This window comes from Periplaneta americana, unplaced genomic scaffold, assembly GCF_040183065.1.
Source record: "Periplaneta americana isolate PAMFEO1 unplaced genomic scaffold, P.americana_PAMFEO1_priV1 scaffold_26, whole genome shotgun sequence".
Lineage (NCBI taxonomy): Eukaryota > Metazoa > Arthropoda > Insecta > Blattodea > Blattidae > Periplaneta > Periplaneta americana.
The window spans coordinates 1,023,287-1,095,375 of NW_027185507.1; the positions used below are offsets into that span (position 1 = coordinate 1,023,287).

General features: G+C 35.3%; 1 protein-coding gene across 3 annotated transcripts; it reads left to right on the forward strand.

Annotated features, from left to right (window-relative positions):
- Window positions 1–241: 241 nt before the first annotated feature.
- On the forward strand, window positions 242–59,646 carry LOC138693960 (protein IWS1 homolog). 3 transcript variants are annotated; one of them, XR_011330642.1, is made up of 8 exons: window positions 242–327; window positions 1,584–1,724; window positions 9,073–9,156; window positions 14,291–14,380; window positions 14,678–14,767; window positions 17,141–17,471; window positions 40,215–40,427; window positions 59,175–59,646. XR_011330642.1 is itself a non-coding variant. In XM_069817690.1 (3 exons), exons 1-3 carry the CDS (start codon window positions 34,089–34,091, stop codon window positions 59,232–59,234), a joined length of 339 nt encoding a protein of 112 aa, XP_069673791.1. In that variant the 5' UTR covers window positions 33,771–34,088; the 3' UTR covers window positions 59,235–59,646. The 3 variants fall into 3 exon arrangements, 1 of the variants encoding a protein (XP_069673791.1); XR_011330643.1 differs by having other exon boundaries at window positions 14,682–14,767; XM_069817690.1 differs by lacking the exons at window positions 242–327; window positions 1,584–1,724; window positions 9,073–9,156; ... (1 more) ...; window positions 14,678–14,767; window positions 17,141–17,471 and adding an exon at window positions 33,771–34,154.
- The last annotated feature ends 12,443 nt before the right edge of the window (window positions 59,647–72,089 follow it).

The window sequence follows — 72,089 nt, forward strand, 5'->3', positions numbered from 1 at the left end:
CCCTTGCGGTGAATTTCGGTGAAGTCCGGAGGGCCTAATTAGTCAAATCCACTCTCCTCACCTCCACGCTGGGGCCCCCTGGGATCTTTTAAGATGCCAAAGAGAGAGTGGTGTGCGGAGAGCAATGGGAAGCTTCCGCATTTATTCATCCCAAAGAAGACTTCAAACATAATTATGCCATGATGCGTCCTTTCTTGGTAAAAGAATCCGGACGTAAACTATCCCCCCAATCGGATGTCCAGGAGGGGGATACTGAGGAAGGTCGTATCATGGTGGAAGCCATCACCGATGAAGAAAGAAGAGCTATAGAAACTCTAGATCTGCCAGGTAAGATGAAAAACTTGAAGGAAGCAAGGAGAAGAAATGAGTGGATGTGATGGGAATATCAGAAGGGAGGCGGAGGAATGGTGGAGAGTTGATGAGTGATGTGTAGGGTTCGAAGTTGAAATATCATAATTTTTCTGACATCACAGACAAAGCGAGATACGATATAAACTCGTTTCTATTCAACACGAACCAATATAGTCTATGACTATTTTTTTTTGCATTTCTTTGCACTTTTTGTCTTTTATTGTTTACTGACAATTTTTTAGGAAATGCCCTACTTTTTTTGCATTATTACCCTTTCCTTATTTTGAACGGAATTTTTTACGGTGTAATCGTAGCCTACATTCCAGAACCTAGTGCAGATTGCGTCATGCAGGAATTTGCCTTATGGTTGCATCAATCTTAACTCCTGACCATGTGTGGGACGTGCTTGCCCCCATTTAACGCAACAGTACAAATATTGCAGCCGCAGTGCTCGCAGTTAGAATACTGTATCTTACAAGTGAAGACAGTATAGATAGAGAAAGTGTTGCTTCTATAGCGGTTTCTCAAGTCTGATCCTCAAATAATTCATATGTCAATGGTAAATTTTCAATTTTGGCAACAACAATAACATGGTTAGAGAAAGGAGATGAGACCATTCATTCAGCTGTCAAAAATATTAAAAGTTTCGAAGAACATTTGTAAAAGTGAGTAGGAAATTTGGATAGGAAATAAGGGGGAAAATAAAAAAAAAAGTATTGGAAAATAACATTGGATATCAGTCATGTCTAAAGCCGATAAAGGTGTGCAAGCTGAAAACACTGACTTCAGTGTTTTTGATGAAGATTTTTCACCTGCGGACCTTGGTCACTTCACGTATGTGCCCATGACGTCAGTTGAAGGAGAGAAGAGCTTTTCAATACACAGGAAGGTCTTTCAAGTCTGAGGTCCTAGAAATCATTATGATGTCAAATTTTTTACAATTTTAAAGCCATGTTATAAGTTATTTTCCTGTGATTTTTAGGTCATCAACTTCCGAGCCCTAATTACAAATAACTGTAAAATATACACAATGCTTCAACTTGTAAGTCAAGTAAATAAACCTTTATTATTTATACAAACATAGCCTCTGGCTACGTGTGGATTTTAAAATGTTCAATAACACATAGTAATGCGAACAAAATAAAATGTTTGAGGAAAGGAAAGCAAACTTAAAAGTGTGTAATTTAGTTATATGTTGTTCAATGTTATATTGAGTTTGCACTGTTCAACAGGTTCGGTCCAGACCAACAGCCTAATTAACATCAGGACGGCTGTTGAGACTGAAAACACCAAATATTGGCACACCTTCATAAATAATGACGACGAAGACGACGTAGATATTCCTCATTTAGAAGAGCTGCCTTCTGTTGACGGTAAGTCAACTATATCCACCATAAACATTCACTTACGGCTAATAATAGCACGTTCAGGGCAAAATTTTAATATTTTTATCACAAAATTTGCAGAGTTCTTGGTCACATACGAGTAAACGAGGTAATGACGACATTATGCAATTGTAAGGAATAATAAAGACAAAGAGGGGAAGGAACTGGCCAGACTAAACCATTATCTCCTGGCTTAGTTGCCTCATGAATGGTACCTTGATGGTGTCACTTGTGAGTTCAGACCTGTCTTTTCCGGCAGTTGACTAAACAACAACAGTATTGACAAATTATACAGAGTGTTTTAAAAAATAGACTGAAAGTAATCAAAGTGTTAGGGAATGTTAGCTAAGAATTGTTAGAGGTTGAATTGCACCGTAATTTTGTCGGAAAATGTGTTACATGCAATCATACCTGGGGAATCACCAGTGTCTTGTCCTGAAAATCGACTTCTGGTCCCAGCAGTGAACGTTCTAGGAAATAGTTTCAGGAGAGCGGCAAGAAACCCGAGAGACGGAAAGTGGAGACATTATTAGCAAGAACGAGAAGCCGCAAACTGATCTGCGCGGGTCAGATTGGTTCACGACCGGAATAACGCTAAAATTATGTTAAGAGTACAATTTCTATAACTGTTTTTTTTTTTTGTTTTTATTTTGTTTGAAGAAGACAAACTATATCCCAAGTAATGGTTCGTTTATATATATATATATATATATATATATATATATATATATATATATATATATATATATATTAGAGTTATTCAAGAAATAAAAATCACTGCATCCAGGCTCGAATCCGCTCTTGCCTGCATGATTTGCACATGTCTGAGCCATCTGAGACGAGACGGAGGACTTCACTTCTGCGCCTGTCAGTACCCTCACCGAGGTCTGAATGTAGTACACTATAAGTGGTACAGTCATTAAGTTCTAATACTGAGCGCATAGTGACGTTGTGGTGCACTATAGCGCACATGTGGCACCATGGTATGATACCTTGTCAGTTAGTCTCTCGGCCCAACAAGAGATAGTTGAGTGCATGCACTGTAAGCAGAACTACGGTCTTTGTTGTGACGGTGATTTGAATGCGCAAGTTCTGCCAGAAATTAGGCAAAACTGCTGCCGAAACGTTTAAAATGTTGCAGCAAGTTTACAGTGAGGACGCAGTGAGTCGCAGTGTTGTGTTTAGGTGGCACCGACGTTTCTTGCAAGGAAGAGACAGTTTGGAAGATGATGTGCGTACTGGTCGGCCACAAACAATTCGAACTGAACGCAAGATCCAAGAAGTTGCAACGTTGGTGCATGCTAACCGCTCCCAATCGGTAGACGATATCGCAGCAACAGTAGGGGTCAGCCATGGTACTTGCTACAAAATTCTGTCTGATGACCTGAACATGTCTCGTGTTACCCAGCACAGTGTGCCACGAATCCTGTCGCAAGACCAACGTGATGATCGCAGGACGATTTGTGGTGACCTCATCAGTAGTGCTGACGATAATCCGACGTTTCTCAACCGGATAATAACTGGAGACGAAACTTGGTGTTTCCTTTACAATCCGCAACTGAAATGACAATCCGCCACCTGGAAAACGCTGTTATCACCACGACAGAAAAAACCGCGACAAGACAGGTCAAAAGGCAAGGTGATGCTTGATTCAAATGGAATTGTTCACATGGAATTCAATTCGCCGTAAGCGACCTGAGCTATGGCGTACAAAGAATTGGCTGTTGCTACATGAACCCCCCCTGAACATCGCTCTGTCCTTGTCCAAGAGAAACTTGCAAGACAACAGGTGACAGTTCTTCCACACCCTCCGTACTCACCTGATCTCGCACCATGCGATTTTTTTCTCTTTCCTCGCATGAAAGCAACCCTACGTGGGCGTAGATTTCATTCTTCCGAAGAGGTCATGACTGCCACAGGAGCAGCCATACGGGATCTTCCTGCCAACATCTTTCAGCGGTGCTTCCAGCAGCTATACCAACGTTGGCAAACGTGCATAACGGCCAACGGAGACTATTTTGAGGGAGGATGTGGTTCTATTTAAATGTACGCCGTGTTATGCGGCATCTTGTGATACATCCAGATTCTTGTGGGAGCCTACCCTCCAGGCGTCAAGTCTTAGAACTTAATGACTGTACCACGTATAGACGGCCAGTTCAAGAGGGAAACAACTCAACATTTAAAGTTATGAGAAACGAGAATTTTAAAGCTTCATGTTGCTGTGAAAAATCCAATTAACGCATTTTAATTATTTGAAACTTATGATGTAACTATTTGAAACATCATTAACAGAATTCTGGAGTAATTGGTTACTCACACGACATATTGCTTTAAAATGCAGTTTTCTCAAAACTTTCAATTTTCAGTCGTTTCCTTCTAAACTGGGTCGTTCATATCAATATACAAATCCATTTTCTTCGTATTTTCTCAAGTGCATTTCAGAACAGTTTACGACAGCATTCGAAATAGAACGAATGCTCCATATCTCTGAGCATGCGCAGTTGCTTGTATCTGGAACTTTGAATATTCAAAGGCCCATTACTTTTTTCTTATATTGTACATAATCACGGCTCCCTAAAAATGATTTACTTATTGTTGATAGTTTGATGACGTACATATTATCATTCTTAGAGTAAGGGAGGGTATTGTCGGATACCATTTTGATGTTTCAAAATAAAGGTAATTGAAAAAAGTTAGAACTGGAATTACTTAGTATTATAATAACCTCTTGGGGTTCCTGCAGATTGTACATAAGTATTAGGTAATTTACATAATATGTATTTGCTGTATAACTTGCAAAGACAAAACAGAAATAATATCATCACTGACAGAATGGGAAGCTAATGTTGGATACATTAGACATTATTATGTAAGAGGTATGATAATGCATTTAAAATAATATATTGCATATCAGAAACTATTACAATAGTGTTCTGTTTAGCCAACTGATATGCAAGCCTTTTAACATCATTTCTGGTTCATCCTAAATATTTTCTCTCCATCATTAACACATAGTCAACTAGCAAGTGAAGCTGGGAGAATTGGTTTTCGTCCAAGTTTCGATTTAACGGCTTTGGTGGGCTCAGAGTTGGACCGTACATAATCAAATAATGTTGATCGAGATACATTGAATCTTTTGGAAGCAGCAAGATAGCCCATTCTTTTCTCCCGTACTGCGACAATGGCATTTACCATATCTTCAGACTTCCATTTTTTTTAGACTGAATCTCTTTTTTCTTTTACTTTAGGTATCTAAAAATATCAGAAGAAGAAACAATTTGTTACTTCATAATATTCGATTAATTAGAAAATTAATTACTTACATTAATTAAAAATACCCAGGAGTAAAAATGTAGTGGTTTGTTATAGAAAACATATAAATGGGTTTAAGGGAATGAACAGGTGAAAAATGTGGAAAAATGGAAAAAAATACAAATTTTTGTTTTTATGTTCATAATTTTATTTAAACCTTCTACTTTCATAATATGGCCTCATTTTTTATTTGGGAGCCCTTTAAACCGTGTCACATGACGTTTAAATGTCTGCTTGCACGTGCTTCGTTGCCCTTTAAACGAGCTGTCAGCTCTAAAGTTTATGTTGAGCTTTGTAATTTGAATAAAGCGGGCTAGTTTTTTTTCTGGTGTGTATCTAGTGAAATTAAGTTTGTTGTCACTCCTGAATACACTATCAGCTTGCCTGTCAGCCCTGCAAATACTTTGTTTTGAAACTGTGAACGGCAAAATATTGTTTGTGGATCGTTTCTTCTCGAGTTTGTGCGTTTGTACGTGAATATTCATACTTGTTTTGCTGATTTCGTGTTATTTAGGATGTTATTAAAGTTTTACACTAATTTTGTATTCAATTAGTTGTATATATTAGTGTGAATAAGTTAGTATAAGTGCATTAGGTTAGGAATCGTCACAATAACATTCAAGACCACGTGTATAACTCAACATTTAGCATTTTAGGCATAGTTTTAGTTTTGTAAACATGAATAGACTAAGTGACATTCATAATAAGGGCAAGAAACGATCAAAATATGCTAATAGGGCTAAAAATTTAGCAAATATAAGGTGGAAGAATGCCAAAACTATTGTGGAATATGTGCAACAAGAAAATGTGTTAGGCCTAGTTGGTGATAATGAAGATCAAGTGTCAAAAGAACCAAATAATAAACAAAGTGCTAGTGAGATAAAGTTGATAAAATATGGCAACTTGCAGGAGAATTCAAATATAAGTGCCCCCCAGTGCAGTGAAGACTACACATTAGTGCATGTAAATTTGTGGAGTGAACTGTATAAAGGAGTAAAATGTGGTGAATGTGGAATGGATAGTGCAAAAGCTGAGCTTACTGAACCATCAGGCTTTGCATTTAAAGTGATAGTGAAGTGTTATAATTGCAACACAGTGTTGAATGAAATGTATACAAGCCCTAAGGTAGGTAACACTGAGTCAACTCGACCTCCCTTCGATGTAAATAGGAGAATGGTCAACGCCTTTGTTACCATGGGAAAAGGACACTCTGCTATGGAACAACATTGTATGGCTATGGGTATGGCAGGTTTGAGCTCACCATCCTTCAACTCTCACCTGATAAAACAGACGGAAGAAAACAAACTTGTTAGACAACATGTGTTGAGAAATGCTCACTCTGCAGTTAGACGAGCTCACATGGAAGTGGACAGTTCTATTAGTGATAGTGATGTTATAAATATTGGTGTGTCATACGATGGCACATGGATGAAGCGTGGACATACATCAAAGTATGGTTTAGGTTTAGTCATAGATATTTTAACAGGGCTAGTGTTAGATTTTGAAATAATGTCAAAATATTGCAGTACTTGTAAAAAGACAGAAAAAAAAATGGATGTTGCAAGTGACGAATATAAACAGTGGTATCAAAGTCACAAAGACGCTGGTGTTTGTGAGAAAAATTTTGATGGATCTTCAAATGCCATGGAGATGAAAGCTGCAGAAATTCTCTGGACCCGGTCCATTAGGTTGTGTAATATGAGGTACACAACCTTATTGTCTGACGGGGATGCAAAAACACACCATCACCTTCAGCAGCTTCAAGTTTATGGTGAAGGCATTGACATTAGAAAAGAAGAATGTGTGAACCACGTTGCTAAGAGAGTAGGTAAAGGTCTACAGAATATTGTTAGGGAATGGAGAGGGACAGATTCCTCAATCGGAGGCAAAAAAAAAGGGAAGTCTGACTGCAGAAATGATACCTCGACTGCAAAATTACTACAGAAAGGCCATTATTGATAATATCCCCGATGTAAACAAGATGAAGAAAGCCATCTAAGCAACACTTGACCATGCAATGTCCACGGATGACAAGCCCCTGCATTCAAGATGCCCTAGTGGTGAAAAGTCATGGTGCTTCTTCAACCGGGCCATTGCGAAGCAAGAAGCTGTTCCGAAGCATGACTTGAAAACCATGAAGACAGTGTTGCAACCTGATGTTGTGGCTAAAATCATGCCAGTGTACTGTAGACTAGCTAGTGATGAACTTCTTAGCAAGTGCACTGCAGGAAAAACTCAAAATGTGAATGAAAGTGTTCATAGTGTGATATGGCAGAAGTGCCCAAAAGAAATTTTTGTATAAAAAAAAAACTTGAAGTGGCTGTTACTTCTGCTGTGACTGAATTTAACATGGGTTGTACAGCAAACATTTCCATGAGAGATTTAGTGTCAACAGTGAAATTATCTCCTGCAGCATACAAAATTGGCAATAGGAGAGACAAGCGTCGACTGCAGCAAGCGGCTACTTCAACCAGTGAGAACTTCAAAACAAGCAGGAAGAAGCTACGTTTGTCAAAAAGTGTCACTGAAAGTAGGAAAAAGCAGCAGGAGGGGTCAACATATCAGGCAGGAGGGTTTTAAGCAATTTCCATAACGTGTAAGTACTCAAACATAGTGTTGTACTTTAAAACTTGATTTTCTCCCTTTTAAATTTTATTACATTTTAACATGTTCAAATTGCTCCATATGATGCATTTCTTAACCAATAGTGATGAAATTTTTACCACAAGCCCACATTACCTAAAGGAAAAAGATTGTCACATGGATTTTTAAAATATTTATTATTTGCCAAGATATAAATTGATTAAGATGCATGAAATTAATTTTTTTCTTTAAATTGGCACTCACCCAGTTTTGAATTTTTTTCTCAGAAACTAAGAAATGCTAACTAAAAATCATGTGATAGATGTTTTATTATTGTTAGAGGAACTGTTCCATATTTTTTTTAAATTCATAATGTTAAGCGTTCATCATGCAGCATTTTTTAAATATTAATTAGTATTAATTGGTAAATAATTAATTTCTTCAAAACTAATTAAGATACATTGATGAAATTTATAGGGATGTTTTAAATACATATCAGCACTCTGTGGTAAAAATTTCAGTCCATTAGTATCACAAATGCATAATTTGAATATTTCACCTGTTCATTCCCTTAAGGCAGCTTTTATGTAGCGAGCAGCATTGAAATATAGCCGACAATGCCCTCGGCTAGTATCCGACATTGCCCTCGGCTAGTATCCGACATTGCCCTCGGCTAGTATCCGACATTGGCCGACTCTTCACAAACAGTAAAACAAGCCAGCTGCATGAAACATGTTGTCGATAGCATTTCTGCAATTAGAGAATTAAGAAGCCTTATCTATGGTATATCAAACAGTGCATACCATGTTGTGTAAATATAAGAATAACTTGTAACGAATAAATTACATTACTTACCCTCAAAAAGTTTTTTTTTTTTTTTTTTTTTTTTTGCAGAAACTTTGAAAACACGCTATTCACACACAGTGAAGCACTCAACAGTAATGGCTATTCATGCAGATGTTCGTCTACTTGTAGAGAACGTAATGCATTATTTTCACATCAGATTGCACCATTCGATGGAAAAGAAATATGTTATCCGAGATTATCCGACATTACCAGACCTATCCGACAATCCCCTCCCTTACTCTATCTAATACGTACTATTTATTCTGTTCATTAGCTAGCAATCAGTGTGATAACGACGATTTTCACTCAGCATTGTTGTTGTTGTTAGCCAACTGTCCGAAGACAAGTCTGAACCTCACAAGTGATACCAAGAACGCACACTTATGAGGTAACTAGGTCAGGAGATTATGGGTTAGGGTGGCCAGTTCCTTTCCCCCTCCAGAGCATACATCGCCGACTAGCTACATATTACACTAGTCAGACTTCAGATGCATACAAACAATAATTGTTCTTCCTCTGACACACATCGTCAAGTGAGATGTACTGCCTGGTAATATATGTACATATCAGCCAGAAACTCAATATTGCTTTTTAGCTGGACCCTGAACAGAAGAGGAGGCAGATGCAGTCCAGGTGATCTACAAATCCGCACATTTCAACGATTCGACTTCTTCTGAAGGTACAGTAATATTTCAAAGTAGGGAAGCAGTAACTAAATACAATGAATACATGCTGTTTCAAGAGGAATAGTAAATATTTTGGAGAGCGGTAGTATGTACTATAGTGTGTAAAGAGTTCATATAAACATGTGTCCAATTTTCAATGTATGTTGAAATACAGCTCCTAGTATGTTACATATAAAAGACCTTAGAAATGATATGAAGCAAATGACTACGCACAAAGGAATAGTACGTGTCGCTCTTGTAAGATCGTCTGAGGGCAGCATTTGTATTTCCTTTGGCCACGAAGATGGGCATGTTCGTACAGCGCCTGTACATTTTAGCCTCCAGGTAACTCATTTAATATCATATTCCCAGAAAGATGAATCAGCCCCGGTAATCACGTGCATTGGCCTCCAAAGTCCCCAGACCTTAATCCTGTCGATTTTGTCTTTTGAAGCGAAGTATACAAAACCCTAGCAAACACAAGGATCAAATTATTGGTCGCTCACATTATGAATAGTATTGCTCTCAAAAGGAACAACAAGACGACCTGAGAAGGACAGAGCGGAAGAGTGCATTCAACTGTTGAATTATATTGATACCATGTAAATAAACAATAAATGTAATTGTTAAGTCATTTGTCTTTCCTCCTTGTCTTGTAGGCTTGTTATGCACAACATACAAGCAGTTGTATTTCCATACCCATTGAAAATTGGGCACTTGTTTATATAAACTTTTTTACTCAGCATAGTCCATACTACCGTCCTCTAAATATTTACTATTCCTGCTGAAACACCCTCTATTTAAAAAAATTAATTACCTACTCATCTGTCATTTAAACTGCAGAATGATTCTCCCGTTTTGTTTGTCAAACTCGTCTATGACGACATCATAAAGTCTGACGGTTCCTTGAAAGATTTTTAAATTTCAAAACTGCCGACTGTGAAATTCTCTCTTGGCGTATAGAGTTTCTCACAAATGTCTTTAGCCTCTTCAGAACAGAGATGAAGTAGTGGTAGGAATTGTTAGTGTAAGTTCACAAACTTTGACAACTGCAAAGTTGGCCATCTCTACTTTATTTTCCTTAATACATTTCAACAACTCACTCACGCACCATAAGATAATAAAATATAATGGATCTTGAAATTTTTAACTTGCTGTGCTGTAAAAAGAGTAAAACGTGAATTATCAGGTTTTTCTCGCTGTACTATTCATTGTTATGATATCAAATGTCATTATGTATGATACGATATAGTAGGATATAATATATTATATATATAATAGGATATGAAGAGCAGAGAGGAAAACGCGTTAAGTTCAAAATAATTCAATTTCTGTAGTAATAATAATAATAATAATAATAATAATAATAATAATAATAATAATAATCCGTCACGCCACAGACCTTGAAGGGTCCAGGCCACCAGCCGGCTGCTGGCCTCACGTTCACATGCCGAAGCAAAGGTGGACGATCATCCAATCAGAATGGAGGTATCGTGTGGTTAACACGCTGACCTCCCAACCGTTATAGGTCGCTTTCGCCACTGGATTTCGCCATCTTTCGTAACCCCCAAGTTCATCACGATTCTAGATGGGCACCGATGCCATACACTGGCCGAAATTTCATGAGAAAATTTCTTTCCCCATGAGGACTCGAACCAGCGCACATTCCATAACGCGACTTCTAGGCTGGATGCCTTAGACCACAACGCCACGGCGAAGGTCTCATTTTCTGTTTTAGTTTTCCTGTCATAGTTCAAGTACTGTAGATCTATATTTGTGTAGTTTAACTATACAGAATAGCAATCTCAATATTTTTCCAAACAGTGTTATATCCGTTCCGGTAATAGATTCACCTACTGGAAACTAGTAGATCTACTTCAAAGTTTCTCAAATTGTTATATATTTGGTTCTAACCTGTCCCGCGGTTACAAATTTCCCTTCACCCCTACATGACCAGAAAATTGTAGACCAGATATTTTTGACACACTATATTTAGAAGCCATCTGTAAATAAAAGATTAGGGATCAATTAATTTCATTTCTTAAATAAAATTCGAAATTACTTTTATTTCATTTCATTAAATTTATTTTTCTTTAAGGATATACGTGCTTTAGAAGCAACTTTACTATGTGCTTGAACTTTCAATTCACGTACATAGTGTCTACTACTCATTTATCATGTTCATTGCATTCGCTAACAGTCATTTTCTTCTTCTTATACTTCTTCTTCTTCTTCTTCCGCCCCGTTGGGTTCGCCTCGCTCCGTCCAGACTCTCCAGGATTCCCGGTCCCTGCTCATTTTCTTCATTTCTGCCAATGTCTTGCCTCTCTTTCTTCCTATTCTTACCACTGTATCTTCCCAGTTTATCCTTGGCCGTCCCCTACCTCTTCTTCCCTCCACTCTCATTTCCATTACTTGCTTCAGTCATCCTGTTTGCATGTCCAAGCCATTTTAGTTGTTTTTCTTCTATTTTATTTATTAATGGTTTGTCTTGTTTTGCCTCTTCTCTTATTTGTTCGTTCCTAATCCTATTTTTCTTGGTCTTTCCCATCATTCTTCTTTAATATTTCATTTCAACTGCTGTTATTCTAGTTCGATGTTTATCCTGTAAAGGTAAGCTTTCTGTTCCATATTGTAATATTGGAGCTATTATTGATTGAAATACTTGCATTTTTGTCTTGCTAATCTCCTCCTTTCCCACAATTGTATTATTTATTCCGTAATATGCGTTTACTGCTTTCTTAATTCGGTTTAGTATTTCTTGATCTATTTTTCCATCGCTACTTATTATTGTTCCCATGTATTGGTAGTTCTCAACTTTCTGCAAATGTAGATGGTTATATCTGATGTTCAGTTGGTCATTCTGACTATCTTCTTTTGATATCTTCATCACTTTACTCTTATCCATATTTATCTTCATCCCCTTTCTCTCCAATTCTTCATACCATTCTCCTAGTGCGTGCTGTAATCTATCCCTGGTGTCGGCTATGAGAAGTATGTCATCCGCGTATAATAGCGCTTGTATGTATACCAGTCTCAAATTCCAGCTTCCTATTTTTGTTCTTCTTTTACAGATCTTATGTATTTCGTCCACGAATATCAAGAAGAGTAGTGGTCTTTGACTATCTCCCTGCTTTACTCCTTTCTTCATTGCAAATTCTCCTGAAAGTTCCCCGTCTATTCTTACTATTCCGATTGGGTTTTCATAGACGCTTTTAATGGCATTAGCCAATCTTATTGGTATCTTCTTCGTCTCTAGTACTTGCCATATGTTTTCCATAGGTACCTACTGTATCAAATGCTGCTTTCAAGTCTATGAAAGCTAGGAATGTGTCTTTATTTTTCTCAATTCTTTTTCCTATTATTTTTCGTAATGTGTATATATATAGTCCTAAGTGTGTCTATTTTCTCCGAATGCTGCCTGTTCTTCTTCTATTTCCTGTTCCACCGTTCTTCTTAATCTTCTTTCCAGCACTCTGGTATACGACTGATGGCATAGCTACTTATAGTTCTGTAGTTTTCACACACATTCCTGTTGTCCTCCTTGTGAGTAGGTATTACTATATTCTTTCTCCATTCTGTTTAGTATCTTATTCTCATTCCAAACCTTCTGGCATAACAACGTTATAATTTAGTTCATTGTCTTTCCTCCGTACTTAAGGGAAGAGGATGGTATTTTTTGGTGAAAAATGAGTAAATTAAAAAAAAATCTTCAAAATACTCTGTGATATATGTGGAATGCATAGCATAACATCTTGTGGGTATTTGTGCCCTTATCGGATGTTGAGTCGCCATTTTTAAACTTCCTGCGTTATGGATTTTTAAATCACTCGCCCACTTTTATTGTTGTTTCCGGTAAATTACATTTTCAAAAAAAATTGTTTTTTTCTTTAAAATACTCTTTGATATGTATGGAATGCATTGCATAATATTTTGTGGGTATTTGTGCTCTTATCGCATGTTGAGACTCATTTTTAAACTTCCTGCGCTATGGATTTTTAAATCACATGTCCACTTTTATCGGTTTTGGATATAATTTCTGAACTATTAAAGATACATGCATGAAATTTATAACACACATTCTTTAGACTATTAGGAAAAGTTTCTCTGTAACAGAATTTTGTTAATTGATTTCATTTAAAAAATACGTCCGTTTGTTTGCAAGAAAGGAAATCAGAAAATTGTTATTAAATTTTAATTGTTTATTTTACAAACGTAGGGACTAATATCAAAATTCTGTTACAGACAGTTTATACAACATGCTTTTGCAAATATATTGCAAAAAAAGTTTGAATCTATCTTTAAAAACGGTTTAGATATATCGGTTTAGTACAATCCTGTATTGGGTATATTTTTTTTTCAAATTTGGGCCCCCAAATAATTTTTTTCAAAATATTTATATTTGGTTGAGTTCCTAAAGCTATGAGCTCTCTACATACAAAAAATTGATATTTTACACCAAATAGGAAAAAAGTTAAAAAAAATACCATCCTCTCCCCTTAATTAGTTCTGATGTTATATCATCTATTCCGGGTGCTTTCCCGTTTTTTAATCCATCTATTGCAATTTCTATTTCTATTTGGTCTATATTGCCTTCTCTCCATTGATCTTCTATTTCGGGATATGGTCCATACAATATCTCTTGAGTTTCTTGTTCTTCTTCTTCTTCATCTTCTTCTTCTTCTTTTCCTCCTTCTCTGAATTTATTTTTATAATATTTCCTCCATATCTCTAATACTTCTTTCTTATCTGTATATATTTTGTTTCCTTCCCTTATTAATCTTATTCTTTTACCGTATTTTCCTCTTAGTGCCTTAACTTTTTTCCAGAATCGTCTGTTACTCTTTTCTTTAGCATCTTTTTCTATTTCGTTCCCAAATTCTTCCCATGCTTTAGCTTTTGCTTCCTTCACTGTCCTTTTAACGTTATTTCGTTCTTCTACATATCTTTGTCTATCTTCCTTTCTTTCTCTTCTACTTTGTATATAATTTTTCCATGCTTCTTTCTTTTTCTTCACTTTCTCTTTTACTTCCTCGTTCCACCATGGGGTTTTCTTCGTTTTAGTATTTATTATTGTTTCCCCGCATACTGCCTTTGTACAATCATTTTATTACGAAGATCAAACCACAGAATTATATTGTATTTTAGATGGACTCATCAACGTGCGGAGGTACCACAGTGACGGAGACATACCAGCCAACCTGAAGACACAGTGGAGTGGAGTCGGTCTTTCAGAAGGTACAGTAAATGTTTACATTCTGAAGTTGTGTCGCTTTCAGCTACGAACATGTTCGAATTTTACTGTAAATAAAAGAATAGGGATAAATTAGTTTCATTTTTTAAATAAAATTCGAAATTACTTTTATTTCAGTTCATTGCACTTATTTTTCTTTAAGGCGATAGTAGTAACTTCACTATGGACTTCAACTTTTGATTCACGTACATAGCGTCTACTACCTATTTATCCTGTTCATTACATTCACTAACAATCATTTTATTACGAAGATTAAAACACAGAATTATATTGCATTTCAGACAGACTCGACAACGAACCCAGGTACCACGACGAAGATAGCAGTACATCCAGCATCTATATAGTGTACAGCAGATCCAGTCTTTTAGAAGGTATAGTATCCATGTTTAATAGAATACATAAGTCTGCACACACTGTTAGCTATATACATTAAGGATATTTTAAAATGTTGGATGATTAATCACCCCTTTTATTATATTAGTGGTCCTCATTTAATAACTGGTGTTTTTAATATCTTATTCACTTTCTTTTGTTTTATTATGACTATGTCCATAGTATTTGTAAGAATACTTATAAGTAGAGCCCGGAATTTTAGGTGCTAAAAGTTGAGAATGACACTGAGTGTAGATGAATAGAAGTAGAGCCCGTAAGGAGGGTTTTAAGCTTAGTTCACAAGAGTCCGATATGTGATATTAGACAACAGAGTCAGAAGGACTGAGCAATGGACCTTGTAAACCGTGCGCTAATTTGTAAGTGGGATTGAGAGGATTAAAAGACCTTTAATGATACCAAAGGGAAAATACTGAATGACAAGAATGGCATCTCAAAGAAGTGGAGGCATGGCAATGATAAATCGTGTGCTAGTGTGTAAATGGTAGTTAAAAGGATTAGAGACCTTTATCGATAGCGAAGGGAAAATATTGAATGACATCTCAAAGAAGTGGGGGCATGGCTTCTATATTAATGAACTATAGTGAGGAACAATATTAACTTTCAGCACCTAAAACCTCTGGTCCCTACATTTGACTTTAATAAAATATAATAAAATAAAATAAAACAAAATAAAATAAAATCGAATCTAATCTAATATAAAAAATGGGGCCATAAACGCAAGAAGAAGTTATGCAAGAACTCAGTCTGGAATCAGTACTTCATTTCATACAGAAATATCAGAACAACTGGATGAGCCATTTACGATGTATGAGATCCCACAGAATCCCAAAAGCTATGTTTCACTATGAACCCCATGGGAAGAGATCTCTGGGACATCCCAGAAAGAGTTGGGGAGAAAATTCTTCTTTATTATGAGATAATAATACACCACATGACCTAATACTTGTACGGATGATGATGATGATGATGATAAAGTCAGGTAGGTAGAGGTGTTTTGAATGCTTCTTGTTGTATAGTAGCACAATGGAACAAAAGCATAGTGTGGTTGTTTTGGTTTTTCCACACCCATACTGCATATGCATGGAATTTCCCGCCATCAAGTACAGTTAAGAGAAAAATCTTATATGCCGACAAACAATTCAGAATATTATTGTTTTTACAAAATATGCTAATTTTGGACATTGTGCCACAAAATAAGCAAAATATGCTACATTGCATGCTAAATAGTTTATTGTATACAGGAACGCTTGAAGTATGCAAAAATATTGTGGCACCATGTTGAAAGACCTGGCACGTGTCCTGCAGAAGGGAGGGCGCGCGAGAAGGCAGGCACGAGGAGGGGAGAGAGAAAGCGGGGGGCGCTGGGCTGTGCGAGGTGAAGGGGGAAAAGAAGCAGCGAGAAACAGATTGTACCCGAAATCGAAGTTTCGCGAAGTATGACCTAACAAAATAAAAGCGCGAGCAGTTCAGAACAACGAGTCAGTTTTTTGTGAAGCAGCCGTGAGCGAGCAAGGAAGCCAGCCTTCGAGACCGGTGCTCAATGCGAAGAAGAGCCGCAAAGCCAGTTTGGTTCGGACAGCGAGTTCAGTTTGTGAATCGGCAGCGTCCAGACAGAAGCAACGCGTCCGGGAGTGTTGGATTCGACACGCGAGTGAACTTGAGTAACTGTGGCAATGTCGAAGCGGAAGCAACGCGTCCGGGAGTCTTTAGTTCGACGTGAGTGAACTCGAGTAACTGTGGCAGCATCAGGCGGAAGCAACGCTTCAGGGAGTCTTGGGTTCGGCGTTCAGTGAACTTTATCTGCAAGTCTTGAGTTCGAAGTTCAGTGGACTGTCTCTGGAAGTCTTGGGTTCGATATACTGTGAACTTGAGTGAATGAAATAGAAGAACTGGCCAAGGCAAACGAAGTGTGAACTGAGAACTAACAATTTTGTTTTGTAAATAGTGCTTTGTGAACATTAGTTGAGATTAGGAGTACATTGTTGTTCTAAGTAATCCACGTGAATTGGTATTGTCGTCTGTGGAATGCAATAACGAATACTGTGTTGCTGTGTGGAGTGGAATACCCATTGTTGACGGGTGTGTTTAAAGCCAGAAATAAAAAGTCATTATCGTTGTGAATAAAAGTAACATTATTGTTGAAGTTAAAGTCACAATATGTACAATTAATTTTTAATATTCTTCATTACAGTCGTTCAAAACCTGCATAAAATGATTTTGTATGACTTGCAAATGGGCAGTAAAAATATGCAAATGCATACGAATCCTCGCCCCATTAACATGACATTCATTGAATGTCTGTGAATGCAATGACACATGGTTAATGATCAAGTTTATTTTGCTTCTTGCAGAGTTCGTTGAAAACATCAAGGACAGGCCAGATCTCTTGAGGGAAATGATTTGCCGCATGCCAGATGCCATTCCAGCTCCCATGGAGCACCTATCATCATCATCATCATCATCATCATCATCATCATCATCATATTCATCATTATTTTCATCATCATCATCATCATCATCATCATATTCATCATTATTTTCATCATCATCATCATCATCATCATATTCATCATTATTTTCATCATCATCATCATCATCATCATCAGAAGAAGAAGAAGAAGAAGAAGACGAAGAAGAAGTAAAAGATGAGGAGAGAAAAACGTCCTGCTGGTCCTGGTTGAGGTCAGTATTTCGTCGCATTTTTAGGCGTAGGAGGCGTAGGTAGTTATAAATTTTATGTCTAAGAGCCATTTTCAGAAAGATCACCCTCGGCGTGTTCTTATATTTCCTTCACCACTTGTCCATACTTAAGCAATTCTGTTACATTAATATTCAATTATTTGGACTCCTTAATGTCACCAATCATTTAATCTTTCATTTTGTTTGGCGGCCTTTTTCTTTATGTGCTAAAAATGTGTCTGCATCTCACGCTCCATCCCTTGCTTGCATTCAATGTGGCGGTAATTAAGCACGTGTGGTCGCATTTTCCATTTAATTCTTTTGTTTCCCGATAGGTACATCATGCTTAGAAATGTTTGGAGCTGTATATTATGAGTTATTCACATTTTTATGGCCAAGTAACAGGAAAGGGGTGTACTTTCTTCTTGGTTCTTATTTTTTTTTACACTTCCGTCCCAAGAAATCTGTTTGGTACTTTGTCTGAAATTACATTAAGAACTCCGCCCTAACTTGCCTTTTAATAGGAAAACATGATCAAACAATTTGAAATGTTTTTTCTAAACTCAATGATTGATGGTAAAATCATGACCGCTTAATCAAGCTGAACAATCGAGGGCTCAGAATAAAAAGGTTCTATCTACTGTTTTGTAAATTTTACAGAAGAGCATTTTTTAAGTTTGTCTAGAAATAAAATCAAAATGGAAAATATTTGTAATGACTACTCCGGTTTGTAGCTTCGTAAATGAGTTGTTTATCATTTCGTGAATCTAAAATGTTCGGAATAATATTATTTTATGTTGTACTGAGTTGAAATAAAATTGTTGTTTTCAAATAGAACCTTGTGTTTCCAAATTGTTGTGTTTGCAGTTTCAATTTTATTTTCATTAACATAGTAAACAAAAGGAATCGGTGATTTTTTTAAGATATAGTAAAATTCCCCATTTAGATCTTTTAACTTGGATTTTTACTTCGGAATATGTATGATAAAAATTTTCTTGTGTTGAATTTCAACGTACCTTGTTAACATGTTTCGACCTATTTTGGGTCATCTTCAGAACTGGTCGTTGTTGGTCTTGGCGCTTCTTGTTTCCTGTGAGGGTGCGTTCGTAGTGTAGAGTCAAAGAGTGTATGTGTTTTGAAATTGAGTTGTGTGTTGAGAATATCGTTGGGGTGTGTTTTACTGTGTCTGTATATTTCATATTGTTCTAGTGTGTTGAGTTTCTGGCTTTTTGGTTGGATGTGCAGTATTTCCATGTCTGTGTTGATGTCTTTTTAGGTGTGGTAGGTATTTGTGGTGTGTTCTGCATATGAGTCATTCCACGTCAAATCGCACAAATTTAGCCTGGAATTGACTTTCATGTCTCCGATTTAGATAAAACAAATTTTACACATTCTGTGGATTGAAAAAATAAATACGGGTTTTATTATTGTTGTCTATATCGATTATTGTAGTAGATATGTGTTATCAAAGATTCTGAAATAGGTCGCGCATCATTATTGTTAAACGTGATCATCTCCACTAATAATCATCACAGAGATTTGCTCTTTGTCTAAATTTGAAGGTGACAGTACACATTTTATTCTTCGCATAATAATATAAAAATATAAGTTTGTTAACTTTGTTTTAAAAAACATTTAAATGTATAAAAATATGTTTTAATGGCAGCGACTTACTTTAAAATTACAGAAAAAATCCTTAAATACCTTGAAATTATTTTAACCGCCCTTAAAAAAATCAGAACTCTACTTCGAGCCGTTGAAGAATAATTAAATGGCTCACCAAGCTGCGCATCTTGAGGTCGCGGGCTGCATAAGTACTGTTGCAAGATGATGTGCAGGTGCAGCTCCGGGTGAGAGTCATGTGACCACTTTACACTGTTCCACGTTCAGAATATCACTCTTTACGTAATTTACATAACACAGTACTGTATTTAAGTATTGTTTTTGTAAAATGTACACTTGTGAAAATAACTACAGTTTACACAACACTGGACTTTTAAAACTAATCAACTACAACCAATATCAATTCTATTTAATGTCCACCACTTTGCTCTCACTTTGAAGGGAATAGTTTTTTATCATAGCCTGAGATTTTGTCAGTGGAATAAAAGAATGAAGTTGTAAGGTACCTCGCACCACTTTTGCTTGTTGGTATCTTGAGTAGAAAATATTGCTATGTTTTTTGTGTTCACTAATGGTAAAAAATTTAAAAGCAATATTAGAAATGTTTTTCTAATGTTTTTGTCCAAGGTCAGATTCTTGTCATTCGATACAGTATGTGTAGCACCACTGGCGCACCGTGAACACATCTTCAAAAAATTATTTTTAAAGTTATTTCTTACTCGAAATCAATCTGAAACCAACGTAGTTCTATGTAAAATATAATAGATTGTGCGTATATTTTTTTGCGTTTTTAAAGTAAGCTGTTATAAAAAAAATATTAAATTATGTTTAAAAAGTGACCCTCTAAAGCAACCCCATTTGTATTTCAAATTATACTTAAAAGAAGTAATATAATAGCTCATTTCTTCCCATTTCAGATGGCACCAACACTCAATGTCTATGATGCATAGAATCTTAACAATGAGCATTTTCATACTGCGTCGTGGATGAATTTGTCATATAATTAAAAGAGTATAAATAGTAAAATTTTAAAGTATGATCCCAGAAAAAATTACAGACCTCCTATTTTGATCTGCACAACATATTTTAGAAGATTTAAGCAAATACTAAATGGTCACGTTTTGTATACAGGTGTTTGATTTGACATGCACACAACACAACACAATACCTACTAGGAATTATTGTTAGATAAATTAAAGGGAAACTGCTAAGTGTGGAATGGACATTACGTGCTTTTAGAACTAGAGGTTATCTGTTTATTTACGTAAAGTAACACCGCACCACTGATAATGTATTAGTCACTCTCGCTGCTGCTGTCACAGCTGCATGCTCCGGCGCGCGGTCTCACTCAATCCGAGCCTTCCAACCCGAACACACCATCGGTAAATTATTTGCACAGCGACTTCTGATTCGAATAGAGTTCTAAAACCAACGCAGTTCTACGTAAAACATTTCAAAGAATATAATGATATTTTTTCCCCTTTTTTGGAAGTAAGTCCCTGATATATGAAAACGTATTTAAAAAATATAATCCCCTAAAAGGGGCCCATTTTATAATTTGATTGAACACTAAAAATTAGTATATAATACTGCAATTATTGCACTTTAAAATGATATAAATACGAAATTTCTACGATTTATAGAATCTTCAGTATAACCATTTTCATAATACGTTGCATCCAAATTTACGGAAAATGTAACATTTAATAAATGACTAAATAATTGTGTCAGTCCGAAAAAATTACACATGGGTTATTTAATTTCATCAATAGAATATATATAAAAAAATTGGAGAAAATATTAAGTTGTCATGTTTCGTAGGTGTTCGATTTGACATGGAATGACTCATATGTGGAGGTGTTTTGTAATTTTGTTATGGCTGTGATGTGTTCTTTGTAACGTGTTTGAAATGATCTGCCTGTCTGTCCTATGTAGAAGTTATTGCAGGTGTTACATTTGAGTTTGCATACGCCTGTGTGGTTGTAGCCTATTTGTTTGTTTGAATTTTTACTTCATTTTTTTTTAAATTCCTATAAGTGAATTAATAAATTCAAAGAGAATGCTGTTCAATCATATGTACAAATTAATTTGAATTAAGTAATCATATCCTACTACTCAAAAAACAAAATATATACATGGATAACTTTCAATCAAATGCGTAAACTAGTCGTATTGCCACATTAAGACTTATTAAACTTCAATGTGTCTACTGTATACAGATGAAAAATTATTCAAGTATACTGATTGTGTTAGTATATATTACGAATCAATTTAATGAATCACAGATTATGTACTTAAATGTGTTACGTAACTCGGAGAATATGCTGTGAGTTACTACTTTTAATGTAGGTAGTGTGCTTTATGTATACTAAATGAAAGATTTCAAATTAAATCTAGTGAATACAGGGATAAATACTTAGGAAACATTTGTCTGAACCATTCTTAAATTCTAAAAAATTTTTTTTCGAATCATTTTAGAACTTATTGCAGGTAATTAGTCCTAATTTTACTATATTATATAAGTGAATTGAAATTTAAACACGTGTGTACATATAAGGATGTTATAATTTGCAACATGAATATGAATTATGTACTTTAATATATTGCGTAACTCAAATCATGAGATTGCAAATTTTCTTTTTATATATTACTAGCTGAAAGTACCCGGCGTTGCCCGGGTTTTCCTTTCTGCTTCTGTTTTCAAATGAACTGTTTGTTAAATTTTCGAAAATTTCGGAAACCCAACTATGGACAACCAAAACGAATTGTTTTACTAAGCTTTCCTCGCACATAAAGATGAATCTTTACTTAACTTCACTTACATAAATTAATACTCCTTAGCCAAATGCCTGCCAGGTTTAACTAAATTTAAAACAATTGTAGATCAGGCACCGAAAAGAAAATATTTCATCATGTGCCTGAAGTTCAACTTTGTTTTAAATTTATATATTTATTTGTTTTGTTTTTTTATCTCTGCCGGTCAGTTACCACTAAATTTTAAGTGCTTTATCTTAGTCGTGGCTGTCAGCGTATTAAACACCATTCATTTTCCTGCTGTCTCCTTTCCTCCCCGCCACAAATGTGACGTTGTACAGATTCAGAGAAAAAATAATTATAAGATCTGTACATTTAACTGAAGCTGTGCTGACATACATTTCACGTAATTTCATGTCTATGTGTGCTTTCACTTGAACTTCAGAGACAGCTGATGGTAATTAGAGAATTCCCTTGTTCCCAGTCTGAATCGTTGGGGTGCCATCGTGAGCCTAAATTTATCTATCGGTCGTACCAAAGAATCAATATATACGTATGTAATTCAATTTATATTGGAATACTTTTTACCCCTTGACAGCTGTACGCCCGCTTATATGATACCAGGGCTTTTTAAAATATGACTTAAGATATAATATCTAACAAATTTAGAACATATTAAATATATACTTACTTACTTACTTACAAATGGCTTTTAAGGAACCCGAAGGTTCATTGCCGCCCTCACATAAGCCCGCCAGCGGTCCCTATCCTGTGCAAGATTAATCCAGTCTCTATCATCATACCCCACCTCCCTCAAATCCCTTTTAATATTATCTTCCCATCTACGTCTCGGCCTTCCTAAAGATCTTTTTCCCTCCGGTCTCCCAACTAACACTCTATATGCATTTCTGGATTCGCCCATACGTGCTACATGTCCTGCCCATCTCAAACGTCTGGATTTAATGTTCCTAATTATGTCAGGTGAAGAATACAATGCGTGCAGTTCTGTGTTGTGTAACTTTCTCCATCCTCCTGTAACTTCATCCCGCTTAGCCCCAAATATTTTCCTAAGCACCTTATTCTCAAACACCCTTAACCTATGTTCCTCTCTCAGAGTGAGAGTCCAAGTTTCACAACCATACAGAACAACCGGTAATATAACTGTTTCATAAATCTAACTTTCAGATTTTTGGACAGCAGACTGGATGATAAGAGCTTCTCAACCGAATAATAACACTTTTATTTTATATACAGAATCCAGATAGAGTATAATTTTGCAAGAAGTCATTGTTCAGCATAAATAATAATATTCTGAAAGACATCCTATGTTATAGAAAATTAAGTCACCGTTCTTTCCACAACACTTGACATACTACACTGGCAACCTGATTACACAGATAAAATTTCGCAATAACACATTATTGGACATGAGCAATATTATTTTGAAAGATATATATTTTAGAATTAAGTAGTAGCCTATATCGAAATGATAGCCGTCCAAATCTTGGATTTAAAATGTCGGCATCCCAATCAATTCAAATGAACAAAAATAAAGAAAATGTAAATTAATGTCTTATTTTCAGTGGGCTTACGTATATTCACATACTACATTAGGAACATGACAAAAGTCTCATTGATATGCATACAATTCGTTTTCCCGTCTTTTGTATAAATATGTATATATGTTTAGGTGTGCTCACTTGAAAGCAAGTTACGCAATTATTGACAATATGAAAAACACGGAGATTTAGGTGAATGTCTGCAAATTTGAGCGACTATCCTTGAGCTTTATTTTACTACGATCATTACGAATGCTAGTTGCACTGAAATGGCAGTTGCTTAAAATCGAATGGCATGTTACTGGCTATCATAGGAATATGTGGGATAAAAACATATTTTCCTTTCGTTTTGCCACTTAATACTGTCACTTCTATTACGTTTGTCATCAGTTTTTTCACACCAATTCCTGTTCCATTGCATAGTTCTTGTGGATCAATATTTCGCAATAGTACTATTGGTGATTCAATATTAAGTATTAAATTATGTGTTGGCAATCCTTGTGATTTCAAAGAATTTAAGAATTCAGTTTGAAAAACACAGTCTGCTCACTATCTACAACTGTCTCGAGAAACACATAATACGGATCTGGACTGCATAAGGATACTTACTGCATGAATAAATTGTCTATATTTTGGCCTTAATGACGTATCTACAATGTTATTTTATATCGTTTTGCTTTTTCCATGGCCTCATGAAAGTCGATGTTTAATACAACAGACAATAATAAAGAACAATTGGCTATAGAAGGTTGCATTTCAGTATTATACATGAATGTTTGATCGTATTTATTTTTATTTTTACTTTTTTAATCAATTTAGCGTCCATTTTAACAATTTTAATATAGCCTATGTTCTTCTCCTGGTTATGAATGTTAAATGTGCAAACTTTGGTACATATTGGCCAAAGCGTGTAGATTTGTATAGGGAACATACATACATACGTACGTACATACCTACATTCACTTTTATATATTAGATGTAGTGTGCTTTGTTATATATAATATGTTGACTGTGAGATTTCAAATTAAATGTGGTGAATACATGTATGGGTACTAAGAGAATTTAACAATTCTGGAAAACTTAGATGTAATGTGCCTTGTTTTACTGTGTTACCTGTGTGTTATAATATTTAAAAAAACACAAAGCCTATACATATATGGATGTAATCGCTTTTAATGTGAAATAGGCGGCTTTTGTTGGGCAGGTAAAGTTGTTATATCCCAATACGTTTTATGAAATATTATTCAATGAGTAGCCCAGATGCAAAACCAGCTAACTGCCAAAAAAATGAAAAATGAGATAATGGTAACCATGGTTTCAGTTCGTCATTAGCTACGTAATAAGCCATACATTCGGTTACAAATCCAACTCTAAACCCTTTAAATCTAGTAAATAAAATTGCATACGGTTGCAAAACCTGCTAAGTGTGGAGAGCTTAAGGATGCAATACCTGCTAACTGCACAATGCCATGTTTACTTTTGCAAAACCTGCTAAATGTCACTGAGACAACATGGCCATATTGAGTTACGGATGCAAACGCTGCTATTTCGATCCCCATAAGGATTACATTGAGCATACTAAAATAACGAATAAGATATTATTAGACGCTGATAATAAAGCTACATTTTGCTCGTATAGTTAAATTGACTATACTGCTGCATTTAAGACATCAGCTGAGAGATCCTTCCCGCGCTTTATCGGGGCCTTCTAACATTTTATGTTAAGTGTGTTGAAGTCTTGAAGTGGTTACTGTGATTATCTTGCAGTTTTTTCGACTTTTGCCGAAATGAGTGTGGATGGATATGGTGTATCCTGTTTCAATAACTCTGTTAGTGTTGAGGGAGAAGATATAGATGATGAAGAGAATGGTACCAGTGAAAAGGCGAATCCAAAAGTTTAAACAATAAAGGTAAACATTTCCAAAAGGACTACATTCCAATGGGTGTCATCCTTAAAGAAGCAAACATCAGGGACATTGAAAGACTTCTGGAATTGCACTTCCGGGAGGACTGGTTTCGGAAAGCAAAACCTGACCTTCTACACCGAAATGTTCAACCAGCAGCAAGACCTTGCTGTTGCAGACCTGAATGAAGATGGGGATGAACATACGGATGTAGTGGACTCCGAACTCATGGATGAGGAAGAACCGAACATTTTGTAAAGTGTTATATTACATTGATGTTTGTAGAAATTGCAACACCAAGAAGGATACTTGTGACAAATGAAATTGATATCACAGTTTAGATACATGACAATACACAAGGATTAGAATTACAGAACTGTACCTGATCTGTGACCGTGAGATTTCAGTATTGAGTGAAGTCTCCTTGCGCCGCAATCAGAGCTTCTAAGCGTCGTGGTATGGAATCAAAGAGTTCCTGGATATGTTCCGGGGGAATCTCCCTCCACGCAGTTTGTATGCGAGTCCACAAAGCGTCAAGAGTGTGGCTGGAGGACCATGACGAACAAGTTGCCGACCAACCATATCACAGACATGTTCGATGGGCGAAATGTCTTGCGAACGTGCAGGCCAGGAAAGCAGTGATACCCGTCGTTCTTCGAAGAAGACTTGCACAATCCTCGCCACATGTGACCGGAAATAGTCCTGCTGAAATATGGCATGTGGAGTTGCCTGAGGGAGGGGCAGTACCTCGGACTCTAAGACCTCTCTAATGTAGGGGTTGAAGTTCAGATTGTCCTGAATACGTAGGAAGCGAGATTGCATATTGTATCACACTAGGAACTTGTCCGCAATGCCGCTCAACAATGCAGGCTCTCAGACTGCGTTCACCATGGTAGCACTTAACGCGTATGTGACCATCACTGTAGGACAAGTTGAAGCGGGACTCGTACGAACACACTACATTTGGTACTCTGTTTTACACATCTCCTGAGTTTGGGGTCGTTTGGGCCATTTTTTCTGGGTGTTGCACTTTTCACAAACAGTAGTACATAAGGAAACCTTCAAACTATAACATTAGTATTCCGTTCTCCTTTTTTACTTTTTTATAGTACAATATTTGTGTATTTAATAATATTTAGGTATGTAACGAAAATAAGAATGTTCTCTTCTACCGTCAGTTTGTTTCCAAGTTAGTCTCGTCAGATAAACTGTTAACATTGATCAAATACCAGGTTTTGCAAACTAATGTATCGTTAATATGGCTGCCTATAGAGTTGCAAATCCTGCTAACTGCTCTGTTCGGCTGCAAAACCTGCTATTTGCAAATTAATGTACAATATAACTAATTACCTATTAATCATATATTTCTGAGCTGTAGGAAGACAAACTAAATATTTTTTCCCCATTATTTAAACTAGAAATCATGCCTCTAGCATCTGTGGTTAAGTTTTTACACAATTTTCCTCATTTGCCAAAATTCGTCTAACTTGCAAATAGCTGGTTTTGCAAATTGGCTACTCTGAGTAGCCCAGATGCAAAACCTGCTAACTGTAAAAAAATGAAAAATGAGATAATGGTAACCATGGTGTCAGTTCGTCATTAGCTACGTAATAAGCCATACATTCGGTTACAAATCCAACTCTAAACCCTTTAAATCTAGTAAATAAAATTGCATACGGTTGCAAAACCTGCTAAGTGTGGAGAGTGTAAGGATGCAATACCTGCTAACTGCACAATGCCATGTTTACTTTTGCAAAACCTGCTAAATGTCACTGAGACAACATGGCCATTTTGAGAGTTACGGATGCAAACGCTGCTATTTCGATCTCCATAAGGATTACATTGAGCATACTAAAATAACGAATAAGATATTATTAGATGCTGATAATAAAGCTACTTTTTGCTCGTATAGTTAAATTGACTATACTGCTGCATTTAAGACATCAGCTTAGAGTTTCTGCCCGCGCTCTATCGGGGACTTCTAACCTTTTATGTTAAGTGTGTTGAAGTCTTGAAGTGGTTACTGTGATTATCTTACAGTTTTTTTCGACTTTTGCCGAAATGAGTGTGGATGGATATGGTGTATCCTGTTTCAATAACTCTGTTAGTGTTGGGGGAGAAGATACAGATGATGAAGAGAATGGTACCAGTGAAAAGGCGAATCCAAAAGCTTAAACAAAAAAAGGTAAACATTTCCAAAAGGACTACATTCCAATGGGTATCATCCTTAAAGAAGCAAACATCAGGGACATTGAAAGACTTCTGGAATTGCACTTCGGGTAGAACTGGTTTCGGAATGCAAACCTGACCTTCTGCACCGAAATGTTCAACCAGCAGCAAGACCTTGCTGTTGCAGACCTGACTGAAGATGAGGATGAACATACAGATGTAGTGGACTTCGAACTCATGGATGAGGAAGAACCGAACTTTTTGTAAAGTGTTATATTACATTGATGTTTGTAGAAATTGCAACACCAAGAAGGATACATGTGACTGAAATGAAATTGATATCACAGTTTAGATACATGACAATACACAAAGGATTAGAATTACAGAACTATACCTGATCTGTGACCGTGAAGCCTCCGTGCGCTGCAATCAGAGCTTCTAAGCGTTGTAGTATGGAATCAAAGAGTTCCTGGATATGTTCCTGGGGAATCTCCCTCCACGCAGTTTGTATGCGAGTCCACAAAGCGTCAAGAGTGGGTGCTGGAGGACCATGACGAACAAGTTGCCGACCAACCATATCCCAGACATGTTCGATGGGCGAAATGTCTTGCGAACGTCCAGGCCAGGAAAGCAGTGATACCCGTCGGTCTTCTAAGGAGACTTGCACAATCCTCGCCACATGTGACCGGAAATAGTCCTGCTGAAATATGGCATGTGGAGTTGCCTGAGGGAGGGGCAGTACCTCGGACTCTAAGACCTCTCTAATGTAGGGGTTGAAGTTCAGATTGTCCTGAATACGTAGGAAGCGAGATCGCATATTGTATCACACTAGGAACTTGTCCGCAATGCCGCTCAACAATGCAGGCTCTCAGACTGCGTTCACCACGGTAGCGCTTAACACGTATGTGACCATCGCTGTAGGACAAGTTGAAGCGAGACTCGTACGAACACACTACATTTGGTACTCTGTTTTACACATCTCCCGAGTTTGGGGTCGTTCGAGCCATTCTTTCTGGGTGTTGTTCTTTTCACAAACAGTAGTACATAAGTAAACCTTCAAACTATAACATTAGTATTCTATTCTCCTTCTTTACTTTTTTATAGTACAATATTTGTGTGTTTAATAATTCATTAATAATAATTCATTAATAATAAATTCATTAATATTTAGGTATGTAACGAAAATAATAATGTTCTCTTCTAGAGTCAGTTTGTTTCTAAGTTAGTTTTGTCAGATAAACTGTTAACATTGATCAAATACCAGGTTTTGCAAACTAATGTATCGTTAATATGGCTGCCTATAGAGTTGCAAATCCTGCTAAATGCTCTGTTCGGCTGCAAAACCTGCTATTTGCAAATTAATGTACAATATAACTAATTACCTATTAATCATATATTTCTGAGCTGTAGGAAGACAGACTAAATATTTTTTCCCCATTATTTAAACTAGAAATCATGCCTCTAGCATCTGTGGATAAGTTTTTACACAATTTTCCTCATTTGCCAAAATTCGTCTAACTTGCAAATAGCTGGTTTTGCAAATTGGCTACAATATGTATTACTGATTTGTTACTTACTTACTGGCTTTTAAGGAACCCGGAGGTTCATTGCCGCCCTCACATAAGCCCACCATCGCTCCCTTCCTGAGCAAGATTAATCCAGTCTCTACCATCATATCCCACCTCCCTCAAATCCATTTTAATATTATCTTCCCATCTAGGTCTCGACCTCCCCACAGGTCTTTTTCCCTCCGCCTCCAAACTAACACTCTGCATGCATTTCTGGATTCGCCCATACGTGCTATATGCCCTGCCCATCTCAAACGTCTGGATTTAATGTTCCTAATTATGTCAGGTGAGGAATACAATGCGTGCAGCTCTGCGTTGTGTAACTTTCTCCATTCTCCTGTAACTTCATCTCTCTTAATCCCAAATATTTTCCTAAGAACCTTATTTTCAAACACCCTTAATCTCTGTTCCTCTCACAAAGTGAGAGTCCACGTTTCACAGCCATACATAACAACCGGTAATGTAACTCTTTTATAAATTCTAACTTTAAGATTTTTTGACAGCAGACTGGTTGATAAAAGCTTCTGAACCGAATAATAACAGGCATTTCCCACATTTATTCTGCGTTTAATTTCCTCCTGAGTGTAATTTATATTTGTTACTGTTGCTCCTAGGTATCTGAATTTTTCGAACTTTCGAACGATAAATCTCTAATTTTTATAGTTCCATTTCGTACAATAAATAAATCATTATTATTATTATTATTATTATTATTATTATTATTATTAACATCATCATCATCATCATCCTTCACGAATTAGGCCTCTGTAGACCTGTTTCGGCCCCATATTATTACAATATTCTGGTCACGAGACATAATCATATACTTAGTCTTTTCGGGATTTACTTCCAACCCTATCACTTTACTTGCTTGAAGTAGAATTTCCGCGTTTTCCCTAATCGTTTGTGGATTTTCTCTTAACATATTCACGTCATCCGCATAGACAAGAAGCTGATGTAACCCGTTTAATTCCAAACCCTCTGTGTTATCCTGAACTTTCCTTATGGCATATTCTAGAGCGAAGTTAAAAAGCAAAGGTGATAGTGCATCTCCTTACTTTAGCCCGCAGTGAATTGGAAAATCATCAGGTGGAAATTACTGATTTGTTATGACTATGATTTCGGTGATGAATGAGGCCGGTGACATTCAGGAATGTTGTGGCTCGAATTTCCTGGCATTTGCCTTACGGTTGAGGGAAAACCCTGAAAAACCTCAACCGGGAAATTCAACCCGACCGGGAATCGAACCCGGGCCCCCTGCGTAAGAGACCAGCATGCTGACCGCTACACCACAGAGGTGGTCCAAATTTCTTTCTCTCATCGTTTTAATTATTCCTTCTGTCCATGTCAATTTTGGTATTTCCATCTTCCTTTTTCCCGTTGGAATCCATTCATACATTTTCTTCGGCAATCTATCTTCTGTCATTCTCTTCATATGACCAAACCATCTTAATTGTTTTGTTTTAATATAGTCTACAAGGATCCTTGTACTTTCATTTGTTCTCTTAATTTCATTTAATCTAATACTATTATACACCGTGTACTTAAAAGAGTATAGCAGTTTATAGTCATCATATTATTATCACTCAGATGAGGAGTAGAAAGTTGTTTGTAACTCAAATGAAAGAGGAAGGAAGACAGTTTTAGCACAGTCTAGTATATATAGTCACGAAGCTCAATACGTAGTAAATATGCATCCATAGATAGTTGCTAACCACTAGGATCGCTAATATAGCCTCATTACAGACAATGCGAAATAGTCCGGCACAGTCTATTGTTCCTAGCATCCTCACAACTCAAGCTTCGTGACTGTATATACTAGACTGTGGTTTTAGTGTGCTTTTAGCATTGCCTGCTGGACCGCATCTTATGGCTGCGTAACTGCGTAAGTGTTCCTACAACATTGCCATGGATTTGAAAAAACTGCTATTTTACAAGCAGGAAGTTACCACCATACTGTCGTTAATTCGAACCGTGATTACCAGTAATCTCTTAGCTCGGTTACGGGAAGCATATATTTCTTCGTAAATATGTTTAAACTTGTTGAAATGTTTTATATCATTTTCAAACAGTGCCAACTGCGGTACATCAGGAAAAATGCGACATATACGACTCCACTATACCATATTATAAGGAAAAATATCATCTAACTTCGATCGAAGTTATTGGATTACTGTTTGGGGCTAGAGGGATCATCACAAAAAGATTATCGCGTTTTTGCAAGCAGTTTGGTCTAGGATAAACTCTTGTCACTGAAGTATCTCTGTCTGCAGTGAAGGGATCTATAAAAATTCTAAGAAACCATCTCTATAAGTAAATAGATTGATCTCTTTCCTATGGCGATCTGCTCACTTAAGTTGGGTCCTGCAACTAGTGCTGAATAGACTACTGTGATCATTTGATAGCAAATAGATACTAGGAAATTTTATGTTTCTTCTAGAATTAATGATGTTTTTTTAGTAGTTTTCAATTATTTATAATTAATTGTGTTATTTCTTTTTCTTTTCCTTCTCCATTGTTTTCTTTTTCTCCATTATAATTGTTTACGTACCATTTACTAAAAAAAAATAACAATTTTATAGTATGCTTTGTCTTCTAGGCAGCCTTTACTTGGAGGAAGCTCAATAAAATTTATTCAAAATATTACGTTAATTTATTTTAACAATATTTTTAGTAAACGCCTGAGGCAAGCATAGGCCTACCTTTATAATTGTATTTATCTTATACAAACCCGTTAATTAGAACTTGTGTTCATTTAGTTCATTTATGATGCTGCACTCCCGTCATAACCAGGATGAACAGCGTGAAAACAAATTTGACAGATAACTATGAGAAGAGGAACAAAGGTGTACGATGTCTTGTGTAGTACTGAAGGTTGTAAGTTCCTAGTTTTGATATATATACATTTTGGTGGGAATGTGCCTGCTTATAAAATGTTTCAGCGAATCTCCTAATGATAACTGCGATACTTTCCACTTTTAGATCTTGATGTATCTGTTCGTTTCTTGTGTATCACCCGCTGTTATGAATTACACGTAACACTTTATTTTGTACTACTCGAATGGGATTTAACGTTGTCTTAGGTGCATATAATAATAATAATAATAATAATAATAATAATAATAATAATAATAATAATAAAGATTTATTTAACCTGGCAGAGTTAAGGCCATATGGCCTTCTCTAACACTCAACCAGGAGTAAAAACGTTACAAAAACACTACAAATTTACAAAGTACACTACAATTTTACACATAAAACTGAATAAGATAATAATAATAATAATAATAATAATAATAATAATAATAATAATAATAATAATAATAATAATAAAATTTAAACAAAAGTAAGTAGAAATCAGACATAATATATAACATACAGAAAAAAAGAAAAAAGCATAATAAAATGTGAACAGCAGGTCAAAATAAATGAGACGTACAAAGTATAAAAAAATAAGACAATTATTGATGATAAAAAAGGTAAAAAGGTAAAGGTATCCCCGTAATATACCATGAAGGCACTTGGGGGGGCATGGAGGTAGAGCCCCATGCTTTCCATGACCTCGGCACGAGAATGAGGTGGTGTGGTCGGCACCACGCTCTGACCGCCTTTTACCCCCGGGAAAGACCCGGTACTCAATTTTATAGGAGGCTGAGTGAACCTCGGGGCCGTTCTGAAAGTTTGGGAACGAGAAAAAAATCCTGTCACCACCTGGGATCGAACCCCAGAACTTCCAGTCCGTAGCCAGCTGCTCTACCAACTGAGCTACCCGGCCGCCATTATTGATGATGATAATAATAATAATAATAATAATAATAATAATAATAATAATAAAAAATAAGAATAGTAATAATAATACTAACAGTAGTAATAAAATAGCGCAGTACAAAGCATACAGTGAATACAATATTTTTAAGTACACACAGTAAGGAAAATTACGATTATATATAGCTCAACTTATCACATTATAGATATACCATTATCGGAAAATATGAAAACAAAAATATAAAATAAGTTAAATATCACTAGAACATTAAAACAAAATGTGAATATGTGGAAACATGCAATACGACACTTGTCATAATAGTAAGTTAGTTTGGCAACTCGTCATAAGATAATTTTCTAACTTGGATTTGAAAGATTTCATTGTTTGGCAGCCCTTGACTTCAGGCGGCAGAGAGTTCCAGTGACGAGAGGTAGCAACAGTGCAAGATGAGGAATACAGAGATGATGTGTGAAGTGGAATTTCTAGCGTGTTATCGCGTTGTGATGGAGTATTAATATTATGATAGCGAGAGAGAGTATGAAATCGAGCGAATAAATAAGAGGGGGATGAAGTGTGCGTAATTCGATATAATTGAACCATACAAAAGCACTGATCTAATCAGCAATTTATAAATTGTCACTTTTTTAGATGTTGACAATGCACATGTTTTTAGAAGGGGATACAGTTGTACCATTCTTGCTATTGTTTTTGCTCGTGTATTTGCAATATTGGTATGCCATAACAGACGACCATCCAAATGGATACTTAACAGAATCCTGAAATTGAAGGGCAGTACCATACAGTGTTAGGAACTCGCACCATGGCCCACGCACATAAGCGCTGATTGAGCAGGCAGTGTAAACAGCCACAGGATGTGATCCAATAGGCAGTGGGTTTTAGTTGTATGCATGCGCAGATCAAGGCTTCTAAACTTGCGCAGATAGCTTTCTTTTGTTTTGTTTCCTTGGCAGCTATAATAACAAAGAAGGCGATTCCTCAACAGGAAGCATTTTGTGTTTTGACGTTTGAGAGTTGTAAATCGGTTCTAACAGTTCAACGTGTGTTTCGTAGGAAGTTTAATCGTGATCCCCAAATGTCAACAACATTCGTCGATGGCATAACCAGTTGGCAACGACCGGTTGTCTGTGTAAAGGTAAAAGTGTGGGACGAGCAAGTGTGTCTCAGGAGAATGTTCAGTGCGATCTTGACTATTTCTTACGAAGTCCTAAAAAGTTCTCTTTCTTACGAAGTCTAATTGTGATCTTGCAGTGTAAGTGATGACAGTATGGAGAGTCTTAAGAAGACACTTACATATGCGTCCCTACCGTTTACAATTATGGCAGGTATCACCATACATCTATATTACTTATAAATTGCAGAAAAAATTACTAACTGTTAATTATTTTGTGTTATTTATATTAAATTAATGAGAGATGTTGATGATTTAATGCCTTTCTTATGACAGTGGACACTTAATGTGTTTCACCTGGCTATTATAGGCAGTAGACATCTAATTTTACAGTTGCTGTTGTCTCTCCTGCTTATGGAAATGAAAATGCCCAATGTTTTAGTGTTGGTTGATTGGTTAATTGGTTAATTAACGACGGTGTATCAACTACGAGGATATTTAAGCATCGATGATATTGGTGTTAGCGAGATGCTATTTCGCGAGATGAGGCCGAGGATTCGCCGTAGATTACCTGGCATTCACCTTATGGTTGGGGAAAACCTCGGATGTTTTAGTGTTATTTTTTGTACAGTTACTGGCATTTTATCCCAATATACAGTTTACGATATGTTCAGAATTAACAAAATTACCTATTACATTGACAATTGAAATTGTTTTGATTAGAAAATTGTTATGGAATCGGTAATTTATTGAGAGAGTGAAAAAGCTTCTCTTTCCAGACCCATTGGAAATAGGAAAGATTTAAGCAAATTACATTTATTATTTTAATATTATATTATAGATTTATGGAGAAAGTTACACGACACAGAATTGCACGCATTGTATTCTTCACCTGACATAATTAGGAATTTAAAATCCAGACATTTGAGATGGGAAGGGCATGTAGCACGTATGGGCGAATCCAGAAACGCATATAGAGTGTTAGTTGGGAGACCGGAGGGAAAAAGACCTTTAGGGAGGCCGAGACGTAGATGGGAGGATAATATTAAAATGGATTTGAGGGAGGTGGGGGTATGATGATAGAGACTGGATTAATCTTGCACAGGATAGGGACCGATGTCGGGCTTATGTGAGGGCGGCAACGAACCTTCGGGTTCCTTAAAAGCCATTTGTAAGTAAGTAAGTAAGTATTATAGATTTATATTATTAATTTGTCCTACAGAATAATATCTGTGACATTGACAATTAATATTTCAAGAGAAAAATTCGCTCTGGCGCCGGGAATCGAACCCGAGTCCTTGGTTCTACGTACCAAGCGCTCTGACCACTGAGCTACGCCGAATTCAATCCACAGCACCGGACCGAATCCTCCTCCTTCAGGCCACAAAGGGAAACATTGAAGGAGGAGGATTCGGTCCGGTGCTGTGGATTGAATTCGGCGTAGCTCAGTGGTCAGAGCGCTTGGTACATAGAACCAAGGACCCGTGTTCGATCCCCGGCGCCGGAGCAAATTTTTCTCTTCAAATATTAATTGTAAATTAAATTTAATTTAAATTATTTCTTTTGAAAACTAAATAACATTTTATACTATTATTGATGATAAGGAAAATGTAAAAAAAAATCAAATAGAGAAAACATACCAAATAGAATGGAATAATACCATTGATTCGTTATTAATTTTTTTCACACATTGCAAGTTAAAATAAAAATAAAATTATGTTTTCAATTACAGCATATTCCTTTGTTTTTCTAGTGACATATTATTTCTTGGCTGCAAGTCAAGAGTAGGACATTTAAATGATGTATACTTAGTGGCCCTTTCTTTATCAGCAGATTTTTCAGTCACAGAATTGTCTTTCCTGGTTATTTGTGAGTAAAAATCATCTTGCAATTTCTAGGCTTTCCATAAACCGTATGTGTTATGCACTGGTCTTTTTTAAGGCTTGAAGAAATACAAACTTAAGTAACTGCAAAATATTAATCGACAAGTGACGAGGCTAACTGGTGCAACAGATTTACTCAGCACTCTTCTTTGTAAGCTAAATGGTGCAACATTTTTACTCAAGCACTCTTCTTTGTAAGCTAACTGGTGCAACATTTTTACTCAAGCACTCTTCTTTGTAAGCTAACTGGTGCAACATTTTTACTCAAGCACTCTTCTTTGTAAGCTAACTGGTGCAACATTTTTACTCAAGCACTCTTCTTTGTAAGCTAACTGCTGCAACATTTTTACTCGAGCACTCTTCTTTGTAAGGAAAATGAATTTCTTAAATATTCAGATTTAAATCCAAACATTTATGTTGGGGCGATTTTCTGGTGTTGTGACTTGAGACAGCAAAGAAACTATTTCTGTGAATGTACAACAGTGTCAATGTCTTGATCGCTAGTTTTATTTTTGGGGAATTTTTTTTTCTTGTCTGTCACTGTTACTAGAATTCCCATTGTTACTTCTCCCCAAACATTTGATAGAATTATTTGCACGTATGTTTGAAGTGCATAGTCTTGCAAATTAATTGTTGGCACATTCCGATATTCTCTCCATTCATTCGGAAACAATATTGCTTGGAATTTGCACGTTGATTTGCTCTATAATTGCGGAGTCTATGCTCTTTAAGTATATCAATGACTACGTTATTTAAGTTGAAATCATTTTGTCTGTCACAATTTAGCTCCCAGAATTGTTTGCAATTTTCATTTCGTTGTTCTGAAATTTTATCAAACCAGCTGTAAATTCATTTTGTGCAGTCAACAATTTTAGGAACTTTTGGTGAATGCGGTTTACCTCCTGTACATGTGTAACTTAATCTTGTATTTTGTCTTTCTGAACCATTACCAGAGACATGTTCTGTTTCTACCACCACCTCTTCGTCATTTAAGTACTCTTTTGGTGGTGTTTCTAGTGACTTTGATGCAGTTCTCACTTATTCATACGAAAGAATAAAATAATAATAATAATAATAATAATAATAATAATAATAATAATAATATTATTATTATTATTATTATTATTATTATTATTAATTCACCTTGAAGCAACATTATCATCTTCTTGCCTCTTTAAACCACTGCAAATCCAGTTATTATCCAATAAACAGTAAAATAACATGCACACGCATGTTTTTAGTACAATCACAAATGAAAATGGACATAAATAATAAGATATTTGGTACAAATATCCACTTTCGCAGCCCAAACCTTTACAGTGTAACCAATAATAGTTACGTGAAAAACATTAAGTGAAGTGTTAAATGTAAGGTTTGATTTCAACTGCATAAAACAAGACGGAAATTGACAGGTGAAACCCACTAATGGACTTAGTGTGTTGTACGTGTATATTTTCGTTCATTTCGCACTTAGTGGAAATTGAAATTATTGATTATCTCATAAAGAATTATAGATACGACATAATGGACTTCACCAGACGAAAGACCACACAATTTTACATAAGGAACATCCAAAACCTGAAATTACTAAAAAACTGACTTAGTGTGTTTCACCTGTAGGCCGACGATATGTTCTAAGGTTTTATCAATATCAAATTCTAGTTTATCTGCACTATATCAATCAACAATCAATCATTCATTAGATTCAACACTGTATTAGAAGTGTTTATATAAAGTGATCATATTATTTACTTCGATAATCACACTTGTATCGTCTGCAAAATATGAGATTCTCTGGGATAAAATATGTATGGTCAAGGATGGGCAACTCGTGCTCCCAAAGTGCTAAAAAAACCTTGAAAGAGAGAAAGACAGACGGAGCCAGCCGCAGCAGTAACAAGTTGTTTGTAGTTCGCTGCAAAAGCAATTCATTGCCGCGGTTGGCTCTGGCGGCTCATGCAGGTGGTCGTGATATCTACTCCATGATTTGAATTTCAGAATGAAGCATGGTACAATAATTATAGTAATTTTAGACAGACTGTACCTAAACACACATAACGAAATTATATTATTTCCTAGCTTTGTAATTACTTTAGTACTGGAAACACAACCTGAATACACTTTTTCAAGAGACAACAAACATAGATGCAGCACTTATTTATTATTACACTTATTTATTATTATTATTTGTTAATATTTATTATTATATGTCTTATTTGAAACATAGAACGCGAGAATTTACAAGTCTTTATACATTAAAGAGTATATCTCTGTTCTCAGAAATGAAGGGTACACGGAAATAACGATCAAGGTCCATTTTAGAAAGTTTGGAGAAAAACGAATTTTAAAGTTTAAGCACTTAATACTTTGTTATGTGTGTATTTAATAGAAATTGACGTAGTGGAATGTCAAGAACGATGATTTCTTATTACTAGCTAGACCACATGATAGTACTTCTTTTCCACTTTAAGATAGTATTATTAACTCAATTTCGATTTTTGATGGACCTTGATCGTTTTTCCCGTGTACCCTTCAAATGTAATAGTCTGTATTCGCAAACAAACACAAATTCAAGGAAGTATTTTTTAAATGTCACGGCAGACGAAATAAACTTACTTCTAAGCTCTTTCTTTACTTTGAGACCTTTTACACTTCTTTCTTGTATTAAAATCTGGCTCAAGCACATACAGTAGGCCTATATATGGAAGCAAAGAGTATATTTGATAATTCTGACTTAGGCAGCATTGCGAACTGTTCGATTCCTGATTTCGCTGGAATCTGAGTGGCGTGCTGTTCTGTAGATATATCAATTCAAGCTATAAACTTTCAGGATCTTCTATCGGCTGTAAGCCAAAAGAATTTCAGAGAAATCTCTATTCCTTGTCAATTGGCACTGTTTCCCCAAACTTACCAGTGAATTCTGCTGTAGGTCTTGAAATAGGGCCCTGTATTTGATAAGAAGATTTTCTTATCACTCTTCAAGATAGTTTATAGTCAAAGAAAGTGAAGTTGTCTATGTTCTACATGATACAGCCACATTTCAAATTTATACGTAAATGCTCTTAGCTAGTCGATTATATGTTGTGCAATTACGCACAACGTGCTAACGATATTTGATATCAGCCTCACCTTGTTGAGAGCCCATTTTTACCTTTAGCTGTTCTAAAGCAGATCTACTTCTTTACTAAAACCTTCACTGTGTTTATTTGTAACATGAACTGTCAATCGTAAGAAAGTTAATAGAACATAATACAAGCTTTACCTCCTTTCCTAATAAAAAATCTTTCTCTTTCGACTCATCACTAAAGGGAAATGATCTGGGGATTATATTGTTTTTCACTTAAAACGAGCCGCTACTTACTGCAGAGGCGAAAAAACTTGTTTACAGGCAGTATAGTACAGAGTCCGTTCTACCTGCACTGAGGTTGTGTTCACACTTCGAGAGTACGAGTTGCCCACCCATGTGTATGGTTGAGGCTCAACGTTTAATATAAACTAGAAACAACATCATGTATGTTTAATCAATAGTCCGAAGACTGGTTGGAAGCTCATAACCCATAAGTAACACCAATAAGGCATCACTCATGAGGCAACTAAGCCAGGAGATAATGAGGTAGAGTGGCCAGTTCCTTATCCCCTCCACTGTATACATCGCTGACTGGTAACATATTACACTAATCAGACATCAGATATATACAAACAATAATTGTTCTTCTGATACATATCATCAAGTGAGGTGTACTGCCTGATAATAGACGTAAGAGCCCGAACCAGAATACCGTAATGAACTTGCTCATGAGATTACTTTACAATTTATGCACAGACAAGCTTCAAACTGGACTGTCTTGATATTCAACTTCAACACAGCCAGCTTTCTGCATGTAATGTAATAGTAGCTGCTGACACAAAAAAATAGAAAATGGGTATTAATTAAGCTGAAACTAATCAGAAAGATAGAGTGACTTAGTTCTTAAGTACAGTACTATTATTTAGTCCTGACAGTCGCCGGCAATCTGCGCCTGGGTCAGGCGAGTCCATTAGGTTACGCCAAGGGATGTTCAGGTTGGTCTGTTGCCTGCAGTCAGAGCGATCGGATGTCACGCATGCGGTATAGCGTTGTGTTTCTAGTACAGTTAAGCTGTACTGCATTCCTTATCTCTGCTCCGGAGCTCTCCCCACTACTCCTATTACCGGTACTTCCCTTCTTTCGCGTCGCTGAGCTGTCAGGACTAAATTATCGGTCTGTACTTACCATTGAAAGCCAACCAGTGAAATAACATTATGTAGGCCTACTTATATTCAGTCTTCTTGAAGGTAATTTCTTTCAAGTAATATTTCAGAAAAATTGTTGTCTAGCCAGCAGTATGTCTGTAGTTGCAATTCTATTGCAGAAAGATCGGTGTCTGAACGGGCTGCAGATGCCTGCTATAAAGAAGATTGCAATGCTCCCCAAAGTGATGTCCCAGCTGAGGAAGCACAACTTGAAGCACGCGTTTATTGAACACGGGGTATTGTTCTTGCTGGCTATCTGGTTAGCACCCATGCCTGACGACAGCATGCCCAGCCTCAAGATCAGAGATAACCTCCTCAAGCTCCTCTGGGAGGTAAGTCAGTTCTGTACTACTCATAGTGTAAAGCAGCCATCGGTAGAATTGAGACAGGGAAATCAAACTCCCTAACTCCAATAAACCAAATTTTACAGGCGAGAGAAAAAACTTATTATTTCCCTTACTAACTTTAAATATTATACATTTATATGTGAATACTGTGTAAAATTACATTCTTTATCAGTTAAATACATCAAAACCTAAATTTTTATATTATCTTACGCTACAAATTAAAATAAACACTGCTGGAGTTGGTGGTTTTCTGACTTTCATAGTGTATGTATAAAGAAAAGTCAACAAATATGAGCCATGTGAAGAAAAAAGATAAGTATATCATAATTCCCTTATGAAACATTGGAATATATGAGAAAATGGAAGTTTATTATTAAGATTAACATTGCTACATTTTTTAAATTTCAAATGTATGAGACAGAAAATCACAAATTACCATAAAGCACATCACAATACACAAATAAAACCACAAACTATATTAAAATGTTAACACAGTCTCATTCATGTTACAGATTCTGTTTCTCTCTCTCTCCCTCTCTCTCTCTCTCATGTTCTTCCTGTGCATCTAGATTTTAGAGTATTACTGTCCGCAAACAGAGTTTGGTAATTCATCCTACTTTTCTTAGAAATAAACTGCATTAAATTTTGCAAGTCCTTTTGCTTTCTCCTTTCAATGACAATGCTGAATTGTACTTTAATTGACTGGGGAATAATGCATTTGTATTGGGTTTTTGGAAGTTAATCGACTCGATATTGTGCCTTTAATAGTCTTACATGGATTTCATAGATTTTTGTGACATTCTGAATACCGTATCGTATCATTTTACTTAGTTGGTTGAGCGATATACCAGAACCCACACTTTCTGAAGTCGAAATTGCGATAGAAACTCTGAAAAAGTACAAGTCTCCAGGTATTGATCAAATTCCAGCAGAATTAATACAAGTGGGTGGAAGCGTATTATCTAGCGAAATTTATAAACTTGTACTTGCAATTTGGGAAAAGGAAATTGTACCAGAACAATGGAAGGAGTCCATAATCGTACCTATTTTTAAGAAGGGGGACAAGACTAACTGTAGTAACTTTCGAGGAATATCACTTTTGTTGACGTTGTACAAAATTTTGTCGAATATCCTTTTGAGAAGGTTAACTTCATATGAAGGGTACACTGCAATAACGATCAAGCTCCATTTTAGAAAGTTTCGAGAAAAAAGAATTTTAAAGTTTAAGCATTTAATGCTTTGTTATGTGTGTATTTAATAGAAATTGACGTAGTAGAATGTCAAGAACGATGATTTCTTATTACTAGCTAGACCACATGATAGTACTTCCTTTCCGCTATAAGATAGCATTATTAACTCAATTTCGATTTTTGATGGACCTTGATCGTTTTTCCCGTGTACCCTCATATGTACATGAAGTTATTGGGGATCATAGTGTGGTTTCAGGCGTAATAGATCGACTATTGATAAGATTTTTTGTATTCGACAGATATTAGAGAAAAAATGGGAGTATAAGGGTACAGTACACCAGTTATTCATAGATTTCAAAAAGGCATATGACTCGGTTAAGAGAGAAGTTTTATATAATATTCTTATTGAATTTGGTATTCCCAAGAAACTAGTTCGATTAATTAAAACGTGTCTTACAGAAACTTACAGCAGAGTCCGTATAGGTCAGTTTCTATCTGATGCTTTTCCAATAAACTGTGGGCTAAAGCAAGGAGAGGCACTATCACCTTTACTTTTTAACTTCGCTCTAGAATATGCCATTAGAAAAGTTCAGGATAACACAGAGGGTTTGGAATTGAACGGGATACATCAAATGTCTATGCGGATGACGTGAATATGTTAGGAGAAAATCCACAAACGATTAGGGAAAACGCGGAAATTCTACTTGAAGCAAGTAAAGAGATAGGGTTGGAAGTAAATCCCGAAGAGACTAAGTATATGATTATGTCGCGTGATCAGAATATTGTACGAAATGGAACTATAAAAGTTGGAGATTTATCCTTCGAAGAGGTGGAAAAATTCAAATAACTTGGAGTAACAGTAACAAATATAAATGACACTCGGGAGGAAATTAAACGCAGAATAAATATGGGAAATGCCTGTTATTATTTGGTTGAGAAGCTTTTGTCATCTAGTCTGCTGTCAAAAAATCTGAAAGTTAGAATTCATAAAACAGTTACATTACCGGTTGTTCTGTATGGCTGTGAAACTTGGACTCTCACTTTGAGAGAGGAACAGAGATTGAGGGTTTTTGAGAATAAGGTTCTTAGGAAAATATTTGGGGCTAAGAGGGATGAAGTTACAGGCAATGCAATACACGATGGCATCAGGCAATGCAACCAGCAAAACACATGACGTAGCATGGTTGTGGGTAGAGTTGAGGGCACGCTCAGACATCAGTGGCGTGCAGCCATCACAACCTTCATATTTACTATACCGTAACTTTCAAGGTGCCACAGAATTCTAAGTTTATGTCACAAGTAGCCATTCTCAAGATAGCGAATACACTTTCATCTTTCAGCCGCGATCTTTGTTATGATTTTCCAAGTTTCAATTTTGAAAAAAAAAAAAAAAAAGTTCGCAACTGTAAGTGAAACCAAACATAGCCACTATATTGGCGGCAAATAAGCTAAGGGAAGCGTATTTTTCCGTAGACAGAATTTTATAGAAATTTAAACCACACATGTCTTTGCACCGCGTTTGTAAATATGTATCACTCTGTAAATCAACTACTACTTACTGCATTTCTGGCTTAACCTTGTTTATGTCTATGGTCAAAGGATTCGCAAAAAGTAAGAAATTATTTGCAATATTTTTAAAATCACCGAATCTCCGTTGTTGAAATTCTGTTTCTAGATTTAGATGAGCATAATTATTTAAATTTGATTCAGAAATATCAGAAAGAGATTGTAAGCATGGGAGATGATGGAACTGTTTTTCCCTCATATTTGATTTCCAGACATTTATCACTTATTTATTTATTAGTTATTTATTTGTTTGTTTATTTATTTATTTATTTATTTATTTATTTATTTATTTTGCTAATAATTGTAACATAAAATATAATATATACAGAAAAACTTTAGCTCGCCCTTGAAAGAGCAGAACTCGTGCTCAGGGGCGGATTCCTAAATTGGAACTAATAAGTATATAATACAATAATATGTCACTATGCAATTAGAATATAATATAAATTTAAATTTACAATTTTCCAATTTTTATAAAATCCATACATAACTTTTTAAATTTAATACTGGAACTACTAGAATTGACAAGTTTAGGATATTTAAATATAAATTTGTTATATATTCCTGGGCCTAAATTACTACTATGATTAAATACTGTAGCAGTGTTACATTTTGGTTCAAACAGTCTTAAAGAATTCATACCTTTTGTACCTATGAGAATACAATTAAAAATTATTTCGGTTCTTATGTATGAATTTTATTAATACAATATAATAAATGTGTCTTATGTTAAGAACATTAAAGTCTAAAAACAATTTTTGAGATGGAAAATAAATAGATTTATGAAGACATATTTTAATTATTTTCTTCTGTAATAAATAAAGTGGATTAAAATTGGATTTAAATAAGCTACCCCATCCTATAATTCCATATATAATTACCGATTGAAATAAAGTTAAATATATTTTGCGTAATAAACTTATTGACAAGTAATTCCTCAATAAAACAAAATTATATATTTTTTACGTAATTTATTACAAAGGTAATTAATGTGTTGATTCCATTTTAAATGATTGTCGAAAATTATGCCTAAATACTTAACTTCAGAGGACTCCTTAACCTTCCAGTGCTGGCGCCAAGTCTCACAGACCTGGCACAATTACTTTTACTATTTACTCTGAAGTGTTTGGGGGTAGAAGTCTGTTTCTCCACCTAGCTTCCTGTTTCTTTCCATAGTTGACATGTGAGTGCCGACGTGGCTATTCGTGCAGTAGTAAGCGAGATAATTACGTAACGGGTCTGTCAGACTTGGCGCCAGTGTTGGCGTTACACAGTTTCATTTTGAAGTTTTAGTGCTTAAGAATTATTTGTGGTAGTAACGAACTGATTGGTTCAAATATCAGCGGATTATTCTGTTTACTGATGATATGAAACATTTTGCTAGTTTTTAATTAATATTTAGCTTACGATATACTTCAAAAATGTATTATGAAGAAAATGAAAAACGAGTTGTGACTTTGCTAGATACTTCTAAAATGTCTTACGAAGAAAATGTAAAATGAGTTGTAAGTTTGCTAGACGAGGTTGTAAGCTCTGAGAATGATAGTGAACCCTGTGATGATGACGCCGACACTGGTGAAGAGGACGGTGAAGTGGAAGTATTTGATGGCAATACAGACACAGGACAGGAAGGTGAGCGCGAGTGGTGATGATGAACAATTTGAGATTCCGAACAAAGTTCCTAGAGTTCCCGGTTTCAAATCTAAAGATGGTACGGTATGGAGACAACACTGCTCACCAAAGGCTGTTAGGACTCGGCAGTGTAATATTGTGACGCATCTACCAGGTGTGAGGCCATGTGCTAGAGAGGCTAAAACTCCTACTGATTGTTGGTGTCTTGTTTTTGATGATTGCATATTAAATGTTATTTATTTTTATTAGTCATCTACGTTTTGACAATACAGAAATAAGAAACGATAGAAAACAATGGGATAAGTTAGCTCCAATTCGTCAGGTGTTTGAAATGTTTTTGAACAACTGCAAAAAAGGATACCCAATAGGTGAATTTGCAACAGTAGATGAAATGTTGGAAGCTTTCAGAGGCAGATGCTCATTCAAATAGTATATGCCTAAAAAACCTAATAAATATCGCATCAAAATTTTTTCCTTAGTTGATGCTAAGATATGGTATGTCCTAAATATGGAACCATATGTTGGTCAACAACCAGAAGGTCCATTTAGGGCAAAAAATGATCCTCAAAGTATGGTCGAGCGACTTTTTTAACCAATATCAGGAACAGGGAGGAACATTACATGTGATAATTGGTTCGCTTCCTTTCCACTTATTACAAGCTTGCTGAATCGCCATAGAACAACCTGTGTGGGAAGAGTTCGAAAGAATGAAAGGGAGCTGCCAATAGAATTTGTGGATTCCAAAAAGAGACCAGTGGGATCTAGTGTGTTTGGTTTCCAAGAAGACATTACCATTGTTTCTTAAGTACCGAAAAAGGGCAAAAATGTAATTTTAGCATCTAGTATGCATCATGATGACTCAATAGATTTATCAACAGGTGACAAAAGCAAGCCAGAAATTGTCACCTTCTATAACTCCACTAAGAGAGGTGTCGATGTGGTTGACAAACCTTGTGCTTATTATATTAATTGTTAAAATTTGTGCTGCCTATGACGTCGCAAGAAATATCAGAAGATGGCCAATGGTGATGTATGCACTACTGAATATTGCTGGAATAAACTCCCAAGTGATTTGTATCTTTAACAATCAGAAGGAAAACAGTGTCCACAGGAAGTACGTGAAGGAGTTGGCAATGGGATTAACAGATGATCACTTGAAACGTAGAGCTGCCTTTACAAATCTTCCACGTGAAGTACGAGAAAGAATACAAGAGTTTGCTGGAACATCTTTTCAACATGTTAAGGCTGATCAGTTTCAAGAGGGAACGAGAAAAAGGTGCTTTTTCTGCAAAAAGGACAGTAAAACAAATTACTTTTGTAAAATATGTAAGACATTTATATTTTTAAGTCATGCTCAGTTTTCATGCTCTGAATACAGTGCTTAAATGATCTTCTGTCTCAAACCAGTATTTAAATATTATTTTTACTTTTTTAAGGAAAACCATACACAATATTTCAATTGTTTGCTGATTTGAAAGGCTTTTGTTGATAAAATTCACATTATATTCACTTTTTTTTCAATCTTTTAAAATTAATTAAAATAGATGTTATATAACAACAAACTGCTTATTATTTTCAATTCACCCATTTCAGTATATTCTATGGATGCTGTCAAATTGCTAAAATATTAATAAATTGGTTGGAAGAGTCAGAAATAAAATTAAATACATATGGGTCTACCAGACTTGGCGCCAGCAGTGATGCTCTGAAAGAGGGCGCCACTACTGGAAGGTTAATAATCGGACATTTCTGTATAAGACAGTCTTGCGATGGTGACTAATAATTGCGAGCGAGAGCTCTTTTATGCCCGCTGCGCGCGCGGAGCTCTTTTACCTGTAAACATTGATAAAGGATGTACAGATCTTAGAACACAGCGCATCATGACGGAACGGAAGCGCTTAAAGCTTTCAAAGAAGAGTGTAAGATACAATATTTATGCTTCGAACATGGTGATGAAGTCCAGTGTTTGTTGTGTAAAAATAATATCATTTGCAAAAAAAGCAACATAAAATGGCATTATGAGACGCAACATGAAAAAAAAAATATATAGGCATTATTCAGGAGAAGAGTGAAATAAATTGATTTCGGAATTGACATCGAAGGTAAATTAATTTACATTTGGATCAGTAGATTGTATCTAGATTCCTTTTATTTCTTTATTTTAAATGCATTGTTGATGTTTTATTTGTTGCTTGTTTTTGGATATTTACTTTTATTAGAAATAATATTTTATCTTTGATTGCACTTTAACTTATACTATTACTAAGCTCAAAATACTAATTCACTTTTATTCCAATAACTGTTTTCAGGATTTTGAGCAAATATGAACTAAACATTTTGAAACTATTAGACCTAATTGCACCAAATTTTGTACAGATGATATTATTATAAATATGTTTATATAGTTTAAATTTCACAAATTTTGGCCGAAATTGTGGAAGTTTTAAAAGTCATACATATCCCCTTAAGTGATTGACCTCAAAAATTACGATGGCTCTCAATATCTTAATTCAATCAATTTGTTTTTTCGTCTTACGTGCATCTCACAAATCACTCTAAGGAAACTCATTACATAATCACGACTGGAGAGTAAGGACTACATTTTCACAATCACACAATCAATATACTCTATTTCAATCAATATTGCCATTATTATTTTTTCAACAAATACTCAAAAATACTTAGAGATCACACACGTCGAGCAGGTAGACCCTATTAGTTTCTCCTAACCAATGAAGTGAAGTATTTATATAATAAATAATTGCTTTTAACAATAATATGGCTTACATACAATTAACTTTTCCTATTTCTCTTTTTATTCCTAAAAAAACCCTTCCCTTTGCGATTTCTTTATATATGTACATGTATATTAAATAACTTAGTAATTAGCCCTATTACATAGCCAGAAATTTAGTAACGCAAGTTATTGTAATAATTGCTGCCTTTATTCGCTGCATGTGCATGTATATCCCTGTTGTCTACGTTACGACGCTACGTAGTGAATGCGCTATGCGCTCGTGATCAAGGTCGAGCTCTTCTACCATGATTGGGAGCTAATATCGTCTCATCCCTGGTATAAAACAACAATCAGAATTATGTAATTTAATATTTACTATAGTTGTAGGAGGTTTGTTACATTTTTCAGATAATGAGAATAGAATAATTATGGTTTTATTTTCGTTGATAGAAAGATAATTTGTCAAACCAATTTTTTATTAATTTAAGTCCATTATTTGAATTATTATATACCAGGTTTTTCCACCAAAAAGTAAAACTGTGTCATCTGCATAAGAATAATGAACACCATTGTATCATTGTAATGAATGATCGCTCCATATCGTATATATCTTCTACGTTTTGCTATTGCCCTTCGTACTGCAATTTAGATTTAAAATGTTCATAAATACCTGTGATCTTCTGATGCTCTTTATAACATAGGCTACATTATAATGACGTGTAATATTGTGTTGATAAATGCCCTTTAAAACTTTCGAGCACAATAAGCCTATAGGCCTACTAGACTATTGTTTCCACAAGCACAAGAACAATACGTCTCCTCCCATGTATACGTTTCCTACCTTTAGACAGAGTCATGCTTAACTAGATATATGTTACAGTTAGAAGTAAGAATATCGAGTGGCGATCGTGCCGCCATCTTTGAAACTTTTGAACCTATATCCGCCATGTATTAAGTGGTCAACAATTGGGCGTGGTTCCTATAGGATAATACGGAAAGTGACTGTATAGAATATGTTGCATCTTGAAAATCTTATTTTATATCGCATTAACCCATATATTCCAATTTACTACCATTTCTTTATTTTAACAGCTGTCAGAAAACCCATGTAGCAACAGTTTATTCCATATATATTACGTTAACATCGAAGCTTAAAGATGTGGATACAAGTGGGCGAGTGTATATAGTATGAGGCTGAAAGGGCTGTATATAACGTGTTGTATCTTGTAAATTTTATTTTATACTAGCCGTACCCGTGCGCTCCGCTGCACCTGTTAGAAATAAATATAAAGTAATTACATAATTAAAATAGGACGTTTGATCCAGGGAACAACTTTTACAACAGCGCAACATAATCTGCTTCGCTCATTACTCAATTTTTTTTGCATTGCATTTATTGCATATATATTTTATTCTATGTATTTTAACGCGATTCAATTGAGCATAGTTAAAATTTGAATTATAAAATAATGGATTGCTAAGCTAACGTATTATTACTGCATACTAAATCAATACACTCTCGTTGTTCGTTAATTCTCTGATATTAAAATGAGTGTACATAAATATTATTTTAAGAAACACAGAAAACGAATGTACAAAATAGCCTATCAAATTTTCTGTGCATAAGAAGCTATTTTAATCTTACCTGTCCTCGATTTACTCAGACATTACTGTAATAACATTATAGCATTATGTCCATCTAGAGAAACTACACTTTCCAATGGTGAAATAATAATTAATTATACAAATCGGTTAATTTAGCTTCTGATATGACTTCATACAAACACAGAAACATTCTCTGTAGGCTACGTTTAATAGCTTTCGATTGTTGATGTCCAAGGCCACTATTTCGATTGTTGTTGCCCAAGGCCCCTTATAAACGAAGTCATTTGTTCTTAATTCATTGCACCGTCTTAGATGGCGTTATTTTAATTTTAAAACTCATTTATCTCATTAAATATCAGTCCTATCAAAATTTTAAGAATAAAACTTATCGGAAATCATTTTTAAAGAAACTTTTATTATGTAACATTTTTCACAAAAATCAATAATAAGCGAGATATTTCGATTTATTTAATTCAGGCCCCCTTACAACCCCCCTTTTAAATAAACTATTTTGAATGCCATATAGCCTAAAATCTAAGTTACAACGAACTTAATTTATATTCTAATTTTCATATAAATCGGTTCAGCCATTATCGCGTGAAAAGGTAACAAACATACAGACAGACATACAAACAAAAATGTCAAAAATGCGATTTTCGGTTTCAGGGTGGTTAATTATATATGTTAACACCAATTATTTTTGGAAAAGCGAAAATTACCAGAAAAATTTCGCTTACAGATTTATTATTAGTGTAGATGAAACCCGTGTATTGCGAGACTTCTCACGTGTCTCTGGCTCCTACACTCTCTGGTCCAGCTGTCGTCTAGCATGGCTGATGTGGTATAGAACTCTAGGTCTATCTCCTTCTTCTTCCGGTCTCTTATGCTTACCAGTTCCTGGTAGGGTCCTGTGGATGGTAGCCAGTGCTGCAATCTGATATCATCTCTACGAAATATGTCTCTCTCATGAGCTCATATACAAGGCGGGATGGCGCTGCTTTTCCGACTCCTAGTATCCATTTCATAAACACAGTCTTGACTTTTTCTATTCTTATCATATCACCGATCTTGAGTTTTTACCAAATAATCTCTATTCCGTACGTTACAACTGGCGCTACTACCGTTTTGAATAGTGTCATCGATTGGTTATATTCGGAATGTTGTAGCCTATGAGGTTTTGATGGCTGCTGCTGCTCTTTCCTGAACGTGCATACCGAAAGATGTTGCTGTTGTCTGTAATGAAATTCCCAGGTATTTATATTTCCCTACAACTTGTAGCGGCTCGTCAAATAAGGTTATTCTGTCTTTGGACGCTATTTTTCCGCCCTTCCTGAATATCATTTGCACTGTCTTCTCTTTGTTCAGGCATCCAGGTCGTTTTCCTCTGCCCAGTTCTCTAGATTTTGTAGCGCCTTCTGCAAGTCCTCTTTTACTGCCGACCCTATCACCATGTCGTCTGCGTATAGAATCATTTCTGTACCACCAATAGGGATATCTTATGCGAAGTTTTACCGCTAGATGGCAGGAGCGTTCCATGCGGCGAACATGTTGTAGGGCTATGTTATGTCATATGCTACAGATGCTTACGTTTTCCCGCTTGTTGGTTTTCTGTGCGTGTCAAAATTATATTTACAATGATTTTGTATAACCTAGTAAATTTAATATAATTCAATATTTTCTTACCTCATAATTCCATTTCATTTACAATAAATAATAACGTAAACTTGTATAATATTGAGCGATTCCCCGAGATAGGTGGGGAAATCTGCAGTATGCAGAATATAGATACGAGTAAATTGAATGTCATGAACCTGAACGAGAACTCTGAGAACGAGGTGGACGAATAAAAAAATAGGAACTACCAGGATGTCGAAAGTGAATATTGCGCTCTTTAATCATTAGTACTTAAGAACCGTACGCTAAAAACAGGATATGCAACCACCAATATGCTTTTTGTTTAATAGGGAAGGGACTATCGGAATTGAATTCCTTGTATTTTTTTTTTGTAGTTGCAGAAAGATCGAATGCAATTTTTAATAGGATGATATATAATATGATCGCAGCAGTATCACGATTAGTCGTGCGTTTTGTAGGTTAAGGACATGCAGTGTTGAATACTATGTAGGATGATTTTGAAAATTTGAAGTTAAAACATGGTTTTAATAATTAGGGTACAGTACATTAAAAACATTATTCACGAAATGGGTTTCACTAAGGATCGTTCTGGATAATAAACATCCCAGTTTATCGAGAGTTTACTGCGGGCGTAAACTTCGGAGACTCCTACAATTACTGCATATAATCTAAGCTAAGATAGCTCGCTGTCGAGGTTGCATATGTTTTTATTAATTTTTCTTTTTCCTCTTCCAAAATGAAACTGTAGTCAACAATTCCTTATTTGAAGTAGTTACTTTTATTTAATAGCTAGCACTTTCGAGGCGCAATTTTATTACTTATATTTTGTTAAGATTTAAAGCATATATTCAGAATATTTCAGGACCTGAATGAAGACAAAAAGAGTTCCCTGGTGTTTACATATAGGAACATAACAAAAATTTGCCATTTTTAGTTGTTTTTAAGAGTATTTAATATACTAATACACTACGTATATCCTCAATGTTTATATACCGAAAAACAAATGCACACGCAAAGCGCATCCCGCAAAGTACACGTGCGCTATCTGTTGGTGCTAGTTCAGGATATCCCTATAGTACCACCAAGAGCGCTGATATAGATGCCACAGTGTGTAATTTAGCGAGTCTAGCCGGCCAAAAATCATTTCTCGAAAACTAATCGCTCAATTTTCATACAATTTGGTATGTAACTTCAATTATTGAAGTAGATAAGTTTTCAATAATGAAAATGAATATAACAACTATTTTTACTGAAAATAAAATTGGTAATATTGTAAAAAAACGATTTGAGTGAAAAAATAAATTAATGTTCATAATGTGGAATGCGCTTAAAATTGAAAGCGTAAGACGAAGGAATATTGCTACATATCTTATTCGTTCAGACGTCAGATGCATCCCCATCAGAATCTGTATCCTCACTGCTAGTCTCTCCTTCGGCAGCACCGAGTAATAGAGACTCGGAGAAAACAGCAGCACTACTATTGAAATCGACAGTGATTTTCTCTTTTTAATTTCTTTAAGCTGATGAAAGAAATAAGTAGCCTGAGTAAAAGATCGGTATTTGTGTCTTTCTTGATGTTTTTCTTGCGAAGACTTCTCTGAAAAGTCTAATATAGCATTTGTTCCTCGTTTCCTGGGCTTCCTCAGATAGTTTGCCAGTAGGTATAATAGTGTCCTGTGACCTTTGTCCATGAGCCAAGAATCTGTAAAGGGTTATAGGCATATAATATTGTATAATATAATTCCCTTGTCTCCCTTGCATACATGAAGTGCCCGTTCATCTGTATTGCAAAACCTCAAGAAAAAGGTTTCTGATAGAGTCTAAACGACTTATTAAATTTCCATCTATTCCCGATATAAATGTGAAAGTGGAAACCTCCCTGAAAAATCTTCTTGCATCATTTTTATTGCGACTGCTTTGTTTTATCACGCCAACAAGTAGTCCCCTTTCCAGCCTGAACCTATCCTATCTTCAGTGTTTCGCAATAAATAAAACGGTGGATCTAAATTAACTGTTACAAGATTTTGAATTTCCCTTAATTATTTATATTGATTAATCAAAGCGAGATCCTTATTAGGTGACAATTGTTGGTCGTTCCTGCAAAATCAATTTTCACGTTTTTTTCTCGATTTTGTCGCACGTTGAAGTGATGCAAATAAAAGCTCTCTTACAATAATGGCCGCATCTCTTTTCCTAGAAGTTCTGAAACTCATATGGGCAGCAGAAAGCTTTTCTTCTGGTGATCTTTCTTTAAAAAGTGGACTAATTTTTTTTTCCGTTTTGATCTTTCGCTCAGGTCTCCGAAACGTTTACGTGGACGTCCCCGAATGCTTGTACGGGCAGACTCAAATTGGAATTGTTTTGTAGTAGATTTCAAAGTATTATATATTTTATTCTCAGACTTTGCATCTTGGTTCAAACATAGCACATTATATTTTAAGAAAATTTTCTCATTCATGCTGTATTTTTCCCACCGTAATCGAATTTTCGAGCATATAAATTTGATTAATTTTTTTATTGATTGTAAAATGTCTTCAGAGTAATCTTTGAGACCAAAATGTTCAATTATATTTGAGAATTTCACTTTTTTCTCGCTCTTGTTCCATACCTGGAAAACAGCTCTCCGGATTACGGAGCGCATGGTGTCTGAAAATAATTAATAGTTTTCTGTCTGCATCTGGTTGCAGAAAAAAATCACGACGTCTTGCTCAGAAAAGCATAATGAATATCTCCACAAAATTTTAGGGAGGTGATAGAGGGCTACACCTTTTAAAATTCAACTCAAAGTAATGTAATAAGGTAGAACTTCGACTCTCTGCACATGTTTATTCAGACACTTATTCTAGACAATAAGATAATAATTTTTAGCAAAAGAATTAGTTTATTTGTAAGTATATACCTTCTTATAATATATCCACACTGTATATTAAAGAAAAATATTATATTAACTTCCTCACTTTGCATCATCGAAATACAAACTGCGCGCCTGCCTCTGCAGCGTAAATGATCTTATCGCAGACATGCAACTTTCGCTCTGTTGTGAGGGTCCCCTAACAGATGTAAGCATCTGTCTACACTTGGATAGTATACTTTGGAGTGTTATAAACACGTCTATATAAGAATTTAGAATTAAAGATGGGGTGTGAAAATTGATTTTTGGCCGGCTAGCTGCTTGAAATTACACACTGTGGACGTGAACGGCACTCTATATTCTTACTTCTAGCTCGTTGGTTATACTACTGGTAGCTACTTGTGCAATATATCTGCAAAGGATTGGTTGGGAGAGGGGGTGTGTATTCCTTGCCTGCCTCTGCAACGTCACTTGGTAACAGGCATCGCGATGATATTTCTGCCGACGCACAGTGGTCTAAAATCCATATTTAGGAGGACAAATGGAGAAAAATGACATGTAAAAAAATGAAATTAAACCCTTAAATTATTTTTCCTATATAACACTGAATTGATAATCTTAATCAGCGGAGGTGGCTGCATAGCGAGATAAGAAGCCGGTAACATGCCACATTTCGCCACCCAGCATTCTTACTCAGCAAGCGCCGCGAGTCTGCAGTTTTCCTTGAGCTGTAACTCTGTTGTAAGTGGTCGATTCCATTCATATTTGGTATCAACATGTCAAGTAGTTCTTTAGGTATGTAGCACTGTTTGTTTGTGTTACATTTAATGTTATTATAGCATGTCAAATTAGCATGAATGGACACGGGACAAAATATAAATATAACCATTGAGTGCAGAATTTGCTAAGAGAAAGAAAAAAAAACCCTTTGGTTCGACCAAAAATGATTTTTTTTCACTTCCTCCACTATTTTACCTCTATTTTAAATCTAGTCTTAAGCTGCGCAGATTTGCGGAAGTAATAATTTATGAGCACTATTCTTTCGAGGTGCAGTAGTGCAATTTTTCTCTGTTGCAATTATTTCAATATCTGTGAATTAATTCAATATATCGATGACTTCAAAGGTAGGTGAATTTGTTAAAATTGATAGGATTACATTATTTAAAACGTGCAGATGGTAATTATTAACCACTGATACTTCAGGAAGCAGCAATTTTTGATAAAATATAATACAACAATTAGGCTAATACTTAATGACTTATGAACGCAGGACAAAAAAGTCTTACGATTTCCATTCATAACTATTATTTTATTTTTTTATTTCTTCCTGTAACCACTACAGGTTGCCATTGACAAAGAGTACCAATACAATAAATAGAGTAAATGTCTTGAGGCTTAGTGATACATTGTTGTTAGAGTGAAAAATAACAATTTGAATTAGATTGAAACACATGATAATAAACGAAGTAACGTCAATTAAAGTCATGGTCCATATATATGATGTCTGAAAATAGCTATTGATCCTTTGAGTGCTGCAGTTGTTAGGTTTCTTTAAATATCTTTATGCAGGCAAAAAAATTTACAGAAGTCGACTAGGAACCGGGGTATGGTCCCACGGGCTCCTATCATTAGTCCCGTGATGACGATGGATTCCAGATGGTATTTGTCCTTATAAAAACTGATGGAAGGTTCATATATATACCTTTTTTCCTCTTGTACTTCTTCTGGCTGGTGTTCATGCGATTCGAATCTCACAGTAGGATCTATAATGTAACCTTCAAGAGAGGGGGGTTTAAATGCAATTATGTCGATTCTTCGATTACTGCCCTCACTGGGTATGCCGTGTACTTCTTCATATATTGAATAACCTTTGTTCTTCAAGGCAGTTACTATTGTAGATCTTGCTATAAGATGCCGCGTATTTCGTAGAAGTTCACCGTGTGGACAGACCCCCAGGAGATGGGCAAGGGTTTCAACCTCCCTGTCGCAACGTCGACAGAGGCTACTGCCCGAAGTCCTGCCAGGTACACTACGCACAGCTGATACGTTCGCATTCATCTTGATCGCTTCCCTCCACTCACTACAGGAAAGACCCTTATGATTCCGGATCGACTTATTGGCAGGGGTATATTGTTGGTATAAGAGCACGCTTTTGCCTTTATGTTTTTTCTGGCTCCAGTTCTCAAAAGCTTTTTCTCTTAATACTTGCCGTACCTTTCGCATATCTACAGTGTTGTATTTGTCTAAAATATTTGCTGATTCGTTGATACTGAGTGCTGTGAGACTGGAAGTAATTTCTTGGGATAATTGCCTTGTAGCATGTAGGAAGGAATTATTGGATTTAAGCAATATCTTACATGCATTTATATGCTGAACGAAATAAACCTAATCCCTTGAATTTTGTATCTGTATACACCATATCTGTAGGAAGGTCATTAGGCAGTTGCAGTATTACTTTCAGCACACCCCTTATCATAATATCTGCATCCACTATAAATTTATTAGAAATTTTTTTTGGAGGCACTGTCTGATATGGATATATTACACTAGGACATATTGAGGCGTTAATGATGTATTTTTGATCCGCTTGTAAGTATGGTGAAGAAATAAGCAATTCTAAATTGAAATAACAAGTTTCATCAAAATCCCAGGAAGTCAGAATCAGTGCGTTGATTTGACATGAAATGACTCAGTTTTCATATGGTAGGAATAAATATTTGTAAAGATTGAAATTCTTGAAGAACATTGTTACTGAGTCGAGTATAATTTTGTGTAGACGTAAATAAAGAGGAGAGGAGGCAGCGTGATCTGGAACAGATGCCTAAAAGGGAACGCACCAAGGACGAAAAAGATCGTCAGGATAAGCAAGATTTTGACAAAGAGAGGGGGGGGGGCAAAGCAAAACTATAGAATCCCCATATAACGGGGTTACGAGGGATACAATTTATCTCATAGTTTGACCGTGGTACAATACATTGGAATATGATTACTAGCCTATATTTTCGAGAGCGTGTTTCTTACAGTGTTACATCCACAACCGCAATGTTTCGGACCGAGTTGTATAGGGCTTGAACTGTAGGTCTAATACAAATTATAATAGGGCATAACTTAAAACAATCTCCCTCTTTTTCTCTCTCGTATAGAAACGCATACACATGAATAAAACTACGTAACAGTGCTAACAGGAACTTTTTATATGAAGTTTACCTTCCTGAAGATATCAGATGAAATGTAAACTCTAATTATTTTATTTAATCTCGTCTTTAGGTTTACTCATTATACCGGGATCACTTTTACTTTTTTCTGCATTGTTGTGCAGTATGTTATTCATATTTCTCCAAGTGGCGGCCTGAACACCTGCAGACATCTAACACATGAGTACAGGCTGTTACAAAAGAAACATTACACTGCTTCCATTTCTCAAATGAGGTACAGAAATTCTTATACTTACTGGCTTTTAAGGAACCCGGAGATTCATTGCCGCCCTCACATAAGCACGCCATTGGTCCCTATCCTGAGCAAGATTAATCCAGTCTCTATTATCATATCACACATCCCTCAAATCCAGTTTAATATTATCTTCCCATCTACGTCTCGGCCTCCCCAAAGGTCTTTTTCCCTCCGGCCTCCCAACTAACACTCTATATGCATTTCTGGATTCGCCCATACGTGCTACACGGCCTGCCCATCTCAAACGTCTGGATTTAATGATCCTAATTATGTCAGGTGAAGAATACAATGCGTGCAGTTCTGTGTTGTGTAACTTTCTCCATTCTCCTGTAACTTCATCCCTTTTAGCCCCAAATATTTTCCTAAGTACCTTATTCTCAAACACCCTTAACCTATGTTCCTCTCTCAAAGTGAGAGTCCAAGTTTCATAACCATAAAGAACAACCGGTAATATAACTGTTTTATAAATTCTAACTTTCAGATTTTTTGACAGCAGACTGGATGATAAAATCTTCTCAACCGAATAATAACAGGCATTTCTCTTATTTATTCTGTGTTTAATTTCCTCCCGAGTATCATTTATATTTGTTACTGTTGTTCCAAGATATTTGAACTTCGCCACCTCTTCAAAAGATAAATTTCCAATTTTTATATTTCCATTTCGTACAATATTTTCGTCACGAGACATAATCATATACTTTGTCTTTTCGGGATTTACTTCCAAACCTATCCCTTTACTTGCTTCAAGTAAAATTTCCGTGTTTTCCCTAATCGTTTGTGGATTTTCTCCTAACATATTCACGTCATCCGCATAAACAAGCAGCTGATGTAACCCGTTCAATTCCAAACCCTCTCTGTTATCCTGGACTTTCCTAATGGCATACTCTAGAGCAAAGTTAAAAAGTAAAGGTGATAGTGCATCTCCTTGCTTTAGCCCACAGTGATTTGGAAACGCATCCGACAGAAACTGACCTATACGAACTCTGCGGTACGTTTCACTGAGACACATTTTAGTTAATCGAACTAATTTCTTGGGAATACCAAATTCAATAAGAATATCATATAAAACTTCTCTTTTAACCCAGTCATATGCCTTTTTGAAATCTATGAATAACTGATCACTGTATCCTTATAATCCCATTTTTTCTCCATTATCTGTCGAATACAAAATATCTGGTCAATAGTTGATCTATTACGCCTAAAACCACACTGATGATCCCCAATAATTTCATCTACATATGGAGTTAATCTTCTCAAAAGGATATTCGACAAAATTTTGTACATCAACAAAAGTGATATTCCTCGAAAGTTACTACAGTTAGTCTTGTCCCCCTTCTTAAAGATATGTACGATTATGGACTCTTTCCATTGTTCTGGTACAATTTCCTTTTCCCTAATAGCAAGTACAAGCTTGTAAATTTCATTAGATAATGCGCTTCCACCCTCTTGTATTAATTCTGCAGGAATTTGATCGATACCTGGAGACTTATAATTTTTCAGATTTTCTATCGCAATTTCGACTTCAGGAAATGTGGGTTCGGGTATAAATGGCTCAGCAGTTTGTATTTAAATTTGGTCCCGATCATTTCTATTTGGCCTATGTATATTTAGTAGTTGAATAATAATAATAATAATAATAATAATAATAATAATAATAATAATAATAATAATAATAATAATAATAACACTTAATCGCAGTGTGATGTGACAATTACAAAGTGTCTGAAATTGGTATATATTATATTTCATGACCCAAAACGAAGTGTAAATCGCATTTATTGTATTTATTACCTTCTGTGAATGTAAACACAAGCTGAAGCCACGAGATTCACTTACACAGAAATTACAAACACAGTCAACACAGATCTCGTTGGCTATAGTTCGACCTTTTTTCACTAGGAACAGTGATCGCAATGGCTATTTTTCTTGAAAGTGTCGAGATCTCCCAAATATCGAGATCCCTCAAAATAACCCTGCTCATAATTTTCGCGTCATCACTTGTAACTTTTATAAGGTTAGTAGATTAAGGTTAAGGTAGACTACACAGGTCGTTTGTCACGTTTCAGACCACTCCGCCCTGGAGAGAAAGGTTGGGTGGCTTGGGCACGTGTACCAGAACCTACTGATATGAACTACTTAGTGCGTCCTAAATGGGAAAATGAGACACATTAGCACGGTAAGTGTGTCATGATTGGCAGCAATTCTGTTGTGTTAAATAGAATGGTTCTTATAAGAAATTCGGGAAAAATTCTGTGTTGTTTGAGTAAATGGAGATGAGTCTTAAAAATGAGTTTGGCGATAAATGAAAATTAAACTTGGAACCCTTATTGCAAATAATTTTCTACACAAATAAACACATCAACTGCTAGTATTCTTTTGATTATTGCATACTCACTTGTATAATTTAACTCGTGTGTTCATCTGGAGAACAAAATTTCATCTGCACAAAAAATTACTTATTCCCCTTTACCCAAACACCACGGAATTATGATTTTTAATTTCTCTTCACAATAATAGTTTAAATTGTGATTTACATTGTTTCACTTACACTAATGAAAGAGAATATATATAATTTTGTAATTTCATATCAAAATTTTGCGATATTGCGTATTTTTTTACGTTGCATGTTATAATTCTGTGATTCCAAGGCGAATGTTGTCATATCAATTTTTAGCGAAAAAAATATTTTGTAATACGTTGTGCATCCTAAAGGTATCTTTATTGTGACAAAAGATGATATGCATATCTGTGGTATTTTTCTCTCTAACCTATTATTTTGTAACTGATTATTATGATTTTATACAGTCGTTCAAACCTTAAAAGCGTAGGTCCTGTAAAACTGCAATAAATGACTTATCACATTTTGTGTTGAAGCCATAGATTCATCGCAAATGCTGTATGTTGTTGTCGAATGAAAATTAAAATTGATTTGCATCATTCTTTCTCTAGTTTGAGTTACGCCTTTCTTAGTAGGTACCCGTCGTGGAACACAAATCCACAATCCCAGATATCCGATATATGCAGAACCCATATGTATGTTTAACAATTTAAGTTGTATACCAGAGGTCTGCATCGGACGTTTTCGCTCGAGCGCCAAGTAGTTCATAGCATAATACGATAGGTAGCGCACATGCATGATGGGTAAAATTGTCACGAGCGATAAATTCTCTAACGGTATAAGCCGAGCGTTAGACATTCGTTCTTGTTACAGTGATGAACTGTGTAGTAACATCATAGATGTTTATCATTTCAAAACTTTGCAGTGATTAACTAACCTCTCCATAGTATAACTACAAAACTTGCTTTAAAATGTAATATAAATGTTGTAGGTAAAAGTTTTTTTTTTTTTTTTTTTTTTTTTTTTTTTTTTTTTTTTTTTTTTTTTTTTTCCCCACACAGTAGTGATTTTGTTTTTGCCACATCTGATAGATGTTATTGGATGTAAATGTAATCATTACAAACGGAGAACACAATCACGATAATGCAAGAACTGTATCAGTTTTCTAGTAATAATAATAATAATAATAATAATAATAATAATAATCTCTAATAATTAGTGTATCAATCTTTGCGTCTGTAATAGTTGTGCAGCATGATTATTCGTTTTATTATATTTTCTGTGACGTTATCTCTGTACTAATATTGTTATTAATCTACTGCTATAACAATAATATTTTGTAAAACGTTTCTACATTGTCGCAGTATATAAGCGGAACACTATGTATGGACCTATCATATTATATATGTGGTAAATCAAATATTGAATAATTATTAATTAGCAATAATAACTGTATATCGAAGTTTTTCATACTATTTTATTTATAACTTCATGTTCCTATTTTAGTACGTTCCATTGACTGTTCCATTAAACGTTTGTCATAAAGGCAGAAAATAAAGCCTTATTTTTACCGTGTGAGCAAAACATATGTGTATCTTATCTGTCACCTTCCATACAAGATAAGACATGTCGGTGAGATGACTTTGTACTGTGCTTCTATTTATTACGAGCGTATCACGACCGATCGTATCTCACTCGAGGGTGCGACACTCGACCGAGTTCAAGCGAGCGATTTAACTCCAATGCAGCACTCTGGTGTATACATTATTCAGTTACTACATTACAGTTTAGCAAATACCGTACACTGTTTTCAATATTTTCACCAATGCCGGCAAATTAATTTGTTATCTCAGTTTGCTAAAACTCGGTTAATAACATGGTCTGGGATAACACTCAACTCTGTGGTCACCATACCTTTTATCGTCTTAGATTTCTAAAACGTAAATTTTGTTTCAATTCACTTTGATCCTTAAAATTCTCATTTTGGAACCAACACCATCTGTTTGGTACTGCTCGAAAGAAGACGTCTTGGAAGAAAAACTGACTGTTCTTCATTATAGTAAAAGCACAGTCTAGGGCGCCTTTCAGAATAAGAAGGCATATAAGGAGGACCTAGTTCAGGCAGGTCTATCTCGACTAGGCAATAGCAGTGAAGGAGTGTTGCCTACTGTCTTCGCGCTACGAGTTGGCGCGGGGAGTAGATAGGCGGGACGGGGGAAATTTACGCTAAACTCTGACCTGTAAACTTCGTCCACTTACTTGGCTACACGGCAACGGAGTCAGACATAAATGATTCCGCATCTTCGGTGCTGTCGCTATGACTATCATTATCACATTTTTCAAAATTTCTGGAGTATGATCTGTCCATGATAATCGTCTGTTTATGTTCCAGCCGTGTATATTAATTCGAATCTCCCAACAAAGCCATTAGCCCCACCGCCCCCATCCTGATGAACAACAATGAGTGTTCTGGACACATTTACGGTAAAACTCCCGTAACATTTTTATCGTGCCAGAACTTGGGAAACGTTAAATTGGTAGGCCTATCTATCCGCATTTCGTCCAGATATAAAATCGGTTTTTCCACTTTCCTAAGCTTTCTTATTTGCTTTAAATATCTTCACGTATTCTAATTTACAGTGTTTTCCTCAATTTTTTTTTTTGCTGCACACTTCTTCCACTTGAAATCCTTTTTCTTCAGTATTCGTCTTAATTTTGTCTTTCATTTCAAATCAATTTTCTCTTGTAAAAGGTTAGACGTTTGTTGCAGCTTGGTACTATTTTTTTACTTGTTATTTAACGACACTGTAATAACTACTAGCTTCTTCAGTGTCGATTGAATTGATGATGGCGAGATGGTATTTGGCGAAATGAAACCAAGGATTCGCCATAGATTACCTGACATTCGCCTTCCGCTTGGGAAAACCTCGGAAAAACCCAACCAGGTAGTCAGCGCAAACGGGAATCGAACTCACTCCCGAGCACAACTGCAGATCAGCAGGAAAACGCGCTACCTCCTGAGCTACGCCGGTGGCCCTCTTTCTTTTTCAAATAAAAATTCTCAATTATATCTTTTTTGTCAATCTCCCGTCGAAGTCATCTACATTTTCGTTTCGGTAGTCTGGACGTTTACATTTTTTTCTCCCTCAGGTGTCGACAACGTACTTTCTTCTGTGCAGTCTTTCATTTCATTCCTTATACGCTGTATTGTTCTTGTGGATAGATTAGAGTACTTTTCTACCTTTGCTGTAGGTTTCGTAGAGGAATGCAAAGGCACTTTTGTTCTTTTTCTTCATCACAGAATTATTTTGCACTTCTAATAATATTCCTTTCTTCGCTATAGATTGTCAATCCAAGTTTCCTCTTTGTCGACATATTTACAATAAACAAAAAACTGCTATAAACCTAAATAACAGTATACAATAACATAAATTCTATTAACAATATTATTATCAACACTATTAACACGAAAAGCAAAAGATAACTTAAGCAATACAAGATTTGTAGTATACTGAAAACAATTGTCTTGTTGAAACTAATAAAACACTACAGTAAAAACCCCACTATTATTTTCACAAAGTCGCAAAGATTCATAGACACGTGTAGTAGATGTTTGTGAAACAGGAATATTGCAGTGAACAGCATGCGCGACTGTTTCCCCTCCGCCCCGTCTAAGTACTTCAGCCGCCTTCTCCTGGCGTGACAACAGTAGTTAAATTATCGCGAAGTCTCGCTGAAGCGTCGCGTATTAGTTTCGCGTATTTATGGCTAGGAATGAATTTTAAGCTGTGCCATTCGATAGAGCTACGAATTCTGAAATCAACTGTACAAGAATGGCAATTATATGTCAACTGGGTCGCGTGTTAACGCTTTAAGACTAAACAGAGATATCCAATCTACAATATACAACATATTTTGCTCAGAAGTCCCTCTCTGTAAATGAAGTATATTCTGTTTATTTTATAATTCAGACGTGAACTGTTTTCTCTTGTGTGATGTGTAACAATGTCTCTTGAAGGTATTGTATGTAGGGATGTGACAAACGGTTATTTTCTTGTAACTGTTATAACTGTCTCCGTTACTTTTGTTCAGTAGTTATAAATAACGGTTATAAGTAACGGTTACAATTCCCTGCCGGAGACAAAATAGCAGAAGTTATATTTAACGGTTAAATAACTAGCAGAGGCACAGAAGCAGTTAGTTATCCACGAACAAGTTATATTTGAATGTTAAATAACTTACACGGTTAAATAACTAGCACAGGCATAGAAGTAGTTAGTTATCCACGAACAAGTTATATTTGAATGTTAAATAACTAGCAGAGGCACAGAAGCAGTTACTTATCCACGAACAAGTTATATTTGAATGTTAAATAACTTATACGGTTAAATAACTAGCAGAGGCATAGAAGCAGTTAGTTACCCACGAACAAGTTACATTTGAATGTTAAATAACTTACACGGTTAAATAACTAGCACAGGCATAGAAGCAATTAGTTACCCACGAACAAGTTATATTTGAATGTTAAATAACTTATACGGTTAAATAACTAGCACAGGCATAGAAGCAGTTAGTTATCCACGAACAAGTTATATTTGAATGTTAAATAACTTATACGGTTAAATAACTAGCACAGGCATAGAAGCAGTTAGTTATCCACGAACAAGTTATATTTGAATGTTAAATAACTTATACGGTTAAATAACTAGCACAGGCATAGAAGCAGTTAGTTATCCACGAACAAGTTATATTTGAATGTTAAATAACTTATACGGTTAAATAACTAGCACAGGCATAGAAGCAGTTAGTTACCCATGAACAAGTTATATTTGAATGTTAAATAACTTATACGGTTAAATAACTAGCACAGGCATAGAAGCAGTTAGTTACCCTCGAACAAGTTATATTTGAATGTTAAATAACTTATACGGTTAAATAACTAGCACAGGCATAGAAGCAGTTAGTTACCCACGAACAAGTTATATTTGAATGTTAAATAACTTATACGGTTAAATAACTAGCAGAGGCATAGAAGCAGTTAGTTATCCACGAACAAGTTATATTTGAATGTTAAATAACTTATACGGTTAAATAACTAGCACAGGCATAGAAGCAGTTAGTTATCCACGAACAAGTTATATTTGAATGTTAAATAACTTATACGGTTAAATAACTAGCACAGGCATAGAAGCAGTTAGTTATCCACGAACAAGTTATATTTGAATGTTAAATAACTTATACGGTTAAATAACTAGCACAGGCATAGAAGCAGTTAGTTACCCACGAACAAGTTATATTTGAATGTTAAATAACTTATACGGTTAAATAACTAGCACAGGCATAGAAGCAGTTAGTTATTCACGAACAAGTTATATTTGAATGTTAAATAACTTATACGGTTAAATAACTAGCACAGGCATAGAAACAGTTAGTTATCCACGAACAAGTTATATTTGAATGTTAAATAACTTATACGGTAAAATAACTAGCACAGGCATTGAAGCAGTTAGTTATCCACGAACAAGTTATATTTGAATGTTAAATAACTTATACGGTTAAATAACTAGCACAGGCATAGAAGCAGTTAGTTACCCACGAACAAGTTATATTTGAATGTTAAATAACTTATACGGTTAAATAACTAGCACAGGCATAGAAGCAGTTAGTTATCCACGAACAAGTTATATTTGAATGTTAAATAACTTATACGGTTAAATAACTAGCACAGGCATAGAAGCAGTTAGTTATCCACGAACAAGTTATATTTGAATGTTAAATAACTTATACGGTTAAATAACTAGCACAGGCATAGAAGCAGTTAGTTATTCACGAACAAGTTATATTTGAATGTTAAATAACTTATACGGTTAAATAACTAGCACAGGCATAGAAGCAGTTAGTTATTCACGAACAAGTTATATTTGAATGTTAAATAACTTATACGGTTAAATAACTAGCACAGACATAGAAGCAGTTAGTTATCCACGAACAAGTTATATTTGAATGTTAAATAACTTATACGGTTAAATAACTACCACAGGCATAGAAGCAGTTAGTTATCCACGAACAAATTATATTTGAATGTTAAATAACTTATACGGTTAAATAACTAGCACAGGCATGGAAGCAGTTAGTTACCCACGAACAAGTTATATTTGAATGTTAAATAACTTATACGGTTAAATAACTAGCACAGGCATAGAAGCAGTTAGTTATTCACGAACAAGTTATATTTGAATGTTAAATAACTTACACGGTTAAATAACTAGCACAGGCATAGAAGCAGTTAGTTATTCACGAACAAGTTATATTTGAATGTTAAATAACTTATACGGTTAAATAACTAGCACAGGCATAGAAGCAGTTAGTTATCCACGAACAAGTTATATTTGAATGTTAAATAACTTATACGGTTAAATAACTAGCACAGGCATAGAAGCAGTTAGTTATCCACGAACAAGTTATATTTGATTGTTAAATAACTTATACGGTTAAATAACTAGCACAGGCATAGAAGCAGTTAGTTATTCACGAACAAGTTATATTTGAATGTTAAATAACTTATACGGTTAAATAACTAGCACGGGCATAGAAGCAGTTAGTTACCCACGAACAAGTTATATTTGAATGTTAAATAACTTATACGGTTAAATAACTAGCACAGGCATAGAAGCAGTTAGTTACCCACGAACAAGTTATATTTGAATGTTAAATAACTTATACGGTTAAATAACTAGCACAGGCATAGAAGCAGTTAGTTATTCACGAACAAGTTATATTTGAATGTTAAATAACTTATACGGTTAAATAACTAGCACAGGCATAGAAGCAGTTAGTTACCCACGAACAAGTTATATTTGAATGTTAAATAACTTATACGGTTAAATAACTAGCACAGGCATAGAAGCAGTTAGTTACCCACGAACAAGTTATATTTGAATGTTAAATAACTTATACGGTTAAATAACTAGCACAGGCATAGAAGCAGTTAGTTACCCACGAACAAGTTATATTTTAATGTTAAATAACTTATACGGTTAAATAACTAGCACAGGCATAGAAGCAGTTAGTTATCCACGAACAAGTTATATTTGAATGTTAAATAACTTATACGGTTAAATAACTAGCACAGGCATAGAAGCAGTTAGTTATTCATGAACAAGTTATATTTGAATGTTAAATAACTTATACGGTTAAATAACTAGCACAGGCATAGAAGCAGTTAGTTATCCACGAACAAGTTATATTTGAATGTTAAATAACTTATACGGTTAAATAACTAGCACAGGCACAGAAGCAGTTAGTTACCCACGAACAAGTTATATTTGAATGTTAAATAACTTATACGGTTAAATAACTAGCACAGGCATAGAAGCAGTTAGTTATTCACGAACGAGTTATATTTGAATGTTAAATAACTTATACGGTTAAATAACTAGCACAGGCATAGAAGTAGTTAGTTATCCACGAACAAGTTATATTTGAATGTTAAATAACTTATACGGTTAAATAACTAGCACAGGCATGGAAGCAGTTAGTTACCCACGAACAAGTTATATTTGAATGTGAAATAACTAATACGGTTAAATAACTAGCACAGGCACAGGAGCAGTTAGTTATCCACGAACAAGTTATATTTGAATGTTAAATAACTTATCCGGTTAAATAACTAGCAGAGGCATGGAAGCAGTTAGTTATCCACGAACAAGTTATATTTGAATGTTAAATAACTAGCAGAGGCACAGAAGCAGTTACTTATCCACGAACAATTTATATTCTAATGTTAAATAACTTACTGTTAAATAACTTACATAATGATTGAAAACGTTGACAAGTACATTATTTTGTAGCAGAAATACTGTACCACAAAATATTGGTTTGATTGAACTTCAAAAGTAAAAATATTAACAGAAAGGACAGTAGTGAAGATTTCAACACTCGTAACAAACACATAATAATAATAATAATAATAATAATAATAATAATAATAATAATAATAATAATAATAATCATCATCATCATCATCAATACGCCACAGAACCGACGTTATTTAACAAACACAATCATGAATCATATTATACCCAAAATATTATGTACATTATGAATTTATTTATTATAATAAATACGCATATAGCGTAGATCAGTGATTTTCAACCAGAGGTCCGCGGCCACCATAGTATCCGCACAGCTATTAATGGGGGCTCGAGAACAAAATAAAAATAATAATAATAATAATAATAATAATCATCATCATCATCATTATCAATACGCCACAGAACCGACTGTCATTTAACAAACACAATCATGAATCATATTATACCTCAAATATTATTCTTATTATGAACTAATAAATACTCATATAGCGTAGATCAGTGATTTTCAACCAGAGGTCCGAGGCCACCTGAGTATCCGCATAGCTATTAATGGGGATCGCGAACAAAATAATAATAATAATAATAATAATAATAATAATAATAATAATAATAATAGTAATAATAATAATAATAATCAATACGCCACAGAACCGACTGTTACTTAACAAGCACAATCATGAATCATATTATACCTCAAATATGTACATGAGCGCGTCTGGCCGCGAAACCAGGTGGCCCGGGTTCGAATCCCGGTTGGGGCAAGTTACCTGGTTGAGGTTTTTTCCGGGGTTTTCCCTCAACCCAATACGAGCGAATGCTGGGTAACTTTCAGTGCTGGATCCCGGACTCATTTCACCGGCATTATCACCTTCATTTCATTCAGACGCTAAATAACCTGGATGTTGACACAGCGTCGTAAAATAACCCAATAAAATAAAATAAAAAATATTATGTAGCCTACATTATGAATTTATTTATTATAATAAATACGCATATAGCGTAGATCAGTGATATTCAATCAGAGGTCCGCGGCCACCTGAGTATCCCCACAGCTATTAATGGGGGATCGCGAACAAAATAATAATAATAATAATAATAATAATAATAATAATAATAATAATAATCATCATCATCATCATCATCATCATCAATACACCACAGAACCGACTGTTATTTAACAAACATAATCATGAATCATATTATACCTCAAATATTATGTACAGTCTCCGTGGAAAAGGATGAGACGATTGAATATTCCTAAGTCTCAGATGTAAGACACTGCGCATGATCGGAGACCAGAGCACTGATACACAAGATAACGAATATTGAGTTACTTCAATGCAGGCTATTTGGTTTGTTACTAGCATCGTTCCGAAATTCACTTCAAAAACTGCAAAAAATATGATAATATTACGTAAATAAAAGATAAATATATACATAAATTATGTAGTTAAATCGACAATGGATCTTCATGACTAGATCAACACTCCGCACAGAAAGGAAAGCTTTCATGTCGTTTCAATAGCTCAGACGCTAAGACTTGTGCGTGTTGTATAGAAGAGTGCGAGTTCGATTCTTAGTCTACACAATGATTTTTTTTGTCTAAATAACGTTGAAATAGCTAAGTAACGTTGAAATAGAGTTTTACGAAGTCCTGAGATTAAGGGTTAATGATCGCAAACAATACAAAATTACAAGTTATAATATTATAAACGTTAATCTAATGAATGCATTTATACACACACATATATACAATGTAAATGCATATATATTAAAAACTAACAATTGAAATGAAATTAAAAAATATATAATAATAGACAAACTTTTACAAAGGTTTAGAGTCCTTAGGCTATGTCATTTGTTGAGTAATTATTACAATAGTTTATTAATAGATTTCCCATATGTGTAAGAAATGCACTCGCACAAAACAATTTTTGTTAAAAGTATGGCTTTGGGTTATTTCATTCTCACCCCTTCAGTTGATTTTTAACTATTTTATCTACGTGTTTGGAATAGTGTTTAATTTAATGTGCATTCAATTTATTCATGTTATGATTGAATGAAAAAGCACTGTTGCAGTTATTGACTAATTACATATTATTAATACTAATTATTAAATGCATCTGTTAAGTAACCAATTGCAGTATCTTTTGCAAAATCTTGAATGTTTAAGTTGTCAATAATATTTCTGAACTATATACTATAAGACGTTAAAAGAATTTGCAGTAGATTTGGGATCCTCTACTTCATAATCATTGGTTTTAATGAAAAAAATATTTTCTTTCTTAGGATATCTACAAGTTTAAATTTAATAATATTCCGAATAGGCTTATCTGAATTTTGTACTTTTCTATTCAAATGTATTCTATTTCCCTCTTTCATAATTTTTGATAAATTACACTGTACTTCTTGCAGTCTTTAAGAACATGAGGATCATTACATTGCAACTCTAACATGACCAGCGCTATGTGCACCGACGTGAAAGATCGGGGCGCTTTAGCATATCGTGTTGAGGGTGGATGTCTTACGATGGACCTGGCGTTATAGAACGCATTGATGGCCGGTTTAATGCGGGAACTTACCAGCACATTCTGGAAAATATATTCCTTCCTTCCGCCCGAGAACTTTTTCCCGAAGGAACATTGCTGTTCCAGTAGGATAACCATCCCTGCACTATGCTGCAAGCATTCAAATATGGTTTCAAAGGAGACCCGAGGTCGAAATCATTAATTGGCCTCCGAAGTCATCTGATTTGGTGTCATCGAAAATTTATGGGTGGAATTGAAAAAGAGAAGGATAGCCACCTATGCCCACTGACGCCCTCGAAATCGAGACGAATTGTGGAATCAAGTTGTTGACACCTGGAAAGATCTCGCCGAGGATCAGAACTTATTCCACAATCTCGTAACATCTATGCCGGATCGACTTAGAGCTGTAATAGAAGCTGATGGCATGTGGACAAGATTTTAAGTTAACAGGTCTATTTTTGTTTCTTATGATTATTGTTTGAGGAAGAATACTTTTAACTTCCAAGTAAGATTTATTTTTTTTACGAGGTTCAGCCCACTTGTAAGACCCAGAAATTGGGCATAAATTATTCCGTATTTTTCCACAAATTAGGCAGTCGAGGAACTCTGAACAAATTAATTCCACCTCAATTAATAAAAAAGTTTTACTTGGGATCGAACACGAGACGTTTCGGTTATACAGTGGAACCGACACGCTACTATATGAGCTACCGAGGCAAGACAGCGACAGCAGCAGTCCAGAATGTAGATCTCATAGCAGGCATTTGCCATTCGGTACAGAGAAGCAATGATATTTTGTGACTCGAGCTATGTTGTGAAATCGTGGCCTTAAATGACTGTCTTCTTCGTGATCCTTATTCTGGTCCTTGTCCTTGTTGTGGTCCTTGTAACAATTCTTGTATTATTTTTCATGGCATTTATCGTTACGTCGATATCGAGTGAACCGCGCTGTAGAACTTTAACTTCCGACGACCAAGAATCGCCTCATTCTTTTTAAGGGTAACTGTACATTATGAATTTATTTATTATAATAAATACGCATATAGCGTAGATCAGTGGTTTACAACCAGAGGTCCGCGGCCACCTGAGTATCCGCACAGCTATTAATGGGGGATCGCGAACAAAATAATAATAATAATAATAATAATAATAATAATAATAATAATAATAATAATGATGATGATGATAACAATAATCATCATCATCATCAATACGCCATAGAACCGACTGTCATTTAACAAACACAATCATGAATCATATTATACCTCAAATATTATATATATTATGAATTTATTTATTATGATAAATACGCATATAGCGTAGGTCAGTGATTTTCAACCAGAGGTCCGCGGCCACCTGAATATCCGCACAGCTATTATTGGGGGATCGAGAACAAAATAATAATAATAATAATAATAATAATAATAATAATAATAATAATAATGATAATAAATAACTCTTGATCTTCAAAATAGCTCCACCGATGCGATGATTTCTCAAACAGAATAGCACAAACTGGAACCTGTCCCTTATTTCATAGATTTGCAGATAGTTTAATTGTCATTAAACTGGACAAGTGGGAGATTGTAAGCTACTTCTTTCACAGTGACAATGTCATTCATTACACTGAAGTCTCTTACAGCTTCCGCACTGCTAATGGTGATGTAATTCGTGATTTATTTTGGCTTTGGCTGTAATGAATGACAAAAGGGAAATTTTTTCCTATTAAATTATCCACGAAATCTCGGAAATCATAATAAGCTGTAGAGAGTCTCCAACAAGCAGTGCAAAAGCCACTAAATTTCTGTATTTTCAATCGATCGTTTTAGCAGAATGCAGAATAATAGCTCATTACCTAAATTAGAAAAATGCGTTTATTTGATTGATTTTTCCTTGCGAGTTATTTTAACAAAGATCTTGGAACCAATATAAATATTTAACAAAGGGCTCGCGCGAGTCTTTGCGAGTGCCCTCCAGCACATCCCTGGCTGTGGTACAATGTTGGAGACTTCAGAACGGTGGGGGGGGGGGATAGTAACTGAATAGTATGGATTTGTGTCACATAGTTTCATTTTAATATTAGACAGGTTTTCCAAAATGAACCTTGTTTTCAGTTTACTTTTTGTATTTATTCAGTGCTAACATATATTTTTTAAATTTTCTTTTGAGATTTAGGAAGCCAAAGCCTCTCCCTGACCTACCCAATTGCTTACGCCCATGAAAGCACTGTAAAAGGATAAG

Bases quoted from the DNA above. Each gene is read 5' to 3' on its own strand.
- LOC138693960 (XM_069817690.1), top strand. From the start codon at position 34,089: ATGACAGTATGGAGAGTCTTAAGAAGACACTTACATATGCGTCCCTAC. The intron at 34,155-40,214 runs GTATCACCATAC...ATTCTATTGCAG, and splicing joins ACCGTTTACAATTATGGCAG to AAAGATCGGTGTCTGAACGG. The intron at 40,428-59,174 runs GTAAGTCAGTTC...GTCACGTTTCAG, and splicing joins TCCTCAAGCTCCTCTGGGAG to ACCACTCCGCCCTGGAGAGA.